General features: G+C 34.0%; 6 protein-coding genes, 1 long non-coding RNA gene and 2 pseudogenes across 18 annotated transcripts; 5 read left to right on the plus strand and 4 right to left on the minus strand.

The window, feature by feature from the left end:
* The first annotated feature begins 221 nt into the window (after positions 1-221).
* Positions 222-5,156, plus strand: LOC145579775 (uncharacterized). 7 transcript variants are annotated; one of them, XM_081637024.1, is made up of 6 exons: positions 229-362; positions 1,198-1,752; positions 1,840-2,081; positions 2,163-2,639; positions 2,819-3,177; positions 4,294-5,156. In XM_081637024.1, exon 6 carries the CDS (start codon positions 4,420-4,422, stop codon positions 5,014-5,016), a length of 597 nt encoding a protein of 198 aa, XP_081493150.1. In that variant the 5' UTR covers positions 229-362; positions 1,198-1,752; positions 1,840-2,081; positions 2,163-2,639; positions 2,819-3,177; positions 4,294-4,419; the 3' UTR covers positions 5,017-5,156. The 7 variants fall into 7 exon arrangements, with proteins under 7 accessions (XP_081493149.1, XP_081493152.1, XP_081493150.1 ...); XM_081637021.1 differs by lacking the exons at positions 1,840-2,081; positions 2,163-2,639; XM_081637022.1 differs by lacking the exons at positions 1,840-2,081; positions 2,163-2,639 and having other exon boundaries at positions 2,819-3,171.
* Positions 5,157-8,862: 3,706 nt separating this feature from the next.
* LOC145578474 (uncharacterized) lies at positions 8,863-10,165 on the minus strand. The gene is made up of 2 exons (XR_014098872.1): positions 9,657-10,165; positions 8,863-9,191 (listed from the first exon to the last, which is right to left on the minus strand). It is a non-coding gene; the product is annotated as an uncharacterized LOC145578474 (long non-coding RNA).
* Positions 10,166-14,227: 4,062 nt separating this feature from the next.
* On the plus strand, positions 14,228-15,934 carry LOC145579776 (uncharacterized). Its single transcript, XM_081637029.1, has 2 exons — positions 14,228-15,057; positions 15,632-15,934. The coding sequence occupies exon 1, from the start codon at positions 14,293-14,295 to the stop codon at positions 15,052-15,054; it is 762 nt and encodes a 253-aa protein (XP_081493155.1). The 5' UTR covers positions 14,228-14,292; the 3' UTR covers positions 15,055-15,057; positions 15,632-15,934.
* A 2,160-nt stretch (positions 15,935-18,094) lies between these two features.
* Positions 18,095-19,604, plus strand: LOC145579677 (serpin-ZX-like). The gene is made up of 2 exons (XM_081636913.1): positions 18,095-18,475; positions 18,681-19,604. Exons 1-2 carry the CDS (start codon positions 18,095-18,097, stop codon positions 19,602-19,604), a joined length of 1,305 nt encoding a protein of 434 aa, XP_081493039.1.
* A 586-nt stretch (positions 19,605-20,190) lies between these two features.
* On the minus strand, positions 20,191-27,253 carry LOC145579777 (uncharacterized). Its single transcript, XM_081637030.1, has 6 exons — positions 26,621-27,253; positions 25,131-25,217; positions 24,471-24,635; positions 24,270-24,356; positions 24,078-24,149; positions 20,191-22,305 (listed from the first exon to the last, which is right to left on the minus strand). The coding sequence occupies exons 1-6, from the start codon at positions 26,807-26,809 to the stop codon at positions 20,347-20,349; spliced, it is 2,559 nt and encodes an 852-aa protein (XP_081493156.1). The 5' UTR covers positions 26,810-27,253; the 3' UTR covers positions 20,191-20,346.
* Positions 27,254-31,139: 3,886 nt separating this feature from the next.
* On the minus strand, positions 31,140-35,588 carry LOC145579678 (uncharacterized). Its single transcript, XM_081636914.1, has 10 exons — positions 35,327-35,588; positions 35,164-35,231; positions 34,724-34,785; positions 34,481-34,630; positions 34,035-34,211; positions 33,300-33,338; positions 32,986-33,198; positions 32,543-32,651; positions 31,268-32,460; positions 31,140-31,154 (listed from the first exon to the last, which is right to left on the minus strand). Exons 1-10 carry the CDS (start codon positions 35,536-35,538, stop codon positions 31,140-31,142), a joined length of 2,238 nt encoding a protein of 745 aa, XP_081493040.1. The 5' UTR covers positions 35,539-35,588.
* Positions 35,589-44,163: 8,575 nt separating this feature from the next.
* Positions 44,164-49,198, plus strand: LOC145579778 (putative galactinol--sucrose galactosyltransferase 6). 2 transcript variants are annotated; one of them, XM_081637031.1, is made up of 5 exons: positions 44,164-44,503; positions 45,925-47,282; positions 47,606-47,815; positions 47,923-48,057; positions 48,262-49,198. In XM_081637031.1, exons 1-5 carry the CDS (start codon positions 44,270-44,272, stop codon positions 48,905-48,907), a joined length of 2,583 nt encoding a protein of 860 aa, XP_081493157.1. In that variant the 5' UTR covers positions 44,164-44,269; the 3' UTR covers positions 48,908-49,198. The 2 variants fall into 2 exon arrangements, with proteins under 2 accessions (XP_081493157.1, XP_081493158.1); XM_081637032.1 differs by having other exon boundaries at positions 44,381-44,503; positions 45,909-47,282.
* Positions 49,199-49,208: 10 nt separating this feature from the next.
* Positions 49,209-54,918, minus strand: LOC145579779 (uncharacterized; annotated as a pseudogene). The gene is made up of 7 exons (XR_014099194.1): positions 54,763-54,918; positions 54,390-54,516; positions 52,917-53,030; positions 52,161-52,359; positions 52,032-52,077; positions 51,030-51,104; positions 49,209-49,739 (listed from the first exon to the last, which is right to left on the minus strand). The product of XR_014099194.1 is annotated as an uncharacterized LOC145579779 (transcript).
* Positions 54,919-60,013: 5,095 nt separating this feature from the next.
* Positions 60,014-64,943, plus strand: LOC145579780 (zinc finger BED domain-containing protein DAYSLEEPER pseudogene; annotated as a pseudogene). 3 transcript variants are annotated; one of them, XR_014099195.1, is made up of 2 exons: positions 60,014-60,176; positions 61,428-64,943. The product of XR_014099195.1 is annotated as a zinc finger BED domain-containing protein DAYSLEEPER pseudogene, transcript variant X1 (transcript). The 3 variants fall into 3 exon arrangements; XR_014099196.1 differs by lacking the exon at positions 60,014-60,176 and adding an exon at positions 60,188-60,326; XR_014099197.1 differs by lacking the exon at positions 60,014-60,176 and adding an exon at positions 60,340-60,476.
* Positions 64,944-71,478: the final 6,535 nt, after the last annotated feature.

The following is a 71,478-nucleotide window of genomic DNA, read 5'->3' on the forward strand; positions in this document are numbered from 1 at the left end:
AATTATCGTAATTGCCTACCTCTTAAACTTAAAGATACTTAGGTAGTGTTTGGTATAGGTTTTTTAGAGGGATGGAAACGGAATCATGTTAGTGTTTCCGTTACATGGTGTTTGGTTACGGACTAAAGTAACACAAACCGTTAGTAAGGGGTAACCCAATCCACCCAATTGTTTCCGCTGTAATAAGAGAGGAAACAGATTCTCTTTCCTTCCTCTAACACAAAAAATAAAGAAAGCTCTTCTCTCTCCTCTTCGACGATTTTGAGAAAATTCCCAAAATTGCTTGACAATTCTCTGAAAATTCCCAAATCTTGCTCCTAAATTTTCAATTTTCTACTGCAAATCTTCAGAAATTATCACAGGTTTGCTATCTTCTTTCTCTCGTTCAATTTCTAGGGTTTATGTAGTATCAATTTTTGCATTTTGGTTTGAATTTTTTACTTGCGTGTTCAATTGCAATTATTTTTTCTCTTTTGTTGATTTTCTGCTTAATTTGATAGTAATCAGTAAGGAACTTTTGATTTTTTTTTTCTTTTTTCTGTTTTTACTTTGCTTAATTTGATTTTTTTTCTCTTTTGTTGATACTTGCGTGTTCAATTTCTAGGGTTTATGTAGTCATGAAATTGTGTGATTGAGTCAAAGGAAAGAGAACCGACTTTATAAATCTGAAATTTTGGCTAATTTTAGTAAAAATTTTGGGGTTGGATCCCCAAATGTAAGCGGAAAACAACTGGAAAAACTGGAATATAAGAAGAAATGAAGGAAATTGAAGGTTGAATTAAAGTAGGTGAATATAGTGTGATGTTTCTGGATATGATGCAAGTATGAAATATTCAAATGTAAATTGTATAATTAATTAGATAGTTAGGACAAAAAAATGGCAATAATAGGCAAATTATCTTCAGTAAGTGGTTGACTGAGAGGTGTAGTTGTTTTAGGCTGCTGTTTACTTTGGTTTCCACGAACAATCGGAGAAGATGCTGGTTTATGATAAAAATTGACCAGGAATCTAAAGTTATTATACAGAAAGTCACAGTACATAAAGTTGCTGCTACTATTTTGAGTATATAGATCATCGTTTTCTGCTTAATTTTGCTTGTTTCTTGACTAGTTTACTCTTCATGATCTGGTTGACAATATTTGTTCGTTATTTGATCAACTAGAGATTGATATAACTATTGTTTTGCTGTTTGTCAGGTTCAATTGTCATTTATTTTCTGTGTTTCTTGTACAATGGCTCGACTTGTGCGTTCTATAAGGAAGAAAAAACTAAAACAAATACAATTAGTAATTGCAATGGTTATTATCATGTTGATGATGTATTTGATGTGGTATATAATTTGCGTTGTTACAATAAGGGGGGTTCAAATAAAAGAAAGGAAAAGAAACAAAAAATTGTTACGAATCTTAGTATTGAGAGGGCTTTATAAGGAGAGTGATGTGAAATGCAAGAGTGAGCTTCGCGTTAATAGAAAAACTTTCAATGTTATTTGTGAGATGCTTAGAGACATTGGGGGTTTGAGTGGAACAGAAAACATGTCACTTCAAGAGATAGTAGCCATGTTTTTATACACGTTGGCTCATCATAAGAAGAATAGGTCTATTGGACAATACTTCTTTAGAAGTGGAGAAACCGTGAGCCGACAATTTCACCTTTGTCTAAGGGCTTTTCTCAAGTTGCATGAAGTACTACTTTACAATCCCACACCAATAACGGATGATTGTGAAGATGAAAGGTGGAAATCTTTCAAGGTATTGGTATTTTCAAAGCCCCTAAATTTTGCTAGGATTTTCTTATTTGTGCTTGTTTGTAAGTAATATTTTTTCCTATTTTTGTAGAATTGTTTAGGGGCATTAGATGGGACTTACATTAATGTAAATGTACCTTCACAAGAATGACCAAAGTATGAATGTATTGGGTGTTTGTACAAGAAAAGGAACGATTGCTATGAATGTATTGGGTGTTTGTGCACCTAATATGTAATTTATTTATGTTCTTCCTGGTTGGGAAGGTTCGGCCCATGATATCCATGTACTTCGAAATGCCCTTTCTAGACCAAACGGTTTTAGGGTACCTCGAGGTAAGTGAAGGTCTTTTTTTTTGTGAGTATATATGTTTTGTTAGTTTTTGTGAGGTAAGTGAAGGTTTTTTTTTTTTGAAGGTAATTATTATTTGGCTGATGCGGGGTATACGAATTGTGAGGGTTTTCTTGCTCCATATAGAGGTCAAAGATACCATTTAAAAGATTGGACGGATTGACAACCCGAAAGTGCCGAGGAATTCTATAACATGAAACATGCTAGGGCGCGAAATGTGATTGAGAGATGTTTTGGCCTACTTAAAGGAAGATGGAGTATACATAGAAGTCCTTCATTTTTCCCTATCGAACTCATGGATGTATCGTGATGGCTTGTTTCTTATTGCATAATCTAATTAGAAAATTCATGCCTACGGATGATATAAAAGAAGATGAATTGAGTGAATCCGATGATGATTCCGAGAGTGATTCTGATGATGAGAGGGAATTTATTACAAGTGTTGCTACTTCAGATCATTGGACCAATTTCAGAAACACATTAGCCCAAAATATGTTTAACGATTGGAGGGCGAGAGGTAGACATGGTCAATAACACAAAAAGTATGATATGCCTTATAATATGTTATGTTCAGTTTTGTCTAATATGCCTTGTAATATGTTATGTTCAGTTTTGTCTGATATGCCTTATAATCTGTTATGTATGATATGTTCTATTATAATCAGCCTTGTAATTTGTTTTGTTCAATTCTAATATGCCTTTTAATCGGCAATTTTTTCAGATAGAGGCTAGTCAAGCTAAGGGTGAGGCAAGCAATCGAGGCAGAGGTAAAAATAAAAAGTATTGGACGTATGAAGAAGATGCGGTTCTAATAAGATATTTGCATGAGTTGAGTTGTGATCCAAAGTGGAAGTGTGGGAATGGGTTTAAGAATGGTTACATGAATAAGTTAGAAGAGATGATCAATGGTGTACTTCCTAATTGCGGCTTGAGAGCGGTTCCCCACATTGAGTCGAGGATCAAGCATTGGTCGGAGAAATATAGTGCATTGGCGGAAATGTTATCCACCTCAGGATTGGATGGGATGCTGAGAAGAAGATTCTACAAGTAGATAAGTCGGTGTTTGACGGATGGGTAAAGGCATGAACTGCTCTTTGCTTGTTGCTTATTGCATAATCTGTCCTCTGCTTCGAATCTGTCCTCTGCTTATGCTGCTCCCCCCTCCCTTATGCTGCTCCTTTACTTCTGCCCCCCTTTCGTTGCTACCTTGCTGCTTCCCCCTTCCCTTCTGCTATTCCCCTGCTGCTGCCCCTCCCCCCTTCTGCTATTCCCATGCTATAGTGATATACTGCATGTGATGAGCAGTTTGCTTTTGTGTCTGCTATTGCAGTAAGAAGGTTGTGTAGGCTTTTGTGCATTTAACTTGAAATATGCGTCTAATTTCCTAACTGACCTTGATTATCCAGGTGCTTATAGTTGCTAAGATGTTGTGACAAGTGTTAAGAATTAATGAGCATATAATATAGCTTATATATAGCTTACAAAATATCTAAAGCATTCAAAGGCAGCATATAATTAGACTGTGTGAGATAACTTGAGTTGAAATGACATTCAAAGGCAATAGTAGAAAGTATATAGCTTATAATTGCTGGCCATAGCTTCTTTACTGCAATCAGCTCTCCATTTTCCATTTCTGCTCGATAAACTATCCCTGAACATCCTTTTCCAATGATATTACTCTCCACCAGGCTCTTTAGAATATCATCAAGTGCAAAATTTAGCTTTTGGAAAGGGGTGAAAAAGTGCAAAATGCAGCAGAAATGATAATGTCTGTATATTTTCAGTTTTGTATAATTATTGAGCAGTAATTTTATATTCAAGTTTTTGTTGTTTGAAGATTAGGTAAGGTGGTTTTTGGGTGAAATTTTTAGTCAGGTTCAATCTTACATGTTCAAATAAATGAGCAGATGTGAATTACAATCCTGTCCTGCATCAGTTCATTTACAAAAGTTATATGGGTGCTTTGGTAATGGATATAGACCAATCTTGATGTATATTAATGTAGTACTTCTTATATATAAAAGCAGCAAGATAAAAAATCAAATTACAGCAATGCACTAATTTGCTGTAACTTCTGATTCAGAGGCGCCTAATTTGCTGTAACTTCTGAAAATTACAGCAATGCACTATCAAAAATTACATATAATGGCAGTAGCATTGTGAATTAATCTTGTTGTATTCTCTCTTATATGGCAGACTCATAAGAAAGCCAAGGGGTTGTTTGGAGTTCCATTCGTTCATTATGACACTCTAGCAGAAATTTATGCAAAAGACAAAGCTACCGAAGATGCAAGTGAGTCGTTTGTTGATGTTATAGAAGATATGGATCAAAAGATTGATAAGCAACCATTGACTGTCGAGAGTGATGAAGAAGATGATGTGAATTCTACTCATTCGGACACTTATTCTTCTACAAGTCAACCCGGAAAACGTCCCATGAAGATAGAGGATGATCACTCAACTCCTTCAAAAATGGCAAAAGTGAAGGCTTCTACAATTCATTCTTCCGCAAGTGATTCCACTACTCAATCCGGAAAACGTTCTACAAAGGCGAAGGAGGCTAAGGTAAAGGGAAAGAACAAGGTAGATTTAAAGAGTTTTTGTAGGAATGATGATGATGATTTGGTGGCCTCCCTCCATGATGTTTCTAACAATTTTGGGAAAATATTTGAAAATATCAATGTTAATCTTGGAACTATGGCTAGTGCATGGTCTAAAGCGGAAGAAAGAGAGCAAAGGATGGATGAAAAAGTGAACAAGGTTTTGGATGAGGTGATGAAGTTAGATGGAATTTCTCCATCCGAAGCTTTAGAGGTTGCTACAATTCTCATGGCGGAAGAACATAAGCTTCGCATCTTCTATCAAGTACCAACTAATATGAAGAAACAATATGCAATTGATCTTCTTAAAAAGAAGTAGAAAGTTTTGTCCTAAGTTGTTGTTATTGGAGTGAATGTTTTAATGGTTTTTAAATGCTTTTTTTTTTTTTTTTTTTTTTTAATTTGAGAATACTAGAATTTCAATGCTTTTGTAATCAACAATTTATGTGACTTTGCCTATATCTAGCATATGATATATTATGGTAATCGGTTCAATATATATATATATATATATATATATATATATATATATATATATATATATATATGTATGTATGTATGTATATTATGATAATTAGTGTTTCTCTACATTGTATAATGTATAGCAAAAGTTAAAGCCAAGATAACAAAAATAAGAAAGAAATCTATTTGTTTCCAAGTTATCTATGCCAAACAAGAGAAAAGGGATTGGTTATAATTGTTTACGTTTTCTTAGTAATACCAAACAACTAGTAAGGGTAACATTATATATTACCCTTTCCCCTCCTAATTTGTTTCCATTCCCTTACATTTACTAATTTGATACCAAACACCCCCTTAAAAGTAGACAGAGTATTATCAATATTCAATAGATCTACGTCTATATGACTATACTCATTGGTTGTACTCGTATTAAGAATGTGTAGGATAACTTAAACTTTATTTCATTATACTATATATACTCTATATAATATATATACGAAGTATAAATATTTTGGTCAATAGAAAGCTACAACAATGCAAGTAGAGCCGCATCAAATACATCGATCATATACATAAACAATTCCTAAAACTTATCCAACCAATCTAATTGGTATATACCAATATACATACGCCATTCAATGTCGATTATTTATACGAAATATGTAATTACACGCATACGAGTACTCGAAAGTCAAAATTAGAATAGTCACGAAACAAGAAAGTAACGCTTCAAGCTTTATATTGGATTACATTATTATCATATATAGCAATCAAAAAATTGCTAATCTTATCTTATGCTTGTCATCTTCTACGATGCCACCATATATGAAAGCTCCCATTTGATCTCCTTGTCCATGTGCCATGTGCTTTCGCAAAATGCAATTCGGGGTACATAAAATCTTTCTAATAATTTCTATGTTGGTGTTTAGACATAATTTTTGTTATATAATTGTATTTTTTTTTTATTTACTTGAAAACAAGCAAAACAATCTTAATTCAAGATCTATATATTCAATAATGTTCTATTGTAAAATTTTAAGAGAAGATTAAATGGGTCTGATCAAGCTAAGGAGGAGAGTATGGGTCGTAGTTACACGCCTAAGAGGTTGCATCCTAAAACAATTGGTGCTGGGCAAAATAATTCATATGTGAACAATATATAAAGTTCAAGATGTCTAATATAACAATTACTTCGTATTTTAATTTTGACATTGGAGAACACACTCCCAAAAATTTACATAATTGATGAAAATTGATCATTTAGTACCGAATTCATCGATCCCTCTTTTAGCAAACTCACTTATTAATGATAATTGAATCCACTTTATGGATAGTGTTTTTAGTACCACCATATATAGATCTGTCAATTCCTAACCCCACCCCACCTGAACCGATTACAAACCTAAAATACTGAGAGAAAACCCAACATGATCCAAACAATCCAAAATTGACCCAATTTAATAGTCCATTTATCATTATTATTTGTAATGACCCAAACGAGCCAAATCACTCGACCCAATTGACCCAAATCGGCCTGTTGACCGAATTGATAGATCTAGCCACATACAATAATGGCGGGGGTAACAAGCAAAGATCAAGGATGGAGGAGAACCACCAATAAATGATAAGAAGGTGTAGGAGCCAAAGATTACTTAACCAAAGAGAATTATGAGCCATTTGATTTACTGCCAGCCTAGCTAGTATGTTATGGCAAGAGGTAATAAACAGTACAGATCATAAGACAATATAGAAGACAAAAAACAATTAAGAAGGCCTATCATCTCATTTTTGGCCATGATTTGATTTCGTGTATAGTATGTGGGTTGAATTTCTTGGGGGGATTGCAACTATTGATTCACCAACAATAATATAATTGCATGGAATTGAGCAAATTCTCAGATTTTGCCAGCTATACTATATTTTATTGCCTAAAATGGAATGTACTGTATTATATTTGTTGTCACAACAATTGCTGAACATCCTTTCTTGCTTACATGTTTTGTCATGGCTGTTTCATTGTTCGGTAAAATTAGTTGTTTGTTTATACTAGTTTTATTCGTCTTTAAAAGTTAAATGATCAGATGTTAACCAAGTAATTACAAGTAAAAAGATGTTGTCATTTCTATCAATTTGAAGCTAGCTATGTGATATTGATGATTTTTGCTTATTAGTATTATTCTATCTTTCATATAAAAGACATGTAGAGATGTGATCATTGTCACATAACTTGGTCACCTTATGTAGGGCTAATTCAATATAAACAAAACACATAAAAAGGTGTGGTGCGAGTTAGATTATAACAAAGTGTGGAAATTGATCGAATTATAACCCTGGATTCCTAATAGTCCTTTTTTCACATTAACTATCTAATTCATTGTATGAATATTTTCTAGCTACTTGTACGTCATCGGCGTCTATATGTAGGTATATATCATTTTAAACACGTCTAGCATTCAAAAGTATGCATGTATGGCTGTATGCACTACCATTGTACAAATATGTTGTGATATGTAAATGTGATCAATTATAAGTTAAGGCATAAAAGACAACGATTGTAAAAATATTATTTAAGTTTAAATAATATATTTGTGGAGAATTGTAAAGGGTAATGATCTATACTTAAATAAAAGATTTGATGTTAATCTCCATGTCAAAACTTTTATCGATTACGTACTTCAGTTCGCTTACATTAATATATTTGATGAAATGATGAGTATATACTTGAATATATGCTTATTTAATATTCTATAATTTGGATGAACTGTGGAGATACATCAAATGTTAATATAATGGATGGATTTTATAATATTTGGGATAAATGGTCATCATTTACCATACGGAGTACACTTAAGCACCACCTTACTAATGTTCAAGTAACGTTTCAATAGTCAATAGCACAACAATATATCAATATTGTTATAAATAATATTATTTTTTTGACGAGGGTATTAATAAAATTATTAGAAATCGTGAAAGTTGTTAAAGTCAAAATACAATATTACTAATAAGAATTTCTAAAAGTATAAATAGACCAATGATATCAAATATAAGAGTGCCTCTCACAGACGGGCTAACCAACTGACCATTGGCTCAAAATAGCTTTATTTTGTGTGACCACCAAAGAAAATAAAGAAGAAGAAGAGGAAAAGGAAAGGAAAGAATAAAACAAAGACAACGGCTGTTCATCAAATCATGTCTGATTGCTTCTTCCGTAGGTCAATTTAATTTAGAGCTAATGAGTTGTATTTCTTCCACTTGATTTGATTGTGTGTCTAATGTCTAGTGGCCGAGTGAATTTAGGTCATACATAAAACTTATACTTGTACATACTTAGGATTATACTGCGTATAATATAATATAATTTGTACTTGGTATTACATTACTCCTTCGATTCTTCGAATGACTATAATGGGGTCAAACTAGGGGTGTTCAAATCCGGGTACCCGGGTTTTCGGGTACCCGAAAATACGGGTACCCGGATTTTCGGGTAGTTGTTAAGTTGTCCCATGTCCCGACCCGAATATCTCGGGTACCCGGGTTTCGGGTACCCGAATTATTCGGGTCGGGACATAGGGTACCCGAATCTGTTTTTATTTTTTTTTTAAATAATTTTTTACTTAATTTTATGTTTTATACCTGCTGTAAATCTGTAATTTACTTAATTTTATGTTTTATACCTGCTGACCTGCTGTAAATCTGTAAATCTGTAAATTTATACATGCTGTAATTTAATAAAAATATACCTACTAAAAATTAAAGTACATATTAAACTAGTAAAGTACCTATTTTAACATATTAAAGACTTAAAGTACATGTTCTAACATATTAAAGTACTAGTAAAAGCTAAAAATTAGGGGAAGTCATTAGTTACATAATTAAAAACATACAAATTACAAAGTACAATAATATAACAAAGTCACAATGCAAATTAAATAAGATGGGAGGTCGTGCTTCATTCACTTGTGAGATCCGAAATTTCAATCGTCTCATCAATAACAATCGTTGGTTGCTCCAAAACCAAGTCTTTCATTCCTACAAAATCAAATAATGCATTCTCATATATCAACATTACATAATTCATTTCTCAGCAAGTATCACCAGCAACTCAGCAAGGCATCAAGTCAGCATTCTCAGCAATTCAGCAAGACAGCAACTAATCAACTATATAATTAAAGGGTAAACTGATGAAATACAACGAAACAACGAAAATTCAGACATACAAAATTACAAATTCAAGACATATTTCAACATAATTCATTTCTTCAATTATAAATGCAGAATATACCACAAAATACCACGAAAATTACAACGAAAATTACAACGAAAATACCCCTAAAAAAATTCAGATACACAACCAATAATCCAATATACCCACGAATTCCATAAACATACAAGTATACAACCAATATACCACAAATTCCATGAACATTGAACAATATACCACAACTTACAACGAAATTAAAATACCCTAAAAAATCGCGTGAGAATAGAAAGTACCTGAGATTAGAACTCGTCAAAATTGAGGATTTAACTCGTCAAAGGCTTGAATGAAGGCAAATCCGTGAAGGCTTGAAGTCTTGAATTCGTGTAGTAGTGTGAAACTGTGAATGGCAGGAAGAGAGGAAGAGAGAGAGAGCCCAGAGAGGAAGAGAGAGAGAGAGAGGACGGCGGTGAGTGAATGAGAGGAAGAGAGAGAGTGAGCCCTAATTTGGGTGAGTGAGTGAGTGAGTAATTTGGGTCAGTGGGTGGGCACTGGGCAAGTGGGCAGTGGGCTTATTTACATAATGGGCAATATTTTGAGTTATGTGGGTGTTTTTTTTTTCATATTAATTTATTTTCGGGTAATCGGGTACCCGAAAATAAAAAAATACGGCCCATGACCTGACCCGAAAACAGGTAGGTTTCCCGGGTCGGGTACCCGACCCGAAAATATAATTTTTTTCCCCAAATTTCCCATCGGGTTTTTATTCGGGTCATCGGGAAATCGGGTCGGGACAATCGGGTCGGGTTTTTTTGAACACCCCTAGGTCAAACTACCAATCTTGAGGTTAGGGGTTTAATCTCTACTAAAGACAATTTGACAGTGTGGATCCCTTACTCATTTTCCTCACTCTCAAAGTGTTTGACTTGCAAATATTGGACCAAAAAAACGTAAGGTTTGAGATACGGTCATGATCCTTCTCTTTTAAAAAAAATAATAAAAAAAATATGGTGTCAAATTCCTCAATTAGCTGGGAGTTGGGGTCCAGGGACGTACAACACCTTGGTTAGAGGGTTTGAAAAAAATATACGTTTATAATTGTCATTTAAAAACAACGGTCGTATATATATATTTGTTATAGTGGGTACAAAATTATTATTATAGTAGTATACATATACTACGTATTTTTTTTTTTTATTCCATATACGTACTATGTATAATTTTATTTTCAATTTATTTCTTTACCACTTTAGAGGTACAATTGTCGTGCTGAGTGGTAATAAAAGTCTACATTAACAAACCCAAATAACTTAGGGATGGGGCTGCATTACTTTGGATATTACATGCATAGTTCGTACAATTTATCTTTGAGGTCCAATAATATATTTATAATATGCATGCATGTTTATAATGCATTTAATTTTACAGCCATTTTTCACATGCTGATATTAGCTTCATTAAGTCTGGTACTTTTGGTCCATGCATGGCACGCTATGAAGGGTACGTATTGTCATGCATGCAAATTAAAGGTGATGGATGGAGGTTTTTGCTAACATCTTTTTAGACAGCTTAAAATATTCTTGATGAGATTTTTAGGTCGCTTTTTAAATTCACAATTTAAATTTATAATTGAAGCGGATACTTGATTGTTATACTTTAATTTTTACCAAGCATATCAGCATTTAATTTTGAAAAAAAATTTAATAATAAAGAATCTTTTAAGTGTTACTATATATGTGACTACAAGGTACGGACACACTATAAAATCATTATTTCTATTTATTGTTTTTTGGTTATGATATTCATCATTACATATATAGATAGGCTATCCAATGGAAATGTTAAATTAGATTTCTTCTCTAAAATCCAAATTGGTCCCTAAAATTGGAATTACATATGAAATAGACACAAAGAATCATGATTATTAGCTTGCAATTTCCGCCTTAAGAAAGATATTTAACATTATGCATTCATATGGAATAATCATACATACCTTGTAATCTTGTACTTGTATATGGTATCGGTCACACTCTCATATATGTATTTTCAATATCAATCAATTACAGAGCATATATTTATACAATGCATTCATATGAAGAAACAATTCATTGAAGGCCGTCCCTAAATAATGTCGCACAATCTTTAATTTAGTCAGAATTTTACTTTTTTTTTTCCCAAGTTTTTTGGATGAAGATATTAATTTATTAGGAATTCGTGTATATATATGGTGTGGCAGTTGGTAAATAAATTTATATTTTAAAAAATTAGTCATGGTCTTATAACTCGATCAATTTCTTACAAATGGATGAATATATTACTCCGTAACTAGGTATGTCTGTATGTAGAAGGATAATTATGGCGTATACTACCCCTGTTTTATATTATTTACAATGATTAGACATTTTCTAATCACACTATATGTCAAATCGTTGCAAATAATATGAAATAGATCAGATATATAGTATCTAATTTGACTCTTTTAGCTAGGAAGGGAGTAGTTTGACAAAGTACGCAACTGAATCTTGATAGACATTATTCTCTTAATGTCGTTTATAAAAATGCCATTAATTTACTAAATTCGAATACATAATTCATGAACATTTTTTAGACACATTATTAATGGTCAATATTCAAACTTTGAAATATAACACCAAATTTTGACATTGGTGATATTGATTAAATGTTGATTTAAGAAAATAAAATTATTTTCTACGCCGTAATATGTTTATTTTTGTCGGCCTGTTTACTAGCTAGTGGAGAGTAAATATATATTGATATTATTCCAAAACTCCACATCCAATTGCATGTTACTTAATGAGTAACGACAGTTTTTATTTTGGATTATTCACACCAATTGGTTGGAATAATATCTCCCATTTACTAGATCAAACCAAAGAAAAATTTATAGGAGTTGATCAAATAAAAACTATAGAGAAGCAAGAATTATAACGCAACTTGTTGATTAGAGTTGGCCCATTTACTTGTCTGTATAGAAAACTTACGTTTTCACGTTTTGATCTAATAAGTCGGGGTTGTACATAGCCTCTGCTCTCTTAGTTTTTACTAGTAGGTCAAGACTTCATTGATGCATGTGAGATTGCGAGTCTTTCGTTAAAAACTTATGATGAATTGATGATGATCAATTAAGTTATTTATGTATATCTAAAGCTCCCTAAGACCCTAACATACATTTTTTAAGAAAAATATATATATATAATATATACAAGTATGTAGTAGTTTAAAATAGATGTTACATGTATTCATTAGTAGTGAAAGGCTCAAGTGTTAAATGTCATGTTTTTATTTTTCAGGTTGTTTTAATTTTGAAGTTAGTAGTGGTAAGTCTTTATTTGTTCTTGCTTCATATTTTGTAAACTCTGATTACATAAATATATTCAGTTGTTGTACAAAAAAAGAAAAAAAAAATAGTGAAAAAGTTGTACAAGTACATTTAAAAATATATGTTAATGTTACGTATTTTATACAACCACGTGTCGTTTATATATAAATCTTAACGGACCTTCACAGAATGTAAAGAAGCTAAGGCAAATCATGTTGTATACGAGTATAAGCAAGTGAAAACCAGAAACCAGACATACTAGTAAGTTTTGTTGGCAATTGATCAAGTTTTGTTGATACTATGGGCAGTCATTTCAGCTCCAGAAGAAACACTAGTATCCTTTTGTCCAGATATCTTTACCAAGTTATCCATATTTGAAGTAGGAAGTACTATCTTTCCACAATTTTAAGCTTTTATAGTCTGACTGATTAAAAGTAAGCTATTGTATGTAACAACTAACAACATAATGCTTCATGCAAAAGTTAAAAACTTGTAGACCCCTCACTCTCCATAATTTATGTTTTCATCATTCACCATTATATTATTATTTATTTAACTTCTTTAAATCATAGTTTACACATTTTTAATTAGTTGATTGTAGTTATAACATAATCCACTTAATAAAATGTGTATATGTTGATTAATTTATTAAAAGTCAATGTTGTTACTTTCAAAATATTTTAGGCATTAATAATGTATAAATTAAAGTGGATATTGTGGATCTATATTGAGTAATCTATTTCAAGCTTGTTCTTACTCTCGAGAAATTTGACAATTTTTTTTTTTTGTTTGTTTGAAAAGTAATACTATCTCCGTTTCATATTTTGGGATATTATATGTGAGATATAAAATATTCAAAAGTTGCAAAAAATACGAAATAGAGGTAATAGTAATTCTACCAAAATTTTGAATGAGATCACTATACTAAAGTGGTACGCCCCTTTACTATCATATCGCTCAAAACTCACAATGCAATTATGGAGTTAGCTCATCATACATATACTCAGGTTATGGAGTTAGCTCATCATACATATACTCAGGGGCGGATAGAGCTTACATAAAGGGTATGTAAGTGCATAGCCCTAAGTAGTTATTTATAATTATATGAAGCAAGCAATAAGATTAGTTCAGCTGGTTTTTTGAAACTTCCTAGGAGTTATGGCTTGTTAATTAGTCACTCCCATATATATATTGTATTGAGATTAATATTGCAAGAAAACTATAAAGATTTATGATATTACTAAACCAAGAAAATGTTGAACTATATATGGTTATTTATTTTTCTAAGTAATGGTAAAAAAATGTTAGGAAAAAAAAAGGGGTGAAAGCAACTGTGGGCAAAATGCAATAGTAAGGTTGTTTTATGCCAACTAATAGTGGGGGAGTATTTTTGGCAGCCTCTTCTTTGGCCTAGTCCCAATGCTTTGTTCACGTGAAATGCTGCTTCAGTGTTCTTTTTTTTGTTCTCTTGTTATGTATGCATAGATTTTCCCTTATTTTGCCCTCTATATAATCTACACTCTTTTCTTCACTACTCTCTACCATTACACTTCCTACTGTGCTCTTCTTTCTCTTCACTACTACCTTCTATCATGGACTCCTCTAAGTCCTCAGCTCTTCTCTTCATATGCATGCTTTTCATTTCCTCGGCCGCTCCCATTTTGGGCTGCGGCTATTGTGGTGATCAGCCATCCCCCAAGCCGGGCAAAAAACCCTCCAAATCACCAACCATTCCCAAATTGCCCGTTCCACCAGTAACTGTCCCTAAGTTGCCCGTTCCCCCAGTGACTGTCCCTAAGTTGCCCGTTCCACCAGTAACTGTCCCTAAATTGCCACTACCACCAACAACTGTCCCAAAATTGCCCGTTCCACCAGTGACCGTTCCCAAGTTGCCTGTTCCACCAGTGACCGTCCCCAAATTGCCCTTGCCACCTACTGGCATCCCAAAATTACCCGTTCCACCAGTGACCGTTCCCAACTTGCCCGTTCCCCCAGTGACCGTCCCCAAGTTGCCCGTTCCACCAGTGTTGAGCCCACCATCAGGCCCAAGTGACGGGCCGTGCCCACCGGGCAGCAGCCCATCAAAAGGACAGCCCACATGCCCAATTGATATCTTGAAGTTGGGTGCTTGTGTGGATCTTCTAGGTGGGCTAGTCCACATTGGGCTTGGTGATCCAGCAGTGAACAAATGTTGCCCAATTTTGCAAGGACTTGCTGAGGCAGAAGCAGCAGTTTGCTTGTGTACAACACTCAAAGTCAACCTTCTTAACCTTAAACTTTACGTTCCCATTGCTCTTCAAGTTCTCCTCAGTTGTGGCAAGAACCCACCTCCTGGCTTCACTTGCTCTGTTTAAATGGTACGTCACTTGACCATTCCCCCTATTACTCGCACTTAAATATTCTTTCGCTGCAATTTAAAGATTTCAAATGAGACAAATAAAATAAAAATAGAAGAAATGTTAATTAAATCACGCTATAATAATATAATATGTCTTATCATCACAACATTATTATATAGTACAATTTTATGTGTTACTCATAGTCATATATACATCTTTAGTACTATTGTGAGAGAATATTTAAGATTAGAATCCAAATTAGGATTTTAGCCTAATGTGCCAAAATTATTATTAATATAGATTATTATACATTATAAATAGTTGATGTACTAATTCAATATAACGATGTAAGAATTATCTTTTATTTAATTATTTAAAGATTGTCATCTTAATATCTTCTTATTTATATTTCTCCGGATCGGATAACATTATAAATAATAAGATTGAATTTGACGTCTAAGTATTTACAAGGATTGGGCCCATTTATGTATGGACATTTAAGAAATTACCTTATAGTTAAAATTAAAAATAAATATATAAAAAATTACTAAGATTATGAATTTTAATTTTGTTTTTGTATTATATATTGCAGGTTGGTAGATGAATTACGATTTAACGAATGGATGATTTTGACATGAAAGGATGTCGGGCATCCATTATTTTTATCTCTTCCATTAACTTGTTCTACCTCCTCATGTAATATTTTGGATTTGTTAATTCTTGTTCATTGAAATTTGGTAGGATGTTATTTGGGTTTATTATTGAACACATATTTTATTTGTAATGACTCATATGTTATGAGTTAAAATTGCTACATTCATAATATTATGTGTTGTACCACATTATGTTATTATTGTAAGTTGTAACCAAGTAATGCAATGGCACATCCCTTCAATTTGTTTCGTCTTCCTTATCCTTTATTCTATAAGTTAATCCTTGAGAAATTTGGTGTCCACATATATAATCGTTTAAATTCAATATTTGATAGTCTTTGTACCATGAATTTCCGATGCTAAATATTATAAGAAGAAAATTTCCATCAGGAGCATTCAATAATTTCTTCAAACAATAAGGGTCTATTCTCATACGATTATTTTCAGTTTAGTTCAGCTCAGTTCTAATAAGTTCAGTTCAGTTCAGCTCCTAATTTCCTTCTCTTATAAAATATTAAGTTCAGTTCAAAACTAATCAGTTCAATTCATTTCAATCAATAAGAACAGGCCCTAAGATTCATAATCAATTGGTTGTGTTATCGTTTACCCCAAATTCACTTAGGCATAGACGACATATCAAGTCAATTAATTAGTGAACTTAATTGGTTAGTTTAGGTTAGATATAAAGTTGATTCGGATCATTTTCATTCTAACCTTTCGGTTATTTTGGGTTTTAGGAAAAAAAAAAAAACCTTCTATATTCAAAAAAAAAAAAAGGCGAATTTTAATAGAGTTTATCATCACAAGAGACACAACTCCTAAACACCACAGAAATGTAGGGTTAGAATGTGATCTCCTTACTTCCAAAATTACAAAGGATGAGGAAATAGCTAAAATTTATGCTCTTGGTTGATGATGAATATTCACATGTAAGAGATCAAACTCTTTGCAACCACCCAAATAGTCTCCCTATCATTTCATTGATCCAAATTACATTATTTTTTGGTGTTTAGAGAGCCACAAAATTAAAGGCAAGGTGAGAATCGATCCCAAAATCTTTTGGAACCGAGAGGGATGCTCTAACCACTTAACTACTTGAGCTATACCTCACTCTCTTGATCCAAATTGCATAAGTGTTAACTAACTTAATTATGTATGAGATGGTCCATAATCGTCGAAAAACGATAAAGAATTGAACAATGATTGGGAAATGGTCTTCCTTCTCATTAGGGAACAGAGATAATTCAAGTTTCATCGTTAAAGTTAGGTCGTATTTTACACAAAGTGTTGGAATATTCTACGTAATTAGTTTAAATCGCTTGTATTTAGATTTTGTTTAAAAGTTTTTATTGTAAAAACCATGTAGTCTTGTTCTTCTACTTGGTTTCGGAATACTAATTTTATAAATAGTTTGAGTTTAACTTTAAACACTTAAAATTTGGTTGATTGCAATCAATTGATGTTTAAAAAATCCTTGTTAATTAAGCTCAAAATCAAGTCTAATTTGTGGTGAGTATTCTGTATCGAACTAATTAGGTTAGATTATATCTTAGTGACTTTTAGTTTTCAAACTAAGATTTACACCGCTAAAAATAAGTTCATTTCAGTAAATAATTAGTAACTAAAGAATATAAATACAATAGAAAATTAGTATAAAAAAAAAAAATCAATTCAATAAAAATAATTTCAGTTTAGTAAAAATAATTTCAGTTCAGCAAAAATCATTTTAGTTGAACGGCGCCTTATTCCTCATTAGTGGCGGTTCTGGGCTGAAGCAGAATGGTCGACGGAACAGGGCCCCAAATTTGAGGGCTCCACAATTTAGATATACTAGATTAACCCCGATGCACAATTTTAAAATAAGAATTAAATTATAGACTTTTAACAATACGTATTAAAAGAACATAACTTCCTCATTTTTCCTAACTAATTTCTAATTAAATATGAATATGCAATTCCCAAAAGTGCATAATTTTCTTTTTTAATTAAGAAATTTTAATTAAATCATATTATTAACAATTGTTAACAACTCGTAAATTACTAAATAGCATAATATGTGTAAAAAACCCAAAATTTAAAATTTAAAAATTCAAATGAAATATAATTCAAAGCTATGTTAAATAGGGTAGATTAAAAAGGAAAAAAAATTTGCATTTTGAAGGGAAAAAATTAAATAAAAAAGTAACACGTAAACAATGATGACATCAGCGGTTATTTTATATATATATATATATATATATATATATATATATATATATATATATATATATATATATAATTGTCCGGCACTGTTGTCTGTTCCTCATTAATTAACCCTAGCCAATATCATCCTTTTTTATATATATACATCTACCTCACACATCATTAATTTCTCAACATAGTTACTAGAGAACGACTAAAGTATGGATTTTAGCGTAGATGTTGCCATGCACAAATTAGTAAAGGAGGCACAATCCTCCGATAAACCTTTAGAAAACGTTGTTTTTTCACCTTTTGGTATGTGTGTAACATTAAACATGATTGCCAATGGTGCTAAAGGTGCAACCTTGCACCAACTTCTCCATTATATCAAACTTCAAAGTGTTGATGATTTGGCCACTCAAGCTTCTAATTTTATGCAATTAGCCAAATCCTCCGGTTCCAACGACAACGATGACGATCTGGTTATATGCAACTTCAATGCTGTTTTGGTGAAGGATTCAATAACCCTTGATAAGAATCACCAGGGTTTTCTTGAGGATGTGTACCAGGCTAAAGTCAAGTATGTTGATTTTAAGCAAAAGGTAAATAATCTCTACTTTTGTTATATTTTAATCAATATGAAAGTTGAATTAGGTTACGCTACAATTTAGGTTAAATTAATCCAAACCTTCTAATTTGACGAGTATAACTTGAACTATTAATATTTCAAAATATTATCAAATGTCATGTCGTATTTTTTTTTCTTTTTTCAATAAAGACGTCTCTTTAATGATAATTTTGTTTTAGGATGAAGTAGTTGCTGAGGTGAATGCATGGGTTGAACAAGAGACAAAAGGCCTCATCACTAAAATTTATCTTAATGGAGCCTTTGATTCTCCATTTTTAACCCTAAGTCATGCAAATGGACTCTATTTTAATGGGAAGTGGGAAAATGAATTTTTGGAATCAAACTCGAGAATGGAGAAATTTTACCCTGTAGGTGAAAGAAAACGGTTCGTGCTCTTCATGAAGGATTTCGAAAATTTTTATGACTATGGTTCATTTGATGAATACAGAGTTATTAGAATTCCCTATAAGATCTCACATGACTATGATCAGAATCTCTCAAGCTCGAGGCGATTCTCTATGGTCATCATCCTTCCGAAAGCAAGAACAGGGCTACCAAAATTGATCGAAAAGTTTCAAGAAAGCCCTCATCTTCTAACAAGCCAGCATTTGAAAATGAAGAACGAGCTGATAACGTGTTTATGTATTCCTAGATTTAAGCTCTCGTACAATTTCATACCTTCGGATGATATGCAAGAATTGGGGTTAACATTGCCATTTGATTTCCACGGTGAGCTCGATGGTGTGACTGAAGATAACGATCACGCCATCTCACAAAAAGTCTCTAGAATCACCCAACATATCCAAGTTGAATGCAATGAGAAAGGAACAGAAGTAATAGCTTGCAATTATGACTCGAATGATTATATGGAATTAAGTCTTGAGGAGTCACTGCCTCAAAAGCCAACTATACAGTTCATTGCCGATCACCCCTTTATCTTTATGATCAAAGAAGATGTCAGTGACAATATATTTTTCCTCGGCGCCATTTTCAATCCTCTGGATAAAGAAAATGAAGATATGTCTAACTCAACTACCTTCAATGAATCCGAATATGAAGAATCTGATGATTCTGATGCTATGGCTTATAGTCAATTTGATTAAACTGCTCTTTCTCTTTTCTTTCATATGATATCTAGTTTGATGGAAATTTTGTTCAAAAGACGATGAGATAATTACTATTTGATCATATATACATGAAAACAATTAAATATGTTATGTTTTCAGTTTCCCTTCACTTGTAACTTGTAACACTCCATAATAAAACCAGTCTACATACTTACATATCGACCTCAATATCTGAAGTTGAATACTAGATAAATGACCTTTACTTCTTACGTCGTACTCTATATGTATTGAACAAGCCAACAATGAATATTTCCGACTTTTTCCAATAAAAGTTCAGAAAAAACATTTGAATTCAAAGAAGAGAAAACTTGAAAGAAGGATCTGGCTTAATTTGTATGAAAAGAGCTCATGTTGCTCTTTTTCTATTTCTCAATTAACATAAAAATGACTAGCCACTAAAACATCAACAATTCAATAACTACAACTCGCATCTAAATGACTAAATGACACTATGGCAGGCATTACACTGACCTAAGAGAAAACGTTGGCCAAGCCACACCATCCTCTCGGACCCTACATCGGCTACATGTAAATCTAGGAGGAAAATTTAAGGAGAGAAAAATGGGAAAATGAAAATATTTATTCTCTGAATCGAACTATATTTATGTTACAAATACTTTGTAAAGATTGGGTTACCTACCTTTCATATCTGACACCGCGATATGGACTACATGACTAAGTGCAAATGAGAGAAAATGAAGAAAACCGACAATAGAGATCAAGAAGCGGCTTTTGATCTTGAAGAGAAGGGCAAGAACTGTACCCAACAACAACGTTTCAACTTGATGAGAGCTTCTCGAGATTTAGCAAGCTTCAGATCCAAATAAACTGCCATGAGTGCAGCTTCTTGGCTAGCAGGCAGAGTCGCCAAAGCTTGAGCTGCATACCGACTAGCCTGCTCAAGTTCTCCCTGCAAGACATGCATGGATGCTAAGTTCACATAGAGTGCTCCCCGGGCTTCCTCTGGTGAGAGAAACACGTTATCTTGTTGCTCCTCATACACAGAAGCCCTAGCAGCAGTTTGTCCGGTATTTGAATCTTCAGCGTCCAGAGTTTTCTTTGCCTGCCACTGTCTACAATCATCTTCACTGTAAGGCAATTCCACATTTCCACTAGCTAAATAAGTAGAGAGATGTTCAGCAGCTTCTTTCGGTCTGTTCAGCAAGCAAAGGGCCTCAGCTGCATAAACATGCCCCAAAAAGGCATTCATTCGGGAACATTCAGGTATATTCAGGAGAGTTAGAGCTGTAGAGAGCGCATTAAGTGGATTTCCTAATTCAAGCTCAACAAATGCCAAATCAATAAGAATTGCCTGCTTGAGCTTATGATTTTCTCTTTTACAAATCTCCTCGTACTCAGATAGGGTGTTTGCTGCGGCTGTATTAGAATGAGCTCCACCTCTCTGTTCTTTTGCATCTCCATTTGTACTCATTTGACCTGAACCTGCTGTGTCTTTAGACTTCGTATCATTGCTTCCCAAGTTCTTGTGAGCCAAGTTCTTTGCTGTTACTACATCAGTAGATTCACTTTCCTCTGCAGAAGATTTTGTCAATGACCCAGACTTGATATGCTTCAACTCAGAATTGCCTAGCAAGTGAAGGGAGTTTAAAAGACACTGTCGGGCAAATGACAGAGATAGCGTTGGCTTGCTATTTTTGTCAAGACTCGAATCCTCCCTGTGATCGGGATTAGTGAAACCACTTCTCAAAGAACCATTCTCAAAGGCAAGATGTCTCCATTTCCCTTGCCCAATAACTTGGACCTTAACCTGTGATTCATGTCTAGGGGTCTCAGTACGCTTTAAGAGTCCCTTATCTAGCGCCATTAGGCAGCATTCTGCAAGTCGCAGCCACAGGAGAGGCCTGTCGTAGAAAACCAAACAGGCTTTCAGAAAAAATCGAGCAGCGAGAACAGGTTTACCACAGGACAAGTATTGCACACCACAATTATATGCTATGAGAAAAGATTTGTCTTGAGAAAATGTGGCTAGCTTCCGAGGCTTTTCCTTCCACAATGATGAACAATTGCTCAGGGCTTTGTGGAAAAATATGCTTGATGTGTGTTGATTCCCCTGTTGATAATAGATGCACCCAATGTTATTGTTGATTATAATTGAACTTCCAACATCTGATTGACTATTTGATGCTCTCAAGAGTTTGAAAGCTTTAGGGTAGTTCCCACGAGCATATTCAAGCTGCGACTTCAGTAGTAGAGCCCTAGAAGAATCTATGTCACGTGCAATGTTCATTGCCAGCTTTACTTCACGCTTAGCTGCCTTCAGATTTCTGGTGAGGAGCAAAAGCTGTATCTTGTAAAGGGGCAACTGTAACCTCAAATTAATGGTGGGTGTAGACCGATCAGCTGGTGTCCTTAACAGATCATTTGAAGTTGACAGATGAGATGCCCTGGAAATATTCTGCGCGCTTATATCGAGTGTTGATAGCAAGGTCTCATACTCAATCGTTTCATCTGATAGTGTTCTCGATAAGGAACCTTCTGAGGTATTTCCAGCAGCAGTCCCTTCAGGATTAAAGTCATCAGAGGCTGACGAATTATTGGGAATTGATGAGGACTTCACTACAATATTTGAAGCTGGTTGCTGCCCTGTACTTCCACCATCAGCTTGATTGAGCATATAGCTTACACCAAAGGCCTTTTCAAGATAGCTTATTACATCCTGAAGGAGAAAAAAAGTAGGCTTTTAAATAATTCTAGAAATAAAAAAGAAACCATACTCAAATGTAACATCAAGATTTCCAATGTTGCACAGAATTATTATATTTAATACAATTGCAGCTGCAGTGGCTAGGATTTAAGGTACAACCATACAGCATCCAGCTCTTCAAAGACTTGATGTAATTATTAACTTAAAACTGTTATACCCAGCATAGGAAAAATTCTATGCTTCACCCTTCCAAGGTGGGAAGAGACTGATGTAGTTTTCTACTGAGTTTCAAGGTTGCAAATTTAATATCCAAAAAGTTATTGAGCGAGTTTGCCACATTAGATGCTTTGGGAGTAATGCATGGTACAAATGGTGCTAGATATCCCTTGAAAATTATACCTGCTGCAAGTCAATACAGCATACTCACTAGCCTATACACAAATCCATCTTTGACAATGCATGGTACAAATGCTTTGGAAGTTCTTCGTTCAATGATATGGGTCATCTACCACAACTACTTGACTACAATTTTCTTATGCACAATCTAACATAAAATCACATCAATCCTAACAGCCAGTCTGTTACCAGAAACATGAACAGTACACAATTTTCAACAAACATGCTCAGCCCTCCCCTCAACACACACACACACACACACAAAATAAATAAATAAATAAATAAATAAATAAAAATAATCTAAAGCTAGGTTCATGAAGAGCACAAATTGCAATCCAGAAACCTAAACAGTCCACGTTTCAGACTATATCCTCCCCTACACCTAATAGCCAACCTTTTCCCATAGAAAAATATTAGAGCTATCTCTGGTGCTAGGATGACAGGGTCATAAGGTCAATCCTCTTTGTTTTCTCAAAACAGAACAGTCTTCAACAACCATAGCCTTGGATTGGATGAGGGAAAGATGAGCCAGAAAGCAGTGGAGAGTTCCCTTATATTGAGGGACATGCAATCTTCCACAATTTATGGCTTAATAATAAATAAATAAATAAAAAATAAAAAGATTGTTCAAAGGTAAGAAGTGCCCATAAAAAATTGCACCTAATTTAACACCAAGATGCAACACAACTGCACTTTCAAGTTCTAAATTCTTCAACCAACCAACCGCCGCATGTATTCTTGTTTCATGGGTGACACTACATATTACTACTGTGGGTTTTGTGGCAGCATTACTTCTTCCTCCAAAGTAATTCTCTGCAAATACAATAAGGAAAAGCTTGCATTTTCCACCACAGGTTAAAAGAAAATATGTGTTTTGTCAAACAGCAGCACACAAACAAAAGTGCTTCCTCTGAAGGTTAATTAACCGCAGAAACTAATTGAGCCAAACAAATAGTTTCAAATTTGATTCCAATATGTCATATATGTGCTCATACAGCAGCACAAACAAACTAAACATTGACTGCTGTATCTAACAATAGAAAATCAACCAAAATAAACACAAACCCTTTTAAAGACCTATCAAAATCCAAATGGTTTACAAAACCCTCTAGAGATGTCATCATGAATCTTACTCCTTATTGCTCAACAAGTCAACATATCTCATTAAAATCTACAACCAACCAATTGATCCAGTTGGGAACAGAAAGACACTCCCCAACAAGAAACCGAGATGTGATGACAAAAGGTGGATGTTAGGCAACAATAAACAAGAAAACTACATGTAAAAAGAAATATGAAACGGAACTAGTAATTTGATGAGTATGCTATATAACGATGGTATCAATTAAAATCAACAGTGATTTAACTCATTCACAGTTAAAACTTACCGCAAATTTAGATGCCTCTTGAGTCACAAAAGCAACATCCAGCAGCAAGAGGCAAACATGAAGAGCTGTGGTCTGTGCTTTAACAATTCAAAAGCATAGAAAAGGAATCAGAAAGATACATATTTGCATCTGTAAAAAGAAGAAAAAAAAAAAAGAGACGTATCTCATAGTATATAAAAAGACATAACTTACCTCATCTATGGGTTCAATATTCTGAAACAGTGGCTCCAAAACTGACAATGCCTTTGAATACTCGTGAAGGTGGAATAGGACAGTTGCCTGCAATCGCAATTAAACAAACAAAAAAACTAAATCCCTACACAAATTATTAAAAGAAGGCAAAGCATAAATAAAATCCAACATTGTGAACGTGAGATACTACTTAACACATACAATGTTTAGCGCTGCCACAGATGAATCAAATTCATCTGTGAAAACTGTACTGGGGCTGTTCGCCAAATTATTAGTTCCTTTGGCTCCAGAAATGGCTTTATTAGCAGCTTGGGAAGCAGCATCTGTTTGCTCTCGGGATGCACGTGCAAGATCTTCACTTTTCCTCTGGAAAATATAGAGTTTTCTTAAATCCCAGCTTATCGTTTCAAATAAAATGTAGATTGTAAAATGGAAGAAGTACAAAATTCCAGTAGAGTACAATAAATCCATTATGAGACTAATATTTCAATTTGTAACAAATCAGCAACAAATTTAATTTTAACTAGACCAATTGCCTAACTATTGTGAACTGCCGTATTATACCTAGATCATGGCATGCTTTTACTACAACATTTCCATATTTTACTTTGCCAACAGTTATTGTCAAACAAAAAGTGCCACAAAAAAATTCAACACATTCTAGAGAATTGGAAAAAAAAATTCAACCAGCATATTGCTAAAAGGCCAAATAGATTGTTCTCCTTCTATTTCTTCCTACTACACTTAATTTGACTTCATATTACATATTATCAAACAAGAGAAAATGAGCAGCTATATTATGAGAACAGTCGCATCACTCCCATGCAACATGAAACAAAATACTAAGATCATATTCCATACCTTAACATTGACAAGGACTTCAACCAACTTCTTTGGATCTGAACATCCATCACGCAAAAATTTTGCCACCGCAATATTATGCAAAATCTGTAAACATAACTTGCACATGAACAACCAACCATGGAAAGAAAAAACAGACATCGTCTATGATCTACAAATTAATCAAGCCAGATATCATACACTCATAGTTTAGCATCAACACAGTGAAAAGAAACTCTTCAAGTAATTGTATAATCAGATTCCAAACATGAAGAATCTAATACTTGTACAATTCAATAAAATACGCACAGTATACAATTTATTGTATAACTGTTGATATGAACTTGACATGAAATATCACATAAGCAGTTTCTTCTGAAATATTCAAAGAGAAAAAAAAAATAGAGATAATGAAAAGAGCAACAGCAATTTCTCAAGATGAGAATTAGGCTCTTAACACTACTATTCAAACTCCATGATTACCACTTTAAATCCACTTGTGCCACAATCACAAACACTTTCACAAGCAAAAGGAATACAATTGGCTAATTGTCTTGCATCTTAGATTGAAAATTTCAAGAAATAATTATTCCTCAAGATCTCAGTAAGAAGCAATCATCTTGCATATCCACCATTAAAACAAACTAATCATCATTAGTTGATGAAATTCACCTTTAAAAAAATGGAATCAATTGTCCCTCACTATAACTTAAAACGCAAGATAAGAAACGCCAATCCGTGCATATCCACTCGGAACATAATCTACCACAAAATTAATAGTAATTTAAATTCTGATCCTCCAATCCGTTTCACCAGCAATTACTCGCTAAAAGCTCCAATCTCTCAAGCTCTAGAACTCAACTGAGAGAGCCTTACTCAGACAATCAGAATTCTCAGCAAGCATGAAAACAATTCACCAGACTTCAAAACAAATATACACACAGAACTAATCCCGTTAACATTAATACATGTCCTCACCAAAGCAAGTTACTATGCCCTATCACAAATAAATGATGTGGAAGTAACTACATCATCTTGCTACCATAAGCATAAGTAGTGAACCAAAGTGCACACATCCACACTTCCAAAGCAACTTCGTTACATAACCCGTTCTCACATACTAAGTAAAAATTAATAGATAAACTACCTTATCTCTCCAATCTATCCAAATAGAGCAAATTGAAATCAAATGACGAGAAACCAGTGAATTTCACAAGTTAAAAATAAGTATAGATCCATTCAAGCTACTAAATGTGTAATTCAGTATGAGAACTATCACCAATATGAGTTATGAACTAGATGAAAGTAACTTATCCAAATGTTTCGAGTCAATGACAACTAAACTATTTAACTTTACAAGCTAAAAAGTCGATTCCGGTTACACTATAGATTAATTCATTTTAAAAACTATCTAAAAGATGAATTATGAACTAAAACACAAATGAATTAAGAACTAAAACACAAATGAATTACGAACTGATTATAAACAACAAATAATAATCAAAATATACCTTTGGATCACCTTCCTTCTTCTGCAACAATTGATTGAGCACATCAACACATTCCGAAAACTTATCAGATTGAAACAAGGCAAAAGCTTCTTTAGCGAGCAAAGCAGTGGCCGAAAGAACACCGTCGTCATCGGAACCTTCTCTAGCCACATTAATCGAAGAAGACGAAATTGAATCTCGCGAATCCATCCGAAGATCGAAACAATTTCAACCAAAAATCACACTAAAAATCCAGCAAAACCAAAAAAAAAAATGCAGTTGAACAAAATCGAAAAATCAAACCCTAAATCTTCCACTAAAACCTTCAAGAAGAAGCTAAAATCTCAGAATTGCATGCTTCATCGAAGAAAATCAAGGTTCCATAACCAACAACTAGAGAAGAGAGAATCGATGAAAATGAAAACCCTAAATCAGTTGAGAAATTCGCCGATTTGAAAGTGACGAACAATTTTGATTCTCCCTCCTAAAGAAATGAGAGGATGAAGAGATAGAGAGAGAAAATGGGGGTTTTTGGGAGGAGAGAGAAAGAGAGGGATTGTGTAATTTTTGGTTTTTGGGGAGGGTTTCTTTGAGAAGGCCTGAGTTTTTCTCTTCTTTCGACTTTTTTTTTTTTTTTTTTTTTTTTTTAATTTATAATAATGTTATTAATGGATTTCTTGCCTGCTAAAATCAATCTCACCTCTACTTAATAATAATCCTCCTTTAACACTTATTTTCTTTAATCAATTTTTTGAATTGCAATCCTATAAAATAAAAATTCTTTTAGTCTCTCTCCTACCACCTCCCCACCCCTATAAAACCCACCTCTTCCTTGCCCCCCCCCCCCCCCCAACATCACACCAACTTTACCACCACCCCCTACATCAAAAACCCTCCCGCTTGAACAACCCACCTCTTCCCCGCCCCCCACAAACGGCGACCACCACCCAATCCCCTTGCGAACCAAACCCCACAAATGGCAGCCACCATCCATACCCCCTTGCAAACTCACAACCCCATTCAAGCCCAGCCCCTTGCGAACGCCCCCCCCCCCCCAAATAACATAATGGTCAAACTAAAAAAACATATTATGCTCGCGTTTTTTTTATGCAAACGAGGCATACACTAAAAGGAAGAAAAAAACAAAAACAATAAAACTAGTCTATCAAGGAGGTACTAGGCGAGGAAAAGCCACACCTTGATTGTCCTCATTGAGGATCCTACGAAGTTCCAAAGGAACACTACCTAGAATAAGAAGACTACCTAATTGAGCCACCCCACAATTGGCAAGCCAGTCAGCTGCACGCCTGTACGGTTCCCTTCGCGAAATACATGAACCACCATGACTTCCCAATCATCTTTATTTAACAACTCATGATAGTAGTTAATCAAGTGAGCACAGTCATCGCTTCCACGAACATCTAAGCTAATTTCTTGAACACACGCTTGATTATCGAGTTGGATTTGAAGTTTGCTTATGTGAAGGTTATGAGCAAGTTCCAGACTTCTCACCAATGCCATCACCTCAGCTTTATACGCGTTACATTAGCCATAATTAGCAGAGAAAGCTGAGATGAATTGCCCACATGATTTCGAATAATAGCACCCCACCTGCTGGTCTAGGTGATCCTTTTGTTGCCCCATCAATGTTTAATACGAACCAGCCATAATCAGGTCTACTCCAAGCCATAGTGAATTCAAATTTGCTGCAATTAGCTTTGTTACCTTCATTTTCCAACTTGGCATTAAGGCTTCGCAAAGTTTCTTCAAATCTTACCTTGAGAAAAGCTCGCGTTTTTTTTAAATATATGTAATGTTCTTTTTTTTGCTCACGTTCTCTATACATATATAAAATATTCTTTCTGGGTGCACCATAGTTTTTTCAATGAATTACATACATACCCCTTATTATCCACCAGATTTGATATATGTAACCAAGATAAACTCTGGTTGTGTTTAGTTCACCTTATTTTAAATCAAATCAGAAAAAAAATAAAATTAAATAATAAAAAATAAGTTTTGACATACTTTATCATTTTATGTGTGAATTTTTAATTACTACATATCTTTAATTTCTTACGTGTGTGTACCGGGAGTTTTTCAGTTTCTCAGTAGAGCTACTTTTTGTATCTTTGATTTCGATCACATTTCTTTTGATGGTAATATTTGTATATACTACTTCCTCCGTTTTTTTTAAGTTCTCCATACCCTTGGATACATAGTTTTTTAAGCAAAAGAATAAAATAATAAATTGATGGAGAAGGTTAGGATTAAAAAATTTGAAAAAAGTAAGTGAGAAAAATATGATTGACCACTAAAAATAATGTGAGATGGAGAAAATATTATAAAATGTTAGTGGGATTAGAAGGAAGAAAGAGAAATATTATATAATGTGAGTAAGATTTTCACTTTTAATAATAGAGCACTTAAAAAAACAGCCGTTTTAGAAAAGTGAGGCACTTAAAAATAAACAGAGGGAGTATAGAACTATAGATTAGTATTTTAATTCGGACAATGCCAAATACATTGATACTATATAATATGTAATTATACATTTAGTACACATGACTCCCTATTTTCTTAAATAAATTGTAAATTTACGTTGTCATTCACGATAATCCTGGTTACAATTCGAACTTCGAAGTTGATTTATGTTTTCTAAAACTAAGTCACAAAAGAATTATGAACATTAAATTATCAACAAAACTATTCCACTAGCAAGAACGCCAAGAAGACCAACAGAAGGTGTCATACTCTCACAAAATCAGTCTCCAAGTTTAAAGCAATCACCCAGATTTTCTGAGCAAATTCAAGATTAACTCAGAATCACGAACGTTCTCAATGTCCTTACTATCTTGTGAATCCTCATGATATCCTTGAGAAAAATCAGCACCTGTATAAGTTCGAACTCCAGGACCGTGTCCACTACAATCTCTCAGTCTCCCTTGTTGTGCTCTTCTCACTTCCTTTTGATGTTCTGTGAGCTCTGACCTCTTTCGTTTCGTGCTTGGAGGAGGCAGCGTGCTCTTACAAGGGGAACCATCCACTACATTTTCCAAAATTTTTACTCGTTTTGAGCACATATTTAATGTAGCTGTTACATTGTGTTTTGGAAGAGAAGTGACAACTTCCAAACTCGAACTATTTTTCTCCAATGCTGGTGCTTCCTGTTTCTGATCTTTAGCTTTCCAACTCGCAACAGCTTGTCTAAAACATTGAGCAAGCAAGGAGGAAAATCTAAATGAACCTGATCTCCATAAGCAGAGTTCCAAAAGGTGATCGTGGTGTTGGAAATAGAAGGGTTGGGGTGGTCAAGTGTTTTTTCGAGTAGAGGTGCTTGTAACTTAAGGAAGGAGGAATCAAATACTATTGTTGGCCAGCTACGTAGCAAACTTCTAATAATTTCTTCCCACAAGATTTGCAGTTGACATTTGATGCTTTCGCAGTTTATCACAGACTCTGACAACCAAGGAAGCAGGGGATCACATAGAACCTGATAACAAAACACTGTGGGTAAAAAATTACATATTATTTCGTGGAAATTTCCTGATAACACAGCGTAAGGATAAACAATTCAGTAAGTGCAGGACTAAGACCTTAAACAAGGAAATAATATCTTCTTTCCACTGAAGGCAACTGACTATGTATGTAAATGGGGGGAGTATCCTGCAATATACAACATTAACAGATTAATATACTCCATCTGTAGAAAATAGGCATACATATAACTACAAATGTAATTGTCATGTATGATCTCAATATGTAACCTTGAAATAACATGTTCTGGTGTTTCATTAATTGTGCTCATGAGATTTATAAGCCTGCATTATCAAGGGAAACATAAACAACAATCAGGCCTCTACAGTGAGCCGACATGTAAAAGACTAAAGGAGTAAAGATACGAGTGATGAAGATTCACAAGTTATAAGAATCAAGAACAAAGATGTCAGCATATTTCTTAAGAAAATTTATTCTAACCTGCATGAGCTGGGCCTAAGAAGATGAAGTCAGTCCAAAGTAGCAGCACAGTATGTAAATTTTGGCAATTTTCAAAATTAAAAAAATTAAAGGCAAGTATATCTAGCAGAATTTAGCACAAAAACTAGAAATCACCCCTCTATCAAAAACTGGCAGGATCACTAAAGGCCTTGTTTGGATTTCACGTCTCATGTATTTTGACTAGATGCACCTGCTGCACTATACATTTTACACATAGCTATTATCTTGAAATGGTTTTATACATTATACATAGAAGACCAGCCAAATAAAATTAACAGGGAAGAAACAGGAGCCAGGCCAGGGCCATTACTATAAGGCAAGTAAGAACAGATACAAAAAAATTTCAAGGGTAGAAAATCATAATAACACTGACCTGGCTATAAATTCCAAGCAGTTGTTTATGCCACTGGATTCCGTATAATCACACTTAATTGCTTCAGAAGTGACCTTTTCAATATGCAAATTCTTTAAAATACACTCAGCTATATTCCCGCAGAAAGAGAGAAAATGGTATTCCTGACTGTTATCAGGAGGATCAACCTCACCCGTGTTGCATCTTTGAAGGAGGAAGCCATTCAAAGATGAACAAAGATCTTCTGCAAAACTATTCTTATTTTGATTTTCTTGCAGGATAGTAGAATTCACTAGACAATAAAGTGACATCCACACTTTTTTAACTTGTGAAAGGTTTTCTGAGAAACATGAAGAAGCTACAAGGGAATTGCACTGCTTTTGGGTGATTACTGGTTTCTGAGAGGTACAGACAATGAGTGGATAAACCAAGAAATGGCACAAGGTAATACAAACAGTACTAGCAGGCTGGGTTCTCATTGGCATCATATCCTTAGCACCATCTAAATATTCCTTCAAACATTGGGCAATTGTAATCCAAACCCTTAAGGAATAGTGATCAAAACGATCATACAGGATAACAGTGATGGCATGGATCACTTCTTGAGAATCATACGATGATAGCACGCGTGTAAAATAATTATATGCTTCTTGTAGAGTGGAGTCACCCGACCCAATGCTGGCTTCCTTATTGCTAAGTTGAACCATCAGATAAAAGTAATGCACAGATAAATAAATTATTGGTGGAACCATTTCAATAAGCTTTGTGGGGCCTATTCCTGTCAGCATATTGCATGCAACTTCATCTGTAGATCTACACTTCATGACTAAGGCAACCTTATAAAGAGAGGAACCTAGAATAGATGGATCAAGCTCCTGAGTTACGGCTTCTAAAGTCCATAGGCAAGCAAGTTGAAAGTCATTTGTTGCATCATCCACACTTGAAGCAGTGTCACAAACAGTCTTTACAAACACCAAAATATCATTCATGGACTGCATAACAGTATCATAATTAGTTGAAGATTTCATAAAATCTATTTGAACACCTTTCAAAAAGAAACAGAACATCCTCGTTGCAGCATCACAAACCAGCCTCTTAATATTGGCGCACAAAGTAGCTTTTGCTACTTGACAGAAAATCATCTGTATTGTTCTCAGAAGAAAATCCACCTGACTACAGTCCCAAGGTAGCCATCTTATAGAGTAGTTTTTTAACGTAGATTCCTCTGATAACGATACAAGATTTAACTTATCAGTAGTTACAGGTGATATTTTACCATCAACCTGGGTGTGCGATCCATAACTTAAAGTTTTTGATTGGATAATATCATGAAGCAAATCCATGCAGAGTCTCCACCTCCAAATATTATTGTCTTTAAGTCCAATATTAAAGACTACCTTAAACATAGGTTCCACAACTATACCTTGAATATGAGGATCGTTTACTAGTGTATCAAGCTTATGTAACAGATAGCACCACGTGTTCAGGCAAGATGATTGGACAGAAAGACCTGAAAATGCTTCAAACTTTTGTCATAATTCCAACTAATGGTGTCATAATTCCAACTAATGGTGTCATAATCAGCTTCAAACTTTTTGAAAATGCTTTATTTTGGGCAGTGCCTCCGTTAACTTGTGAAGTATCACCACATTCTTTTGACGGAAGGAAAATAAGTGCATCTATTAGACCTTCCCATGCTACCTGCACAGCAAGCAAATTATCTAAATGTCGAGAAAGAGCAAAGGAATACCATGATTCCTAAACTGACAGTACTTTAGGATCTTGTTCAAAGGCATGCCTGAGTTTTAAATTTACCAATCATAAACTCATTTGGAAACATTTTAACAAATTATTACACCAATACATGAACTCATTTTCCAAAATTTATCAATGTGCATAGCCACTTTGCCTATTTTTTTACACCTTTCTGAGTTCATATACACAAGGTAGCTGTGTTTATGTGGGAGAATCTTCACAAGATAAGTACATCCAATAATAAGCGCTTCGTGAGCAAAAAAATGGTACAAAAGCTTACCTGTGTGGCAATCTGGATTTGTGGGTCTGAATCAGAAAAGGTTTGCTCAGGGACTTTGAGTAATGCATTAACCAAATGCCTACTCCTCATAGAATATTGTCCAAGAATACGAATAAACCATCCCCATGCTTGGAGAGCCTGAACTTTCTTTCCATGTTTCAGCATTTCGTCCATCCCAGAAAGTAAGCTTAGCTTCATGTCTTGAGCAATGGCCTAACAAAAAGCACCATATAATGAAAGTGGGCATTGTGCATTAGCTAATTTTTAATCCATGGCCTGTTAGGAAAAAAAATCATGAAAACAAGATAATGCACCATCGTGTAATTCTTCTCCAAATTACCCCATCTATTATCCTGAGAGAAGACATAAGGAAAGAGCACTCTAATTAATCAAAATATAGCAAGAGCAAAGGCCCATAACCTTCAGCTAATAAAAGAACTTATTAATAAGCCTTCAGCCATCTTGTAGATACAAGAGAGGGGCTAATAGCTTGTATAATGCAGACAAAAAGGTGTAATTGACAATACCAAAATGGTTCTAAAGCTGGATACATACTTTGGAAGAGGTAGTCGCTCAAATACATATGATGGCTGAAATCTAACTCATCTCCCTATTACTTTATAGAAGTTGCTCCATCAAGAGGCCCATAAGCAGGGTCATGGAAGAATAATTTCATCACATGTTTTGACAATACCAAGATGGTTCTAAAGCTAAATACATACTTTGGAAGAGGTACTCGCTCAAATATATATGATGGCAGAAATCTAACTCATCTCCCTATTACTTTATAAAAGTTGCTCCATCAAGAGGCCCATAAGCAGGGTCATGGAAGAATAATTTCATCACATGTTTTGGCATAAAGAGAAATACATTAATATTGATGACTAGATAATCACAATGAGAAGCAAAATGGTCGGGTAAATTCAAAAAGGAAGAATAGCACAAGAGAACAGTTTCCTCTGCCTCACAAAAATTGTAAAATACGAATACATGATAGTGCCCTTGTATTATCGGTTTCTACAGTGAAAGTCACCACCATTCATCCATACCTTTGAGAGAGCCAATTGTGGAGGAACAATTAGAAACTTGATCTTCAACAAACATCTTATGCACATATCTCTCTCTTTCTTTTCTCCACTTAGAAGTCTTCGATATATAGAAGGTGCCCATATAGATGACGATTCTCTCATTTTTTCACTTATCTGATTTGCTAACTTCATGACAGCCTGTAAGGAACAGAACCCGCAAAAAAGAGTAATAAACTTAGAAGCTTTACATCAATCCTTTGTGCAAAGGGATTTAGAATCGAGAACTTACGACACACCTAGAACTTTCACTTGTAGGGAAGATATTGCATAGCAGAAAGTAAGACTTTTTCACCATAGTTTGAGTCCATTGTCATTGAAATTATTCACTTTGCAGTTCACACACAACAAATAAAGACAAACAGGAATAATATCTTTGAAATATATACCAGTCCTGAGCTAGAAATTACCTGAATAGCCTCAAATGTTGTAGATAATGAGCCAGCGGGGTTGTCAAGGGAATGAACAATAGCCCTCAACAAGGATTCAAAGTGAGAAGCTAAATGTGATGCATCTAGCTGCTGAATGGAAATACACCACACGCCAAGATTGCAAATCACCTGCATTCAGGCCAACCACGCACTTCAACATGTTAAGGTTCAGCAGCTACAAGTCTACAACAGCATCAACAAAACATAACATGGATTCACTACCTTAATTTTCGTTGTCGTGATCAGTCTAGCCAATGACTCAAGCACTTGATCAACATATTCTTCTGCAATTGACCACTCCACACAATCAGAATGGTAATAAATATCCTCAAATATGAACATATGTTACTAATTCATATTCTAATTCATTTAATTCCCCTTGTAGCAAGTCTTAAAAACAATTCATAGTCTATGGAAAATCCTTCATCTAATCAACAATAACATGAGCCACTAAGCAATCACTAGTTCATCACTCAGAGTTCCGACACAGTTCATCAAGCACAATATACCGTAATACATTCATAAAAACACAATACAAAAATTTGATTGCTGCTATCATAAATTAATTATCTTATTCAATTAAAAATAAATAAATAAATCCCAATTAAACTCAGTAAGAAAACCAAATCAAAATAAAAAAGAAGAAAGAATTGAAGACATACTCGAAATCGCTACAACGAAAGAAGGATGATAAATTATGAACCCCAAACACTTCAAAGCCAGTGTAGAACTGCAACAAACAAACCATAAAATTAAGTGTTAAATCAATAAAAATCCTAAATTTAAAACTAAAGAAACTAACTTTAACAAATGAATTATAGTTACGTTTCTTCATCAGCATCAATAATTCGAATGTCGGCGATAATCGAAGAAATGATAATTTTATTGAAATCAACAAGAAGCTGAATTAAGGAATCATCAGTGCTCGCCTGCTCTTGAAGATGTTGAAGAGTTGAATAAGCAAATGATTTTTCTGATTTTGAAGAAGAACAAATTAGGGTTTTGATTTGTTCCAATTGCTCAGAAAAATTCGACATTATTTTGTTGGATTTTCAGATGATTGTATGATTAGGTTCAGAATTCAGGTGAAATTGTTAAAATTCAATCGAAACCCTAAATTGGGAAATGGGAAGGGTTTTTAATTTTCGCGCCATTTATGATAGATTGGGAAAAAGGGCGTTTGTTTTTTTGTTGGATTTGGTGGGAATAAATATATGGGCTATGGGCTTAGCATAGGGAGCACTTGGTCCAAAGAGAGTTTTACGCTCGTTTAGATGTCCATAATACAATCAGGTGTACCTACATATTACAAGTATATATTTAAGTCATTTTCAACGTTTGCTTATTAGCGCTGATATTATAATATTTCCTCCATTATGCATTATGTACAACAATTTTTAAAAACGAAAGTTACACATTATGTGCAACAAAGTAAAAATTTCTATTTATAGTAAATATTTTTGTGTAAAATAACCCATGTGCCCTTACTTAAGTTGAATAACACACATTAAATTAATAAGATTATATGTTATTATTATATTAAACTAAATTAATTCATTTATGATTTAATCCCTAATTTAAATCTCTCTCCTTCCTCACAACCATATCCACCGCCATCATCACCAAGTTTTCTCTCACCTCCACCACAATACCACCACAACAGCCATCACCACCACAACCACAACTACTTTTCACTCTCTTTTCTCACTGCCACGACCCCAACCCACCTCCAGGCCGAAACCCCCCACCCAGCCGGCCACCCACAACCTCGAACTCCCACACCATCGATGTCGCCCTGAAATTCGCAGAAACCTTCCGACCAGCCACGCCGAAACCAAAAGCCGTTTCTCTTTCTTTTTTCTTCTCCGAAAACCACCACCGATCGAGTCACTACTCTTCTTTTCCCTTGTCAAAGTCGTCGCCGACTCCTTTTCCCCTTTGTATAGCCGCCGATCATCCTCAAAATTGAAACCCTAAAAATTGATCAGGTTTTGTTGTGGCTGCGAATTGGTTGAGGTTGGTTTTCGGTGGTTATGGAGGGGTTTCAGATCTTGGTTGTGGCTGCGATTTGGGTGGGTTGGGGTTTCGGATCTTGGTGGTGGTGGTGACTGGGTTACGAGTTGCGGACTTGCGGTGTTGATGCGAGTTGTCTGGAGTGGGTTTTGGGTGGTTATGGTGGGGTTTCAGATCATGTTGGTGGTGATGAGACGGGATGGGGTGGTGGTGGTGAGATGGTGATTACGGGATGAGGTGGTGGTGGTTTCGGGGTGTGGGTGGATGTGGTTAGTGGAGGAGTGTTGTTAGGGAAAAAGAGGTGTTGGTGGTGTACTGGTGGTTGGGTGGATGTTGTTGTTGGTGGGTGGTGTCGGGGAGAAGACGGCAGTTGGTAGTGGTGGCCTGGCCTTATCCTTCTTCTCTCTCCTACCTTTAATCACACACCCTTTACTTTGTTAATCAAACATTAACAAATTTTGTTTTGGAAAACGTGCAACAAGGTTTGTTGCACATAATGCGTAACGGAGGAAGTATTAATGTTTTAGAATAGTACAATGAATTCATAAATAAAAAAAGTCATCTAACAACAAATGCAAAATAAAACCGACTTATTCTCAAGTTCTTACATCTTAAGTTATGCTCACTTAATTTGAGATTAGACCGAGTTTAAATCAAAGCAAACGTAAGTAATTCTCAAGTCATCTCGTATCATCAACATCATATGATAAGTGCTTCTTCGGATACATTCTAAAGAAACTAAGCTTTTTCCGCATGAAAAAATAAAAATAAAATTGAAAGCTAAGCGCTATAATTTGATATCCTCATACACCATAAACCATGATTAAGTTTACATATTCCATGACTCATCAACATATTTTGGATAATAATCCATTAATCTCACCAGTCTCCAGTTGCCATTTGGATCTTTTTATTAAATTATGATAGAAATTTATGTAATCATGTTGTCTAAGAGCCTTCATTATGCTTCCATAATATTTGTTAATGAGCTAGAGGACCCTCCATAGTTCTTGCTTCTTGATTCGTGAAGAATCCAGTACATTATACTGTGGTAGATGTACGCTTTGACAATGAATACATATGTATGCACCACAATATACCCGTCGATACTTAATGTGCATCAAAAGAAGTAAAGAACATAAGTACCACGTTGTTCAACACAGACACGAGTATATATGATACAAGAACATGTTATATGTTTTATTTTATAGCACTTATAGAAATAAATTAATTGTTTTAATCATAATATCGTTTACTCCATATGAACAGAGTAGGAGTGTAACATGTATATATTATATAAGTGTTTTTTCGATTTATAAATACCGTGTATGTATGTTTGTGATCTAATTTACGATCACATACTCACATGTATCAATGTATGGTTTTTTTTTTTTTTTTTAACTATTGCACCTACTTCTGCCAATAATTCTAATATGTGCCGTCTTTTTCAACTTTTTTTTTTTACTTTATGGCTTGCTTTTCAAACTTGATAACTTATCAAATTCGATGATACACTATTAAATTCTTGTAGAGTAGTGGAGACCTTCTCAGTGACTCAGTTGCACTATAACATGCACTAAAATGCCTTATATGCTACTGTTTTTTTTTTTTTTTTTTTTTTTTTATTTTATTTTTTATACGGAGTACCTTAAGAACTATCCAAGCAACCCGATCTTTTGATTGCTCATTTGGTCATCGGGGTATCAACCTATAACCTATTGATCTTGTAACCTTATATTCAGTCTATCTAATTTAATTTTATCTATGAAATGTTAATTAACAAGATTTCAATTGGACAAACTAACAATAATAATAAGGGACAGATGAGATACTACTCCGGTAATTTAATCATTAGTTAGTAGCATTTTGTGACATACAACTCATTGACAAATTTCCATGCGATGTACAACAATGTCCACTTTCAATAAAAATCGTACCTCTGCCTTTCTATTAGGCTAACATTTGGAGGCATATCATGAAATCAAAGCACTAATCAATAATTAATTTGGGAAATCATTCTTTCAACTTTGCTCATGGTAGTTATAACCTAGCTTATTTCTTGAACTACTGTTCTTTGCGATCGATATTACATCTTTAATTACCTTATTATTAAAGAGGAGGATGATCAAATCAATGATCAACTAAAATACGACATATATGGTCTTACCCAAATAATAATCGTAACTAAATGGTTTTCTAAAATGATGTTAAATAACATGTCATTTAAAATATTATTCCAGATATATATCAAAGCAAGTACGATATCTTCTAAAAATATTACATGTAGAGGTATCAAAATCGACTTGAAAAAAAAAAAGATTAAAATCTGTCTAGACATAAAAAATTTAGTACTGAGTATGAATAAAAATTCAAAATAGACATAACTTGATTTGACAATCCGACTCGAAAACCTGAATTGACACATACACTTGTACCGTTGTACGCATGTGTTGTGCACCAATGCACACACGAAGGCATGAAGCTAAGGTAGTTGAAAAAAGAACAATTACGGTATCTTTAAAGACTCGTGCAAAAAGATGGAGTACTAGCTACTTTTAACAAGTACTTCATATTTATTTTTTACTTTAACTTCTAACCGCACACGTGTGTATGGAGTCACCCTCCATAGACAAAAACAAATCCAATAAAGTTGAATTAGTTCAAGTGTTTAACCTTTTCTAGGACCCTTCTTTCCTAATTGAGTGAGCCTAATAAATTACAATCAGCTAACATCGTTAAATTTACATTACTTATAATTCACTTTGTCACCTTATTTTAACTTATTTACAAAATAATTCAGTTAAGAATGTAATAGCATCTTCAATAGTAAGTCATAACACCTTGTAGCTTACCTTGCCACATCATAATTTCAAGCAACAATAAATTTAGGTTACAAGTTGCACCAATCGTAAGCTACATTGCTTTGTAGCTTGTATAAGCCTTATTTTTATTTCTAACATAATTTATTTTATAACATTAAATTATTATATAATTTATTTTGAAGAAATATTATACTATGTATATATGTTTTTTTTACATATTAGATAGGAAAATAATACAATATTAATTTAATACAAGGTTTTAATCAAATGCATATAAATCCTGTTATAAAAAAGACCTAATGTATATTTTTTTAACAAATACGTTTAACTATTTAACTTCCCTTTATTTAAATATAATTCATTTATTTTTCAAAAATATGGTAGTTGAACTAAATATATATAGAAGATAGGAAGTATATATGTGTAATATTAATATTCAAATCAATGTATGATATATATGAATCTTGCTATGAAGATATAATAATAATAATAATAATAATAATAATAATAATAATAATAATAATAATAATAATAATAATAATAATAATAATAATAATAATAATAATAATAATAATAATAATAATAATAATAATAATAATAATAATAATGAAAAAAAGATTAGAATTGGATAAAATATAAAGGGTTGGGAACATGAAGTATAGATCAATATGCTACATATATACGTAGTATTTCACTGAAGTTTTTTTATTTTTTATTTTAAGCTAATATTCCCAAAATTAAATTAATTTTTCATAGAAAAAAGATTGAAAAAAAATTTCAAGCTACACTGCTTGTTTGAGCAGGGCCTGCTTGAAAGCAGCTTGCTTTCTTTCTTCCCCAATGGTAGAGCTACAAATATGTAATCCTTAAATATTGCAAACAAGTCCCTAAAACTAACCATTGGAGATGCTTTAAGAGTTAACACGAGGATATTCATTCAAGTTCAATTTATAAATAAAGTAGGATCATCCAATAAAGTAAGTGTGTTAAATTTAAAAAAGCTCATTACATAAGTGAAAACAAAATGCATATCCTTAGTGACATGCAACGAATTCACCAGCTTGTAATTTAAAATATTGAAACCTTGTGCCCTTGTTCGAAACTGTGTCTCAAATTCACTAGCTAAGCACAAATTTTGGATGATATACTATACACAATATTCTAAGTGCCCGGGTCGAAAGGACTCATTTTCTTGTTTATTTTAATTCTATAATTAAATGTCTCACTAATGATTGAAAATACCAATTCAGTATCAAATTGATGAGATTTTGTGGTCAAATTTTTTTTTTTCTTTGACATGAGTGGTCAAAATTTTGAGATCGAGCAAGCAAAATAAGCATTTCATTATCATTATCCATATACATCACACCTTGATACATGGCACCAATCATATATAGAACATTTTTCACATATTTTTTATTTATGGATTACCTAGTCACAATCTGTTCAACTATCATCATGCCAATTATTTAACAAGAAACAAAATTTTATACGAACAATCCAAAATAGCTTTTGCTGTCACGCAACACCCAAAATTATAAGCCGTATATATTCCTTATCAATTAAATGTCAATGATTGTTCAATATATATTCCACAACAAATTATTTCAGCCGTTGGATCAATTAATTGATAGTTTATAGATAATTTTCAGCCATTGGATTTTGAGAAAAATGGTGAAAGATTAATATGTAAGCATTTTGTATAAGATTACACGTACATAGCTAAATGATTGTTATACAAATTATTAAAAACAAAATAAAAATTGATGGTTCAATAATTATTAATTATTATTGATTTTTAATTAGTTGATTTTTCTTGCAACTCCGGCTTATAGTTCCAATTTCTTGGATGAAATATATAACTTCACGTTTTGCTTAAGAATGGACGACGGCTCTAATATATATAGGTTGATCATGATAATTGACTGATGGTATAAGTGTAATTAAGGACTTAAAAAATGTAATGACGTTGAAAGTTAAATTAAACCTAGTTGGAGCCACGTGGAAGGATTAGATCGGAAGCTACACGGTATTAATAACAGTACCAAGTAAATTAAGCATACACAGAGTAGGAGTTTATGTCATTATAGATCATAACTTTTTATAGGTAATCAAATTTAGTTAAGCAAGTTAGGCTCACCGCAGCTATTAGGAATCGAATCCGGCCATGAGGTGAAACTCCTATCAACTACAACTAACAATTACTATTTGGAATTAGGTTACTCTTGTGTGCATGCATGGTTTGAACAAAAAAAAGATCAAATACGTAGTATATACGGAATTACGGAGAACATGTAATGAAATACGGAGTACTACATTAGTTTTACGATGAATTTAGGTTTGCTAAAAAAAAAAAAAATTGACTTTTTGAAGGGACAATATTTACACATGCACCTTTGGCTATTGATTTTTTAAATTACTCTCTCCCACCCAAAAAAGAAAGTATTAATTAGTTGCACCATAATTATTATTTTTCCTTGCTTTTCCCTCAAGATAAAACCTAAATTCATTTTCTTCCTCTCCTTTAATTTTATACTCGGTAATTTTCTTGATTTATTGCTAAAATAGCTGTTGGAAATTAGATATATTTATTGAAATACTTTTTTATACACCCGGTTTACACTAATATTAGTATACATCGAACAGTATAGGGTAACTTTTAGCTAATTTTAGGGTAACCTTTTGCCTTTTTTGGGCAACTTTAAACATAATACAATTTTTATATAAATAGACAACAGAAAAAGTTTTATAAAGATAATTTAATTACATTCAATCACTAATAATTGATTTTTAGTCATTTAAAAGGTGATTCTTTACTAATAAAGCGCAAATAATTTTTATTTGTATTGGGTTCCTTTTATGCATATTAGGGTAACTTTTATTCGTTTCAGGGGTAACTTTGACCATTTTAGACTATCTTTATAATGGACGTACAATAATTATTGTACACCCGATTTTTTTTAAAGTTTGTGATATTTATTTGCATATTACAAGAGGTTAACTAAATATGACCAAAATTTTATAAATTATAATTTTATTTGATCACTCTAGTTTAACTTTCAATGAAGTGAAAATGGTTGCTTAAACACTTAGCAAGTGAACAAACTGTGATCGATGCAACAAAAAGCTAAGGGACAAAAAAACCAAATCCATATGATAAAAATTAGATTTGATCTTCTATAATTGTTCAAGTGATTTATGAAAACTCTAGAAAATGAATACTGTAGATCAACCACTAGAATCTTACTCTACTTGTAGTATCTAGATTAATCACGAATCAGATATTTTACTTACCCAAAATAAAAAGTGACTTTTTATGATTTTGTTTTTTTTTTTTTTTTGGACAGGAAATTGAAATTATGCACGATAATCTACCGTCAAAGTTTTCAATTTTGGACATACAATTGGAGTTGTACCTCCATGAAATTAACACAAATTATAAATTTATAAAAAAAAATATAAACTATAAATTCAAAAACTTATAAAAATTTACTCCATATATTTTCTCTGTCTCATAATACAATGTCTCTTTAAGTTTTTACGTGGGAATTAGAAAAGTTGTATATTCCTTAAAACTACTCCCTTCGTTTTTAAATACTTGCTCCATTTCTCCATGCGAAGAGTTTTAGGAGAAAATGGAGAAAGTAATAAAATATGGAGGTAGTGGGGTAAAGGAAAAAATAAAAAATTATAAAAAACAAAAGTAGTTGAGAGAATTGGAGGAAATAAAATATGAAATTAATAAAATATGGTTTATGTTGGGTCCATTAAGTGAGATAAATTAATTAAATATTGTAAAAGTTTTTCAAATAAGGAAATGGAGCAAGTATTTAAAAACGGTCGAAAAAAGAAAAGTAAACCAAGTATTTAAAAACGGATGAAGTAATTACTATTAGAAATACGTACGGAGTATGTGCATTTGGGGTTAGAGAGATATAGAGAAAAAGAAAAAGTACTCCCTAGTTGGGAATGATTAAAGACAGGGTAATGTTATATGTAGCCCTAAGGGCTATATATAAGCATTAAATATACTTTTGGAAATTGTATAAAATTAGTAATTTATGACAAAAAACACGCGTAAACCAGTGTTATTAGTGTTTATATTTTGATAATTTCTTAACTTTTTACGATTTTCAAGTGTAAATTTAATGCTTATATGTAAGGGCTACGTATAACATTTTCCTTAAAGAAATAAAGAGATAAAAATTTTGGAAATTAATGTTAAAAGTAAAAAAAAACTGTAAAAATAAAATGACAACTCATAAAAAGAGGGTAATAATGTCAAAAAGTCAACCTTTAAATAGAAATAGGCATCGTATTTTAATTAATTAAAAAAAAAGAGACATCGTATTATGAGACAAAGGGAGTATTTATTAGGGCGCGCGCCATGTTCGAGAAATTCTCTCGGCTCAACCTTATGTCACAATTTTAGTTGTTGACAACATTAATGAGGGAAAATAGTACAAGTAAACAAATATTCCTAGAGTTTAAATGTCCATATATTATTGGTTTAGAGTTGAAAAAAAACAATTAATATTAACAAGAACAAACAAGTAAATAAACAAGGATGTAATTGTCCAAACACGAATTATTTGAATTTTTATTTTTTTTATTTTTTTTGTTATCATCACCCTTTTTCATCCTTGTTGCGAGTCAAACAAACAAATTCCCAAAAGTGGGTATTCTAGATTGAGCTAAGACGTGGATCCAACGTGTCACAATTATGGACTGTCAAAAATAAAAAACAATCCATTATCCACCGTTGGATCATTATGCTACAAGTCAACCATTAGTTCTCCATTGAGTATAAGCCCAAAAAATCTAGACATTCAAGCAGAGAATACTTTCCCACTTTCCTGTTTCTTTCTTTCTCCCTCTAAAATTAATAAAATAAAATAAAACCAAAAAATTCAAAAAAAAAATTAAAATAAAAATGGTCACAAAAATTAGAAGCACTATAAATTCATCTCAAATTCCTTTATTTTCTCAAACAATTAACAAGAAAAACTACATTATTTCTACAGTTAAAAATCCAAATTTGCCACTTTCTTTCAATCATTTTCCTAAATATTCTGGGAAATACTCAAATTTTCTCTCCTCAAATTGTTTAAGATCTTCCAGAAAGTCAATCAATCATCCTCAACCTTTCTCTGTTAAATCTTTCAAGGTAAGAAATTTGTTTATCTATGAAAGTTTGAATCTTTTCTGGGTTTTACTTAATGTAGCTGAATGATTCATGTTGTTTTTATTTTAATGTTTTCTGGGTTTTAGTTATAATGTAGCTATATGATTCATGTTGTTTTTATTTGAATGTTTTCTGGGTTTTAGCTATAATGTTGAGATTAGTTGATTTTATATTTTATTTATTTATATGGGCAGGATTCGATTCAGATACTTTAACCATCTAATCTAGTTGACGAATTGACACTCTACACTCTACATTTACATGATTGGTAATATAAGGTGTAAAGTTGTGAATTGTTTGTTAGGGATAAGATGATTAGATGTATATTTTGTTGTCCAATTTTTTTGGGGTTTTGTTTGATGAAGTATATTTGCATAAAAATACATATACGTGATATACCATGATACAATTTTGGTAGTATGATATTTTTATAAGCTTTTTCTAGGTGGGTCTAATTTTTCTTCTTCTAAAATTATCCACGTAGACTACTTTGATACAACCTTATTTTGACTAGGAATTTGCTTATCCTGTTTCAATTAATATTTGATCATCTTAATTTAGAATTTGAAGCTAGTCCAAGAATTTTAAGCTTGTTTTATGTGAATTTTAAGCTTATATTTGAATCCTGAACCATAATATCATATCATAACTTATTTTGTCCATTTGATCTTTCAAAGTGGTCAAGATTCACAAGTTTGTAGCCTCTTCTATTACGTAACCAGTCTTTTTTCATTGCATTTGTTTCATTAATAGGCTTGTGAATACCGTGATTTGATTTTGATTGTTATGGACTTGTACCAAGATTAAGCCTTAGTCAAGCGGATCTAATTTTACCAACTGGTACCGTAACAACAAAATTGGCATCATGAGATTATGGGGGTCGTTTTCAGTACCGATTCTTGTAACAAACTATTTTCCATAAGTTGCACAAACTTGTATGATGTAACAAACTATTTTCCATAAGCTGCACAAACCTGTATGTATGATTGTATGATGTATGGAGTAGTACCATTTTTGATCCAATGGACGTTAACTAGCTTAGGCTGCTTAGTTTTATAATGTCTTGAGGGTGGTATCAAAGATCTTTGAGGTTACGACTTCTTAAAGAAACAAAAAAAAAAACCCATTGAGATCTCGATTTTGTTGTTTATTACTCCGTAAAAATCTTGATATTGTATACTAGGCATTAGCTTATCAGCTCATAAGCCCGAATTTGCACTATATCCAATTTCCCTGTATGTATAACTCTTCACAAGATAATATGAACATAATAAACTTAACATGTTTTTTTCATTATCTCTAGTCACTTATCGTGTTAAAGTTTGTTACTTTGTTTGTCATTTTTTGTGGAAATTGATTGCCTTGAATCTAATATTTGCTCACATAGTTTTTCATTTTGGCAGAGGGCTGAGAGCCTAGAGAAAGAAAAAGAAATGACTATAGCACCAGCTGTTCGAATTGCAGATGGGAAAGTTATAGTAAAGGACCGGACCATCCTAACTGGAGTGCCCAATAATGTGATAGCAACATCAGGTTCATCATCTGGTCCGGTTGAGGGAGTTTTTATAGGGGCTGACTTCGACCAACCGAGCAGCAGCCATGTGGTGTCATTAGGTACTCTTAGAGATGTCCGGTTCATGGCATGTTTCCGATTCAAGTTATGGTGGATGGCTCAAAAAATGGGTGACAAAGGTGGTGACATCCCTTTGGAAACTCAGTTTTTATTGGTCGAGACCAAGGATGGGTCGCACATTGAATCAGACGGTGGAGATGAAGCTAATCAGATCATCTATGCGGTTTTCCTGCCTTTGGTTGAGGGTTCGTTCAGGGCTTGTCTACAGGGGAACGCACAAGATGAATTGGAGCTTTGTTTAGAGAGTGGGGATGATGAGATCAAGGGGACTTCATTTACTCATTCTCTGTTTGTGAGTGCAGGGACTGATCCCTACGCCACCATCTTTGAAGCGATCAGGGCAGTTAAATCTCATCTTAAGACGTTTAGGCAACGTCATGAAAAGAAGTTGCCTGGGATTATTGACTACTTTGGGTGGTGTACCTGGGATGCATTTTATAAAGAAGTCACCCAAGAAGGTGTTGAAGCTGGATTGGCTAGCCTCTCCTCAGGTGGGACCCCGCCTAAGTTTGTGATCATTGACGATGGTTGGCAGTCTGTTGGGGTAGACCCACAAAAGGAAACCTCATCTGAAGAGAATAAAGATAATTCGGAGGAGGATGAACCTGTGCCAAGGCTAACTGGGATTAAGGAGAATGAGAAGTTTCAAAAGAAGGATGACCCTAGTGTTGGGATTAAGAACATAGTAAATATAGCTAAGGAAAAATACGGGTTGAAATATGTGTATGTATGGCACGCCATCACAGGATATTGGGGTGGAGTCCGCCCTGGGGTTAAGGAGATGGAGGAGTATGAATCATTGATGAAGTACCCTAATGTGTCTAAGGGAGTAGTGGAAAATGAGCCGGTGTGGAAGAGTGACCCTATGAAGGTGCAGGGGTTAGGATTAGTGAACCCAAAGAGTGTTTACAAATTCTATAATGACTTGCACAGCTACTTAGCTTCTAAGGGGATTGATGGGGTTAAGGTGGATGTGCAGTGTATCTTGGAGACCTTAGGCGGAGGGTTTGGTGGTCGAGTGGAGCTCACTAGGCAATACCACCAAGCTCTTGATGCTTCCGTGGCTAGGAATTTCCCAGACAATGGTTGCATTGCATGCATGAGCCACAATACTGATGCATTGTATTGGTAAGTTGACAATCCTATAATCCTACAGTTTTTGTTGTTTTTGGTGATTCTGACATGAAAATTTCCTGTGCTGATTGGATTAGCTGGTAATGCTTTAGGTGTTTTACCAGTAGTACTTGGGTTTGATCATTTGACGAGGCCTGCTTATTTACATACCTTCATATGCATCCATTTGGGGGAAGGGGAGGAGTGGGGGGATTAGGATTTCTCGCAATGGCATTAATAATAAACTAATTAAAAATCATTGTTACATACATTTGAAAATCAGTAGTTCATCTTTAGTTCATTATATGCTGATGTTATGCTTGTTATATCATGAACAGCTCAAAACAAACAGCGATTGTGAGAGCATCAGATGATTTTTACCCACGAGACCCTGTGTCGCACACCATACATATTGCAGCCGTGGCTTACAACAGTGTATTCTTAGGGGAGTTTATGCAACCTGATTGGGATATGTTCCATTCAGACCACCCTGCCGGTGAATACCATGGTTCGGCTAGAGCTATCAGTGGAGGACCAATCTATGTCAGGTGCATAAAACTTTTGTATAGTCTTTTTTTCTTACTGATTGTGTTACAATTAGTTAACCAATTTTAATAGATTATGTTTCTGATTTATTCCCATGTTTGTGTTACAGTGATGCACCTGGAAAGCACAACTTTGATCTGCTTAGGAAACTTGTTTTGCCTGATGGATCAGTGCTCCGTCCTCGTATGCCTGGTAGACCCACCCGTGATTGCTTGTTCAATGATCCAGCTCGAGACAGTAATAGGTATGGCAACTCTAAACCTTTTTTATTAACTTTAAACCATGTCCAATCAAGATTGTATTAATCAGACATTTCTATTTCAATTCCCCCCCAATTAAAAGGGCGCTTTTGTGATGTTACTCTTAAACGGTACAAATTTTTTATTTTTGGAGGGAGTAATACATAATAGCAATGTCTAACATTTAATTTGTTGTGACAAAAATGCAGCTTGCTGAAGATATGGAACATGAACAAGTACACTGGTGTGCTAGGAGTGTACAACTGCCAAGGGGCAGCATGGAGTATGACCGAGCGAAAGAACATTTTCCATCCAACCCGACCCGAAGCCCTGACAGGCGTTGTCCGTGGCCGAGACGTCCATCTCATCACTGAGGCCGCAGTGGACCCCACCGACTGGAACTTGGATTGTGCTGCCTATCGTCACAGGACGGGTGAGGTTATCACTTTGCCATACAATGTATCTCTGCCAGTGTCACTTAAGGTGTTGGAATATGATGTGTTCACTATAACGCCCATTAAGGTCTTAGCCCCAGGCATTAGCTTTGCCCCATTTGGGCTAATCAAAATGTTCAACGCCGGTGGGGCCATTGACGGGCTAATCTACCAAGTCAGGAGCGGAGCACGAGTGGAAGATGGATCTGCCCATGGTGATGAAATGGTAGGGAAGGTCCAAATGGAGGTGAAAGGTTGTGGGGTGTTTGGGGCTTACTCTTCAACAAGGCCCAAGAGGTGCCGAGTTGGGTCCGAGGAAGTCGAGTTTGAGTACGATTCTGGTTCGGGTTTGGTCACTTTGAGTTTGGATCAAATGCCAGAGGAGAGTAAGAAGGTTCACACTGTAGAGGTTGAGTTATAAGTTAGTTTTTATACTAGTTCATGGTTACTATGAATATATTCTTTTTCCCTTTGCTCCTCGTATGCTGTAGTGTTGGAGGTGCACAATAGCAAGGGATCTATTCTTGAGTTTGAAGGCCATATGTAAACTTTGTTGTTACTGCCTTACTGTAAGATTATTACAGTAATATTGCTATAGTATTGAATCTGACGTACTCAAAATTATCATTGTGCATCATTTAGGGCCAGCATCATGGCCTCGGGTGCAAGACGTATCTGAAGTATTTTAATACAAAAAGAGAATTGCATATCTAAGCTTTCATGTGTTATATATAGACAACTGTTGAAAGTTGAAATGTGTAAACAATAAATGTTTACTCCATATCAAATGTGAGATTATCTACACCCTGAAACAATAAAGCATAGTCATAAAGATGAATTATAATACATCATCAAATAATTGATCTTCCAGATCCTTAGCATACTCCAAGTCATAATCTTACTCTTCATCAGGCATCGAATGCTGCTCAGATGATGGAACCTGCTGAATATTGCCATTTACTAATGGTGATTCATTTCCCATAAGAAGCTCCATGAAACCAGTGTGTTGTAATTCATCGTCACTTTGCTGCTGATCAGCGGCAGAAAGTAGCATTAGTTGCTTGTCGTGTGTCTCTTCTCTCTGGTGACGAGTTACGACAGAATGCTGGTCTGTTCCTATAAACTGTGAGAACATTTCCTTAAGATTTCCCCACTCCTCATTTATCTTTTGCACTTCATCTCCAATTGTCAGCCTATCTTCTGCAATATGCTTTATGTTTTCGGTATAACGGTATTGACTAACCTACTAGCCTCTTTAAGAAGAAAAAAAAAAAAAAAAGATAAATCAAGTTAGCAAAGATGAGGACAAGAATCATGTATGTAATCAAAACACAAATTTGGGATTCTTTCACAATTAATCATTTTCACAAACTGAACTTATATTTAGCTTACGGCTAAGGTTGCTAAGCTAAAAATACTATGTAAACCTGGGGCATGATGCCATTGCGGTAGCGTGAGATTCAAAGAAGTTTATAGGCGCTATTTAAACAAGAGTACTCGCGTAAAAACACAGAACATGGTTCCTATTAGGGATGTCAATGGGGCGGGGCGGGGCGGGGCGGATGTTGGCCTTCCCATCCCCATCCCCACCTAATATTTTCATCCCCATCCCCATCCCTATCCCCGCGGCGGGTCCAATTTTCATCCCCATCCCCGCCCCATCGGGTACAACTCCAAAACCATCCCCGCCCCACCCCCCACTTGGATATCCATCCCTACCTTATCCCCACCAAAGACCCGCCTAATCCCCATCCAAGATCCACCTAATCTCTGTATCTCAAATAAACAATCTTACATAATTAATACGAATTATAAAATAAAACATTCTACACACATTTTTGTGTTATAATATAAGTGTCATACAAAGTATTATAATTAATATTGTATTTCACGTAATTATTTTATAAATAATATAAAAGTATGTAATTTTGCTTTAAAAGATATATAGATGTGGGTATGAGGTGGGGATGGGGCGGGTATGAAGTGGGGCAGGTGGGGCGGGGCGGGGATGGGGCGGGTACAACTTAAAATCCACCCCCGCCCCATCACCCATGGCGGGTATGGTTTTTATCCCCATCCCCGCCCCACCACCCGCCAAACTGAGACCCATCCCCGCCCCACTGACATCCCCACTGGGGCGGGTCTCCTACTTGACCCGCCCCACTGACATCCCTAGTTCCTATGAGTATTTAATGTTTAAGGTGTGGTTGCATGACCAAAAAGGGAAAATAGAGAAATTCCCTGTTTCTCATATTGAGAAACGAAATTTGTTTCCCATGAGGGCATTTTCGTGAATAAATCAACAACTTTTTCATTATTGTGGGCTCTACAATTGAATAAAGTTAAATAAAATAGCTGGTTTATTTACGAAAATGCCATGTGAGAAACAAATTTTGTTTCTCACTATGAGAAACTAGGGCACCCCAGGAAAATATTCAAGTCAAGAGACTCAAGACACAGCTAGCTCGAGATAACTTTTTGGAATAATAAACCTGACCATGTAATAGCAGCATGAAAGAGCAATAAAGTACTGCAAAGAATACCTCTGATAGAAGATTTTTAGTTCCTTCATATTCTTTGGCCATTTTCCTGAGCACTTCTAGGTCAAGTTCCATGCCCTGTTCCAAAAATTCAAGCTATTAAGACACAATCAGCAGCAAAATTGCTTTCACATATCCAAATTAAAAAGGCTCAGACGTGTGTTGTATCAACTAATAATTCACCAAACAATTTTGTGCGAAAGTTCAAAAGATGGCAGAAAAAAGAAGCAAAGAAGAGAGAGAATTCCTCAAAGTACGTAATTACATTCTTTAGTACAAGCTATTCTATAATCTAATAAGTTTGCATGGTAGAGCGGAAGTAGAAACAGAATCAGATTTTTTACGATTAGAGCCAAAAAAAAATACTGATGACCTCAAGGTGGTTCATAAATGATTCAAAATAAACAACTTTAAGGATTAAGGACCTATTCTATTCTGCTTGATTTCAGTTCGGTTCAGTTCCTAATTTTCTTCTCTCATAAACAATTCAGTTCAGTTTAGTTTAACTCAGCTCATTAAATTCAGATCAGGCCCTAAGCCAATTACTAAACCAACTTAGGGCCTATTCTCTTCAGCTTAATTTCAGTTCAGCTCCAATCACTTCAGTTTAGTTCCTAATTTTCTTCTCTCGTAAACAATTCATTTTAGTTCAATTCAGCTCAGCTCAATTCAACTCAGCTCAATTAAGTTGTTTTTAGTAAATCAGAACAAGCCCTAAGAAGTAAGAACATAGAAAACATAATTGAATATATTAAGTGTAGGACAACATCACAATTTTGAGAAAGAGAGGAAAGAGAAGAAAGCACACTAGAGGCCTAGACATATCTAGGTCTCATAGTGATAGACTGATAGCGTAAAATGTGTGTGTGTGTGTGTCAATGTGTGTGTTTTTTATCAAAATGCCTTGGCATCAATTTATATGACAGTGATATCATGATACATTAGAAAAAAACATATAAGACACAGCAAAACAGAAACCTAAAATCACAAGTGTACGCAACATACCATGTCCATGTGAAGATAACGCTCAATCTCAGTATTCGCCAACAATCTACAAAAAGGAAAAGCAGCAAGATGAGGTCAGTTATGAAGCTGAATAAAGCTACAATACTAAACTATGAGCGTCGGACATACTTTTCATGCATCTTCTTTATGCAGGCATTCTGCACATCTACCAACTCCTTTATCCTCTCTTTCTCAGAATAATCATTTATGTTGACGAAACCAAACAAGAATGCATTCTTCTCTAGCATCCTTTTGACAAAAACAGATGCTACTTTGATTCCATTTTCTTTCGCATTTACAACCAGAGCTTTTAGTCTTCGTAATTCTCCTGTCAAAACCATAAGAGGAGGATACATCTCAAAGAAAGGTTGAGGGTAAAAGGATGTATGCCAATCAATCAAACAAGACATGAACACATCTACTTGCCTATTGATTATGGGAAGAGAAATATAAGACCTTTTTCAATACGCCAGTAAAGCCAAATTTTATGATTTTCTAGTCACTTTTATTTTATCAATTTGCTGGTGCAATGTTGTATACTGTGTATTAAGGAATAGATTAAACAAATCGAATATATTTCCGTTATTCTAGATTGCATGAGTTCTGCAAATCCATATTCATACCTAAGATGAGAGCCTTTGAAGACAACTATTTCCCCAGGATCACTTCAGGGGAAAGCAATTATGAAGAGTATATTATTTTCCTGATAATTATTTATAAGCCACCTGAAAAAGAAGGGGGAAAGGCAAGAGTAATCAATCAGAGGTAACTTCTTCAGCTGTGACTTGATAGATATACATCTAATATGAATAATTCTGTCTTTCATTTAAGGTTCAAAAAGGAAGTGGAAAAAGTAAAATTACTCATGAAAAAGCAGTTACTTACCAAGAGAGAGATAAATCTTGAAGGGAGGCTTGAATGGCTGTGTCTCGTAGAGACAATAGAGGGCATAAAGGGCACCCAGTCTCTGTGACAAAGAATTAGCAGAGATCATATAACCTGCATATGATCACGGAAAGATTAAAAAAATTCGTCAAACAACAAAAGGATATGTATTTCAATCTGGCAAACATATTAAGACTAAAAAGGGACAGAATATCAGCAACCATGAATTAGATCTGATAAGTAGCATGCAACAACAACAAAAGAACCACTTTTTAAAGCAGGGGACAATTAAAAAAAACTTAGCCTACCCCTGACTCTGAAATGGCTATCTAATCATATCATGCATGAAATTACAGAACATCAAACTTAACAAAACAAGAACGATAGCTCGTAATTCACGGGAAGGAACAGCAAAAGGCTGGATCAAAACCATGGGTTACCTCTTAAAAGAGTACAATATACAGCTATAAGTATGTATACAAATTCACTTGACCATATTTGCGCTCTGAGGATCAATCACAACATAATTTGGACCTTCAGATTCTCAGTTCTTTTTTAACAGTTGACTCACACATTATATCAATTCAATAGGTGCTTATGTATCTTACATTCCAGATGTTCCACTCTTGCTCGCACTAAAGAAGCAAATTGGGTGTACATTTCACAAACACATTCATTTCTTTTATCTGGTTTTAACATTTATTTTCAATTGGCATCCAGTATGCTAATGAATTACATTCTTTTGAAAGAAGACCGACTAGTTTGTGCTGCCATCCTATCCAAATCCAGTCCTTAAGAGTTCCTAATATTTTCCTATTCAACTATTTATAATTTCACCCCATCCAGTATGCTAAAAAATCCAGGCATTACTCTTTTAATTTGAACTCAACCAACTTTGATCATTAAAGCTATGCACATCAGGCCTGCAGATAATGCTAGCCTTATCAAATTAACTATTCAATCAATAGTTGAACATTATCAGGAAACCCAAGTTTCTAAAAATTTCAAAGTAGCCATCACAAGACTCCATTCTGTGCTGGCTAAAAAATTTAACAGCAAGCTCTTCTGTAGAAAGATGTAACCCCAAAGCTACCGAGATGTGTCATTAAGACCATTACAGCCAGCATCACATGCGTTTTTTATGTTTCATTTAGATAAGTATTAAATCCAATTGAAATGCAATTGAACTTTCTTAGAGCCTTAGACTTGGCATAGACAAGCTGGATATATTTCAGTTCTTTTACATTTTCAATCTTTTGGTTAAACCTAACAAAATAACTTTGCATGAACCTTAATTAGTTATATCTTATATACAATAATTGACATCCAACTATAGCTCATACTTAAAGTGGAAGAACTGGCTATACATTCTCAAAATGATGAAAAGTTCACCTTGTTGATTCACATACAAGATGCATCTGAAAAAACGAACTGTATGTCATTACATCATTAAACATCAAAGAAGTAACTTACTTATAGAATGGTTGTACAAAGATTGCATGAATATATTCAGGCTGGTAGAAGGTTGAGCCTCAAATATGTAGGAAAATTTCCGTTGAAGCCATAATTTTTTCATGTCTGCTAAAATTTTAAGCTCTCCCTGTATGCAAAATAATAAATTGCTTTTAGTTGTCAAGACAAAACATGCTTTTGGCGTTTTGGATAAATTATACCAAATTGAAATCAATGCAATATTGGCAAGAGCTATGAGATTAATTCCACAGAAAACAGCCCATTCAAAGAGATGGAAGACTATAATAAAGCCATGTGAAAGAATACCAATCCATCATGAAACAACACATCTAGAGTTCTGGATTCATTAATCATATGGCTGCAAAAGGCATACCTCAGAAAACTCTCTTAAAAGCTCATCAAGATCTTGCTTTAAGGGAGAAAAATCCATTGTGTTGTGTGTGTGTGTGCGTGTGTGTGTGTGTCACTCAACCAACAAAGTTCCCTCCTTTAGTCCTTTCTAGTCAAGCTCCAACATGTGTGTGTGTGTGTGTGTGTGTCACTCAACCAACAAAGTTCCCTCCTTTAGTCCTTTCTAGTCAAGCTCCAACATGAAACACTAGCCTGCATGCATACAACTGAATAATTCATCACAAGTTATTTATATTCTGTATTGATAACTCATGGAAGAAAATATTTAATTACGAGACAAATAATTTCTAGGGTTGTAGTAAAGTCCTTTTTTTATTCAAACATCAAATACAACAATAGATGAAAACATGAGAAAACCAATTTAGCATTGGGGTAATTACTGTTTTAACTTGGATCAATTCAACAATCAACAACTTGAGATGTATCATGGCCATTATACCTCTAGCTCTCATATCATGGGCAGTCGAACCCACATATATACCTAGTTACCTTCCATCTTACAAACCCAATGAAGAAACTGGAAGGTAACACTATAAGCTAAATAGTGTAGGAGCAAATCCAAATCAACAGGAAATAAGTACCAGGCTTACTAATCGAATAAGGATCGATGTAACTCAACATCAAGTCATGCTCTTAAAATGCTCGATAAAACCAGTCCAAGCTTCAACTGATACAGGACAATGAGGAAAAGCATTGCTACCCCCCTAAATCAATAAGAGCTTACATACAACATACAGAGTATTTCTAATATAAAATGAGCAGCAATTTTCTCAGCTAGCTAATTTATCACCAAATTATAACATAAAACTATTATATGATTCAATATGTATAACCAAACTTTATACAGTACCAAAATTGACCTCAAAATCACAGCAATTATATTCAAAAACAGAATTCCATCCTAATATTAAAGAAATATAAACAAAATCATGCAACACATTAGCAACCAAATTTGACTCAATTATCAATTTAGGTTCAATAATTACATACAATTCTTAACGCAAATTGCTCATAGAAAATTCTAGCAACAAAATTGCTCGATGAAATATTTCATATATTCAGAATATACAATCGAGTCCGTCTAAAAAGAACCCTAACTTGATCATACAGACGAATAAATTCACGATAGTACGAAGCCAAAGCCTCGATTGTAAAATTGATATTCGATTATTTGAATTATAAATCAAATAAGAAATATGAGAGGAAAAAAGAAAAGAAAAAAAAAAAAAAAAAAGAGCTTACTTGAGAAGGTATTTCAATGGAGGAGAGAAAGTTCAGAAGCCACTTCAATGGAAAATATCAATAAAAATAATATGGGACCTCAACGTTATAGGGTTAATATATATTTTTTTTTTAATATATAAACATTATTATCGAATCTTATAGTAATTGGCAATATTATAACAATAGTGTTAGATTAGGGTCTGTTCATATTTACTGAACTGAGCTGAACTGAACTGAACTGAACTGATTGGAGCTGAACTGAACTGAACTGAACTGATTGGAACTGAACTGAACTGAATTAAGCTGAAATGAATATTTTATGTGAGAGGGAAATTAAGAGCTGAACTGAACTGAACTGATTGGAACTGAACTGAACTGATTGGAGCTGAACTGAACTGAACTGAACTGAACTGAACTGAACTGAACTGAACTGAAATTAAGTAAATATGAACAGGCCCTTAGCATTTTTAATATACAATACACATAAAAGTCTGTCAAATTTAAATAATTTGTCATCTATAATAGTTACAATTTATAAATGTTGTATTAAAAAAATAGATCAAATAAAAAAATTGTCCAAATCTAATTCAAATTTACAAAAATAGTTCTTAAAAAAAAAAAAAAAAAAAAGGAAGTAACAAAAATTAAATTCATAATTGAGATCGTTAAAAAAAACAAACTCAAACTTTAAACATTGTAAATTTTTTTTTTTTGACACAGTAAAAGTAAATTAATTACGCAAACTTTTTAAAAATCCAGATGATATTTTGAAACACATTTTTTTTTGAACGGTAAACACAATTTTTTTAGGCAAGTAAACACAATTGTTTTAAATAAAAAATTAAACATCAATGATCCAAAGATACAAAAGCATTTGAAAATAAAATTAAAATCCTATATAAACTTAATAAAAATCAAATCTGAAAAAAGTGATATTTGATAAAATTTAAAAATACTGAAAATAATAGAAAAAAATTTGACCATTTAACATTGAAATAGAAAAAAAAAATTATACAGATTTTTATGATAACCTACACAAATTGTAAAGCAAAATTTGTTTAAAAAATAGAAAAATTAAAAAGAAATTTGAAAAAAAAAAACCCGAAGTGTAAAATAAAGTGTAGATCGAAAAAATACTTTTGAATGCTCCTGTAAATTCAATACCACCATTAGTTTTTGAAATTTGTATACAAAATAAAAATAATTATTTTTTCAATTAGTTGATGTAAATTATAGACTGTGGGTGAAAGAGATGAATGGTAAAATCAGTGAAAGAGAGGGAAGGTAAAATATTATTAATTTTTTTGTGTAATTGAAAATTTATATAATTTCTTTTTATTCAAAACATGCATCGGCAAGCGTGAAAAGAAAAGTAACACAATTATAAAAAAAAACAGAGGAAATAAGAATTAAAATGAGTTTCGGATCAAGCTTAGAAGGTCTAAGGGAAGTATGGTACATCATTATGTAGTATGACAAAACACGTTAAAATGGTGTAATTTGACTTAGACATGCAAGCATGACACGATTCAAGTGATGATATATGGACTTCATGGGCAAATCCATGTTCATTGTAATGGGATCAATTGACTGACTCCACTTATTTTGTTAAAAAAATTGTTACAAATATTTGAAAGATTAGATATAATAAGTTATTTGATAGAGAACTATATAATATGAGAAAAATTATATGAAATTATGATTAATCTATTAATAGTTATTACCAATGATTATTTGTGTCAATAATGTGTTACGTAGTTTCATGTAATTTGTTAATTTATAATTAATTATATTACAATATTTTTAATTTTAACTTAATTTTGAACCCATTTATATAAAATGCTAGATTTGCCACTAATGGACTTGGGTTGTGCATGAACTATTCTTTTGAAAATTTTGGCATAACACGTAACTCATGTGTCAGATTTAGCTAGTCCAAAAGCACCTGGGCATAATACATAAAACGACTCACAACCATATCTACAACTAATGATTTAATTTTATCTAAATATTCTCTTACTTTTTTTTTTATTATTTTTTTTTAAGTATATTTTGAATGAATTACGTCACTCATATGTAAATAGGAATACGAAACTTCAACCTACATTGTATTTTCGTGATTACTAAACAACTTTCTAATTCATCAAAAATGAAATTGTTAAGTATGTGTTCAATTTGAAATGCAATTTATGATGGATGTGAGATTAAATGAACAAGGTGGGTAGATCAATTCAATAATAACCTAACACAAGTATGCTAGAGGAGTTGGGATGTGCAAGTATTCACCAAAGTCCCAAGCCATAAGTAGGCAACTAGCCATGATCTTATACCAACATACGGTACACAATGCATATAAGCAATGATTGCTCCCAAAATTGGGCTATATGCAGCCTATATCTCCCCAAAATTGGACTTTGCTCACCTAAGTCCCAAACCAAGGGCCCCCTATTATTTAGAAATACTCAATAAGCACCCAACCTACTTACATAAACAAGTACTAGTACATAACATTACTCTAAAAAGAATGGGCTATTGTATTAGTCCACCCATAAAATAACACACATAATGACATAAATTTATTCATTTTCTTTTTGTGATAGTAAAGTTCAAAATACCTTCAAAAACCACATCCAAATTGGACCATATCACATATCAATGATATCATAAAACTAGCCAACTATATAATTTTAATCCAACCATATAATATAAATGGTCCAACCACATAATATAATGGTCCATGTAACACAATTCAAACTGGTTGCCCACTTTCTTTCTACGTAGTATTTATGTTTCTCTCTTCTCAAAAAATTAAAATTTGCCTTAACCATATTATTATCATATCTTGGTCAACTGGTCTTAATCTTTCTATCACTCCTTCATTTAACTATCCACTTCTCTAATCTTATTTATAACTTGTTCTTTCCTCCAAAAACCCTAGATCTCCTTGCCGCTCTGCTGTTCATGGCTTGCTCTTTCTCCTCCTCTTCCTTTGTTGCCTTGTTCTTCCGACTGTTAAATTTGTGTATAGTCATGTAAAATTTTATAAGTAAAAAGAAACAAATAAAATCACAATATTTTTCATATAAAATATTAGATTTAAAAAAAATTACAAAAATAAAAAAAAACCATGTATCGCATGGGTTCTATCTGGTTTTCAATATCAATTCGTTTGCTAATAATCGCAACACTTTACTTTTACATCTATTTCATAATAATTGCAATAATTCATAAATTGGTAATGACCCACTATCATTTTATTAATCCTCTTTCCCACTAACCCTACTAGTATAATTAATGTATTCTCTATTTATTTTTTCCACTAACCCCATATGTATAATTATTTTTGATAGAGTATTTGAACCGATCTTGTCCTTCAACTATAAGTTTAAGCTTTTGGTTAAGTTAGTCCTCTTTAAACATGGTATTAAGAGCTAACGTGATAAAAAGGTCACGATTCAAATCTCATCCACCCCTCATTTTCAGTGGAAAGTATTTCACACTGTGTATGAGGAGACCCAAGCTACATCCACATTCTAAGCCTAGCGAACTCTCGTATAAGGGGGTATGATAAAGTATACAAACCGACCCTATCTTCAAATATCATCTAAGCTTTTGGTAGAAAAGGCGTGATAAAGTATATAAATCGATCTTAAGCTTAAACTATCACCTTAACCTTTTAATTGAATTTAATCTTTAAGCATAATAGAGTTTTTAACCGATATCGTACTTTAGCTATTAGTTTTATTGCCTTATATCCTCTTTCCTACTTACTCCACATATAGAAGTGTTTTTATATTGGATCTTTTCCTTCTACTCCTAGTCGACATTGGACTTTATCTATTATTAGTAGCACAAAATTTCCCAATTGTTCAAGGGGCCAAGCCCATGCAATTGAATGAATGAGATAATCACAAAATCAATAAACACATCTTAACCGTCCAATCCCACCTTCTTGACCCCTCCTTCAATTTACCCACTTACCCTAAAACACACCCAAAACCAAATCCAGCCGTATTTCTAATTCTCTCTCTTCTTCTCTCTCCTCTGAGTGTGGGCTTCGTTCGATTTCAATCTGTTTCATCAGCCCAGTTTCAGATCGAATTCTTCAACCCCTTTTGATTTAGTGATTTACCCATTTCATTTTTTTTAAAGGTATATTCAATTCTATTTCTTTCTCCTCTTTCTATTGATTTGACTTCTTTTGGTTTTTGGGTCTTCGTTTGATTTGTTTGATGAGCCCAGTTTTAGATCGAATTCTGAAACCCCTTTTGATTTCGTGATTTACCCATTAATTTTTTTGAGGTATTCAATTCAATTTCTCTCTCTTCTCCCACCTTTTTATTGATTTTGGTTTTTGGGTCTTCGTCGTATGATTTGTTTGTTGAGCCCAGTTTTTTAGATCGAATTCTTCGATCCTTTTGATTTAGTTATTTACCCAAATTATGTTTTAAGGTATTCAATTTCTTTCTCCTTTTCTTCTATTGTTTAATTGTATTCTATCAAATTTAATCGAATTTGAATCTATTGGCGGGTTAATTCTGGGGTTCTGTTTTTGTGATTTAAAGGGTTTAACTTTGATTTATTTTGGTTATTTTTATGTAGGTTGTTTGTTTGTTTGTTTCATCTGTATTTATGACATTAATTGCTGGTGGGTTTGGGTTGTGGGAATTGGAAGAACATGTTGATTATATTCTAGTTTATTTTTGCGTTTGATGAAATAAATATTGAGAATTGTGGGTTGTTGCAATTGATTTTTGTGATTGATGGGTTTTTGGTGTTGTTTGTGGAGGTTTCAAGTGTACATTGCTTGCGAATCATCGTAATTATCGGATGTTTTAGAGGATTACATGATAAAGTCTCTGAAAAAGGGCATTGTTGTTTATCAGTGAAGGTTTATAGACTGTGATTTTGATTAATTAAAGGATATTGAATGCAAATTGAGGTGCGAGGGGCTTAATTTGCATAGTGAAACTTGAATTTTGAGGTTTTGTGGTGTTTTTTTTTTTTGGTTATTTGCACCTTATTGGATGGTTCCTTATTTGACGATTCATGTTAGCCGACCTCAAATCATTTTGGGACTTAGGTGTTGTTGTAGTAGTAGTAGTTATGTGCACCTTCAAAGATCATTGTTTGTTGTTTCGGAATTGGGAGGTAAATTGTAATGAGCTATCAATTGCAATTACACAGTGAAGTAAAAGGGATTATAATTAGATTTTAGAACTTTTGAGGGCTTCTTGGTATTTCCCATGAGCATTTTGGGAACTTGTAGAATATAAGCTTTAATAAGATAGAATTGTTTGACAATGTTGTTTTCAGTGTATCTGGTTTGTTAGTTTATGCAAGTTATGATACTTTAACTGCAGAATTTTTGCTCAGACTATCTCGTTATTGTACATTCTGCAGGTTTTGGCTTCGTTTGAATTATGACGACCACTGATGAAAACAACGAAATGGTAGATTCACAACAGGATGATGCACTGCCTGGAGCTGAGAATTCTGTGAAGGTAAAGCCAGAGCGAGCTGAACCAGAGCGTGTGGATAAGGAGGTTGCCAACTCGCAGCCTATTGGCGAACAAGTTGATCCTCAGATTGCTGGTAAACAGGCTAAGTCAGAACGTGTGAACAATGAGCTTACTCATCCTGAGCCGCTTGGTGAGGATGTCTTACAAACACCACCAGTCTCTTCAGAGGATGCACATCCACAATTAGTCAACTCAGAACATGTCCATTTACAGCCTGAGAGTGTAGATGAAATGCATTCACAGCCTGTCAGCATGGAGCATGTGCAATCACAGCCTTCGGAACTTGTTCAGCCGCAGTCAGTTTCTGCTGAGCTTGTTCATTCGGACCCGGTCAATGCAGAGGGGGTTCATCCCCATCTGGGCAGTGCAGATCTCGTGTATACTCAGCCTCTTGATTCCATTGATGAAAACAACGAAATGATTGATACAGAAGAAGCTGGTGCACAGCCAAGAGAGGCAGAGTTTGCAAATTCACAAGCAGAGCATCCAGTGACTGTGAAACCAGAACGAGTTGCACCAGAGCCAATGGACATGGACATGGGGGAACACGTTGATCAGCATGCTACTGGTGAAGAACATGTGAGTACCGAGCTTGCTCACCCTGAGCCGCTTGGCGAGGAGGTTGTTTATCCACCACCAGTCTGTTCACAGGATATGCATCCACAGTCAGTTGGTGCTGAGCATGTGGTTTCTCATCCGGTCACTGTGGAGATGGTTCATTCCCAGCCTGGAAGTGCAGATCTTGTGTATTCCCAGCCTCTTAGTTCAGATATTGTGCATTCGCAGCCTATTGCCTCTGAGTTTGTGCATTCCCAGCCAGTCAATGCAGAGCATGTGCATTTTCAGCATGGTAATCTAGAGCCAGTTCATTTGCAACCACTTGGGGTAGAACATGGAAATTCACATGTTCATGGGACTGAACTTGTGAACTCTCATGCTGTTGGCATGGAGCTGGTTAGTACACAGCCACTTAGCACGGAGGTCCCTAATTCACAGCAAGAAACTCCTGATACCCAACCTAATAAGCGTCGGAAAAAGAAGTCTATAGTCTGGGAGCACTTTACTATTGAAACTGTTGGTGCTGGCTGCAGGAGGGCCTATTGTAAAGTGTGCAAGCAATCATTTGCATACAGTACTGGTTCTAAGGTTGCTGGGACAAGTCACCTGAAGCGCCATATTGCTAAAGGGACTTGTCCTGTTGTTTTACGTCAGCAGGAGAAGAATCAGTTGTCTCCATATATGCCAAAGAGTGGTGGAACTGATGCGGGTACTGAACACCAACCAAAAAGGCGTTACAGGACCTCTAGCTCACCATATCTCATCTTTGATCAGGATCGTTGCCGGCATGAGATTGCTAAGATGATCATCATGCATGATTACCCACTTCACATGGTTGAACATCCAGGATTTGTTTCCTTTGTCCAGAATCTTCAGCCCCGCTTTGATATGGTCAGCTTCAACATTGTACAAGGGGATTGTGTAGCAATATTCTTGAGGGAGAAACAGAATCTTCAAAAGTTTATTGAGGGAATTCCAGGGCGAATATGCCTGACATTGGATATGTGGACTTCTAGTCAATCAACTGGTTTTGTTTTTGTTACTGGGCAATTCATTGATAATGACTGGAAGTTGCATCGGAGACTTCTTAATGTTGTGATGGAGCCCTTTCCAGAGTCAGATAGAGCACTTAGCCATGCCATTGGTACTTGTCTATCCGACTGGGGTTTAGATCGCAAATTAGCCTCAATTACATTTAATCAGCCACTGGGTCAAGCTGCACTTGAAAATCTAAGGGCCTTGCTTGCTGTGAAAAATTCAATGCTTCTTGATGGCCAGTTGTTGATTAAGAGTTGCATTGCCCGCACTTTGAGCAGCATGGCCCAAGAAGTGATATCTGCTAGTGAAGCAACTATCAAGAAAATCAGGACCAGTGTGAAGTATGTAAAGACTTCAGAATCTCATGAGGAAAAGTTTCTTGAGTTGAAGCAACAGCTTCAGGTGCCATCTGAACAGACTCTTTCTCTTGACAACATCACAAAATGGAATACAACGTATGAAATGCTCCTTGCTGCTTCTGAGTTGAAGCAAGTCTTTTCATGCTTAGATACATGTGACCCTGATTACAAGGATGCTCCTTCCATGGATGATTGGAGTCAAGTTGAGAACATCTGCATGTATCTTAAACTTCTGTATGACACTGCAAATTTGCTTTTGGTAAAACCTACTCCATCTTCTAACGTGTTCTTCCATGAGGTGTGGAAGATTCAGCTGGAGCTAGCCCGTGCAGCTGCAAGTGATGATCTCTTTGTAGCTGGCCTTGCTAAGCCTTTGCAAGACAGGTTTCTCAAATATTGGAAGAATTCTTGCCTGGTCTTAGCAGTTGCTGTAGCTATGGATCCTCGGTTTAAGATGAAACTTGTGGAGTTCAGTTTCACAAAAATTTTCATGGATGAAGCTCCTGTATACATCCGAAATGTCGATGAGGGAATCCATGAGCTTTTCCATGAGTATGTGACTCATCCTCTTCCATTGACCCCTCTTGAAGATGGGACTGACGGTATTGTCAAGAGAGAAGATCAAGGCATTCTCAACAACAATGGACTTTCAGACTTTGATATGTATATTATGGAGACAACGAGCCAGCAAATGAAGTCAGAGTTGGATCAGTATTTGGAGGAGTCTCTCTTACCAAGAATCCAAGATTTCGATGTGCTAGGTTGGTGGAAGCTAAACAAGATCAAATATCCGACCCTTTCAAAGATGGCTCGCGATATCTTGACTGTTCCTTTGTCAACTGTATCTGCTGAATCCGTATTTGATTCTTCGTTCAAGGAGATGGACTCGTACAGGTGCTCATTGCGGCCAGAGACTCTTGAAGCCCTCATATGCGCTAAGGATTGGTTACAGCCAGATACAATCAAACCCCCGAAAGATCTGGTGAAGATGGAACAACTCTGACTTCCAGCTGCTGCTCTTACAATAAAATCTTGTATCATGTCAATGTGTAGGTAGGGTTTCTTTCAATGGATGTTGCTTGTTCATGTGGTTGTCCTGATTGTGAAAATGATTCCTGACTCTTAGGCAGTCTTATTGTAAGTCTTTAATCGAGAACTATTCTGTGATTTAGGTAGAGGTTTGTAGGGATTGTGTTAAAGTTACATTTTATGCGAGGCAAGCTTCTGAGCTCGGAACCTTTGTAGCTTACAATTGTTACTGAGCTACGTGCTTTTCGATGCTTGCTGAGCTATGTCTGCTATGTCCTGAATGGGCTCGCTTTACTTCAGCAAGCCTTATTGTTAGTTTGGATTGGCCTGACTCTATGTAACATAAGCAAATGTGTGATTTCTTTCTTTATAAAGACAATAATTGGGGAATAAATTTATTAGTTTGTGCCAAATTGCTATAATTTGATTTAAATTTTTTCCTTTTGGTTGTTGCACGGTCTGTGCAAATTGTTCCGCAAATCATAACTGGGCGGAATTAAACTTTGGGCATTGCTACAATTTCTGAAGGTGTAATGTCTATTTTCCAGCGAGTTTATGGGTATTTTTATGCATGGGTATTGTTCTCTCCTTATGGATCCTATTAGTTTAGGATGTCTAAACTAGTAGCAAAACGGTGCAAAAACTATACTTTGACGATAAGTGTTGTTACTTATCAATTTTTTTTTTAACAAGGAAAACTACACAATTGTTAATGGTCTCCTATTTATAGATTGACGAATTACATTGTAGGCTATGGTTGGACTTGATTACTATGCTATTTTGGTCCAGTCTTCAACGAAAATGACTTGACCGTGAAAATGGGCCTTCAGGAGTTCATCATAAAATCTAGACCCAATGGTTTGGAGTTTGAATGGTTTGCGCGACCCATAAAACTGGGCTACTTGAGCCCAAATTCTTACCTCCTCCAATTCTCCCTTTTTTTTCATCAAGGGGTTTGCTACATCCTCCAATGCAAATTCTCCTTACTTTTCTTTATTTAATTTTTTTTAATTGTGTTTTTAGACTTTATTTTTTACAATTTTTAATAGTAGATACGGAGTAATATTTTTCTTATGTGATACAATCTTGCTCTCCTCACTGTATACTTCTCCGGAAAATGAAGCTTAAAAATTAAATTAGATTCATTTAATAATATTTTCTTCGAATAAGAAAAAACTTTGAAATTTTGCAACAGTAGGATCAGATCTATAACAAGCTAAAGTTGCATATCCAGGAAATAAAACTCAATTGTATTGTAATAGGAAAATAGATCAAAGACAATATAGTTAGGGTTGGTGAGTGCATAGCGAAAGCAAATTAAAGATGTAGAAATTGATAAGATAATTAGAAAAAGGATAAAGACAAGATAAGTAGTGAAAATTGGACACACAATATTTAACGTGGGAAAAATTCTCTTTAAGCATGAAGGGACACTCATACAGTGTATGAGGTTATCGGAGTATTGGAGGATATGTAGGTGGATACATGATCCAAATAATGCCCAACACCTTATTTTTATAAGTGATGCAAGGAGGTGGAGGAAGTGTGTGGAATTTTCTACACACAAGCTATTCAAATTGTCCACATAAATCTAGAACTTTCTTGAGCATTCATTGCTTTTAGATCCTTCCACCATTCTCCATCAATTTCTCGATTATTTTAGATTTTTCTAGAAACCTTGACATATAATGAGTTAGGCTATGAAATTTGGGCTACACTAACCCAACAGTGGGGTAAGTCAAAAGAAAATACAATCAAAAGAGATAAGAAAGGGTGTTTAAAGATGTCGGGTATATGTTAGATTCACAAAACTCCCTCCGCTCTTAAGTAATGGTAACATTCAACCGAATTTTATATACTGTAACGGTTTAATTGTATATTCAATGAATATATATTGATAGGCGGTCGCACACCTAAGAAAAATAATACCTAACTATCCTCCTAATATGTAGTAGGGTAAGTTAGGGTCGATCCCACAGAGAAGGTAGTATCAATATTGGGTTGCTATGAATTATAACTAGTCGAGTCAATCAAAATAGGGTTGAAAATATTATACTGTTAAAGCAAGAAAATCAAATAATAAAAACATCTAGAATTAAGTATCACAACTAGCATAATCAATATAAGACAAATTCCTACCCCAACCAATTAATTATATGTTCACAAGGAAAGGTACGCCCTATAAAATACCAAAGATCTCTTCCGAGTTGTCAATGGCTTCCTTAATTAACAATCAAACCTACTTCCGTGGAATTATGCAAATTAAAGACATTAAGTCCGGCACCCTAACTTCCTAATAATCCATTCTACCTACTTCCGTGGAGAATTTCATACCCTTAATTGATCTATTCAATTCCGTCAAAATACAACTCCCGTTGCGATCAAGACAATGGATGATAACAATACCAATTATCCCTAATCTAGTATTGGCATAAGCACAATCAATTAAGCATGAACAATATAAATAATTAATTGAGAATTAAAAGAATAAATCAAGTATTAATCATATTAGGGGTCAACTTAAATTTAGAAAATAAGACTAGAAATACATAATAAAAGAAAAGAGAATATAAGTAAAGAAGAAAAATAATTAAAAGAACAACTAACTAGTTGCTACTCCTAGTTTTGCATCATGCGGCTATCCCCCTTAATTATCCCTAATAACTAGCTATATATAAGCAAAGAGCCAAAGATAATATTGGAGAAGTTGAATACAATTAGAACTCTCGAGAAATAAGCCAAAACGAGCCCAACTTCGTGTACAAAGTGTCAATCATGCACGAGCAGGCTACAACCTGGTTGTGGCGCACCTCTGCTGGCCACAGGCGGACTGTGGAGTGGGCTGCCACACCACTCCTCTTCTTCCTTTTGGCGTGCTAGCCACGGGTAGGTTGTGGAGGAATGTACTAAGCTACATCTTGGTTGCGAGACAAGCTTTTCTTAAATGTTTTTCAATAAATATCCTTCTCTTTTCCATATAAAAACATCTCCAATATACAGCTCAACTCATACAATAGCTTATTCCTACAAAACAAAGAAAAAGATCCCAAGGAAAGCAATATCGAAATATATAATAAAATGATGCTCAAATAAGCAAATATAGGAAGAAAACACGACAAATATCATATAAATATGACATATAAAACGTGTATATTATCGTATTATCATATATTCAAATCAACTTTAGCTTTAAGCTAACAATTATCATATATTTTTTTCATGTAAGTTTTTAACATATCAAATATCATGCAAAGTATCTTTGGATTTTGAATTTTTTCTTTTTTTCTTTTTTTTTTTTTTTTTTTTTGACGGGATGCAAAGTGAATATCGTGACACATAATTGAGATGGAAGGAGTAATTAAATTAATAATTACTCCGTACCAATTACTATAAATTATTTTATCCATAATTAGATGGTTAAATGAAAAGGATGTCACTTCTATACTGACAAAAAATCAGAGTGCATGAAAAATTCCAATGTAAATGTTCCAAGTACTCTTTATACACGTGCATATCTGAATTTTCCATTCTGTCACTCTTTGTCACTGATCTTTGGAATGTTCCTCTCAATTAATACTCCGTACCTTATTTTTAAGTTTATTTTAACAATTTTAATACCACATTATTAATTAACTTTAATTACATAGTTTTATACGTATAATTTTTGTGGACAGCTTAGTCAGTAGAGTTTTATTATTCATCTTGCCAACCGACCATGTGTGAAGACTGTGAACACCAATAACATCCAAACATAATTCAACATTGTCAGTTAATTGGTTCTCCTAATTTGTTTATTATTGTTGTAATCAGGATATTTTTTATTTTTTTTTATAAAAATATAATAAAATATGTCTCCATTAATTTGTGTTAGGGAGGATGCATATAATTATACTACCTCCATTTTTTTTAATTAACACGTTTTGACTTTAGCACTATTCACACACTATCCTTTGACCGTGTTTTGTACTTAAATAATGCAAAATATAGTCATGTGGGATTTTGTTAGATTATCCACAATATATATTTTCAAAATATTAAATTTTCATAATTTTTGTTTATCAGTAACTAAAGATATGAATGGTTGAAGTTGTGATGGCAAACGTGATTAAAGAAACGTGCCAACTAAAAAAAAAGTTTAAATCAAGCTTCTAGAAAGAAAATTAACATAATAATGTTGTTATATTATAAAGTTATAAACAAGGGAGTATAATATCCATAATTACAATTTTTGGCCTAAAATAAACTTTTTCCTTGTTAATTTGAATATTCTTATTACTTATTGTATAATAATTATAATATAATTTCAATAGGATTTTCTATTACACAACCAATTATACCATGTATTTGTAATAATACACATTGTATGGTACAAACTCACTCAATTTTTTTTTTTTTTGAACCTTCCTTAATTTAGCACTAAGTATGCAATGCAATTTTGTTGTACCATATATACAATGAATGTTATCTAACTATTTATAAAATTACTTTGGAATGCTATTAACAAACTTTAATTCTGCTCAATTTACACCATTATTATAATAATAAGTCGAAGGCCAAACTCCCACTCCCACGTAGTAACATACATTTAGTATAAAATAAAAGATCGAATTATATCCCTTATAAGATCAAAACATCATTTTCTCTTAAAAAAAACTTAGGCTTCACTCGACTTAGATGATAGACAACACAAAAATAATATTTGTATATATACAGTATGAAACACGAAATGGAACATCTAGGAATGAAGAACAATATGTATGTACAAGTATATACTTAGCTTTTCAAATTGTTGAACTAATAAATTCAACAATTACAGAGTAAATTTGTACCAATTTGGGACATAGGTTAAATTTAAATATGGTTTTACTAGAGTCTAGGAGGATTTAAGGTTTCAAAATGTTAACAGTAGTTTAACTGTTGGACTTAGGCTTATGTGCTTTATTAGAAGTTTCACTAGCTGGCCCCAATGTAAAGTTATTTTATTAATTATTTAAGGGATTATGTGTTAAATTGTCAATTAACATGGCTATCTTAGTATTGTGCACATCTATAAATGATGGAGAGTTCTGATTACTGAACTGAATTGATTGGAGCGGAAGTGAACTAAAATGAAACGAATAGTTTATGAGAGAAGGAAATTAGGAGCTGAACTGAACTGATTAGAGCTGAATTGAACTGAAATTAAGCTGAAGAGAACAAGCCATACTTTGGACCATCATTAATCGTGTATCCATTATTACACCTGAATTTCATTAATTGTGTATCCATTATTACTCATAATTTGACTAATTAGAAATTGATGGGTAAATCACTGAATCACATATGGAGTAGTAATTTAGTTAAATGATTTATGAAAAAAAAAGTAATTACCTAGAGCAATATTCACATATATAAGTGCTAGGGTTCTTTTATTTTTTGAATATTTCTCACTTCTTGCACTTCTCTGTTTATTCGAAACGAGGGTTACACTTGAAAATTTGTCATTTTCCCATACACAAATTTAGTTACCTGTTATTTATGATTAATTCATGAGAAAATATTTAACCATACAATATTTGGTTGAATTCATCTCAAAATATATTTTCAAAATATCAATCTATTGTCTTTTATCTGATCTTACAAATAGATGATTAAAGATGTTACTACTCGAAGCTCTACATTAACAATCGTGAAAGTTAAAATGTAACCATTAGTTTGAAAGGGAAGGAGTATATTATACTAGTGTCTTGGGCCTGTTCTCTTCAGTTTCAGTTCAGTTCAGTTCCTAATTTCCTTCTCTCATAAACAATTCATTTCACTTCAGTTCAGTTCAGCTCATTTCAGTAAATCAGAACATGCCCTTACTTAGCTTTGCTTCCTCAGAATATGTTTTCAATTTTACTTTTATTTACTATAGTATTTCGTTGAAGTTCTCATTAAACAACCGAGGTAACTTAAAAAGTGGAGGAAGAAGCAATTTATTCCTACCTATTCACACAAAACAAAATCACATATTTCATGTTATATTGAGTATTGACCCATACTTCCATAACATGAGTATATTAAAATGGGTTGTATAATTTTTATGTCTAGTTTTTTTTGGACTTCAAAAATCATTGGATTTTGTACTAAACATACCTTTCTTTTCTAGAATATAAAACTAGTTTCTTGCATCAACTTGCATCAACTTCCATACCCCAAATTTTAGCCATGTTATAGTTTCTCATTAATAATAACTAGGAATTTACAAACCACCTCATCACATCTAAAATTAAATAAATAATAAAAAAAAATTAATTAAAATTTTGTAAATTCTATAAGAAAACACATGAAAGTGTATGATTGAGCATCAAATCGAATAATGCGCCAGTTGTAAATGGTTCCACTTAACCGGCAAAAGATGGCCAAAAATGTTAGTGAAAGAAGAGGAAAATAGGAGGTGGGGGTGGTTATTAATTACTAATTATTAAATTAAGACTAATCAAATCACATCAACATAATTGGTTAATTAGTGAAAAGACTGCCCTAAACAAAAAAGAGTGATTGCCAGCTAATTTACTCAATCAAGATCAGATAATAATAATGGAGATTAAACGTCTACAAACATGCAACCAATTAAGATTTGCATCAACCAATCTCTCGTGATTTATGAACATTCCTGGATAGATCGTACAATTACATGACAAAACTTATTTTATATTATCATATAACTTTGTTGAATTATTATTCCATATGCTTGGTGTCATTAGATGTCCATGCAAGATCACTGTGAATGAAGTAGTTATGTTGAGGCAAGTAATATTTTATTGGTGTAGCATTAGTGGCGGAGCTAGATTTTGAATACGAGGTGTCGATATTATGTTTATGGGTGTCAAGAAATGGAATAAAATTGCTTTGTACAAGTGTACGTTTATAAGAAAGCAAAAAAAAATTTATAGCTAGTATTTCGTGATTTTTATTTTTGATGGG

The sequence above is a fragment of the Chenopodium album genome, chromosome 14 (assembly GCF_948465745.1).
Source record: "Chenopodium album chromosome 14, dcCheAlbu1.1, whole genome shotgun sequence".
NCBI classification, from domain to species: Eukaryota; Viridiplantae; Streptophyta; class Magnoliopsida; order Caryophyllales; family Amaranthaceae; genus Chenopodium; species Chenopodium album.

Excerpts from the sequence above, each read along its gene's own strand:
- LOC145579775 (XM_081637021.1), top strand. The coding sequence starts at position 1,234 with ATGGCTCGACTTGTGCGTTCTATAAGGAAGAAAAAACTAAAACAAATA. Across the intron at positions 1,753-2,818 it reads AAAGGTGGAAATCTTTCAAG|ATAGAGGCTAGTCAAGCTAA; the intron begins GTATTGGTATTT and ends CAATTTTTTCAG.
- LOC145579778 (XM_081637031.1), top strand. The coding sequence starts at position 44,270 with ATGGTCACAAAAATTAGAAGCACTATAAATTCATCTCAAATTCCTTTA. Across the intron at positions 47,283-47,605 it reads AATACTGATGCATTGTATTG|CTCAAAACAAACAGCGATTG; the intron begins GTAAGTTGACAA and ends TATCATGAACAG. Across the intron at positions 48,058-48,261 it reads CCAGCTCGAGACAGTAATAG|CTTGCTGAAGATATGGAACA; the intron begins GTATGGCAACTC and ends ACAAAAATGCAG.
- LOC145579777 (XM_081637030.1), bottom strand. The coding sequence starts at position 26,809 with ATGGATTCGCGAGATTCAATTTCGTCTTCTTCGATTAATGTGGCTAGA. Across the intron at positions 25,218-26,620 it reads AGAAGGAAGGTGATCCAAAG|ATTTTGCATAATATTGCGGT; the intron begins GTATATTTTGAT and ends TTATGTTTACAG. Across the intron at positions 24,636-25,130 it reads AAGTCCTTGTCAATGTTAAG|AGGAAAAGTGAAGATCTTGC; the intron begins GTATGGAATATG and ends TATATTTTCCAG.
- LOC145579678 (XM_081636914.1), bottom strand. The coding sequence starts at position 35,538 with ATGTCGAATTTTTCTGAGCAATTGGAACAAATCAAAACCCTAATTTGT. Across the intron at positions 34,631-34,723 it reads TCACGACAACGAAAATTAAG|GTGATTTGCAATCTTGGCGT; the intron begins GTAGTGAATCCA and ends GCCTGAATGCAG. Across the intron at positions 32,652-32,985 it reads AAATCCAGATTGCCACACAG|GTAGCATGGGAAGGTCTAAT; the intron begins GTAAGCTTTTGT and ends CTTGCTGTGCAG.
- LOC145579776 (XM_081637029.1), top strand. The coding sequence starts at position 14,293 with ATGGACTCCTCTAAGTCCTCAGCTCTTCTCTTCATATGCATGCTTTTC.
- LOC145579677 (XM_081636913.1), top strand. The coding sequence starts at position 18,095 with ATGGATTTTAGCGTAGATGTTGCCATGCACAAATTAGTAAAGGAGGCA. Across the intron at positions 18,476-18,680 it reads ATGTTGATTTTAAGCAAAAG|GATGAAGTAGTTGCTGAGGT; the intron begins GTAAATAATCTC and ends ATTTTGTTTTAG.